The sequence below is a fragment of the Triticum urartu genome, chromosome 1A, assembly GCF_056163025.1.
Source record: "Triticum urartu cultivar PI428250 chromosome 1A, HENAU_Tu73, whole genome shotgun sequence".
Classification (NCBI taxonomy): domain Eukaryota; kingdom Viridiplantae; phylum Streptophyta; class Magnoliopsida; order Poales; family Poaceae; genus Triticum; species Triticum urartu.
Window position 1 is genome coordinate 461,654,706 of NC_141873.1, and position 72,089 is coordinate 461,726,794.

General features: G+C 44.2%; 3 protein-coding genes, 1 non-coding gene and 1 pseudogene across 5 annotated transcripts; 3 read left to right on the forward strand and 2 right to left on the reverse strand.

The window, feature by feature from the left end:
* Window positions 1-25,682: 25,682 nt before the first annotated feature.
* Window positions 25,683-28,801, forward strand: LOC147991697 (GDSL esterase/lipase At1g71691-like). Its single transcript, XM_087525473.1, has 3 exons — window positions 25,683-26,159; window positions 27,658-28,031; window positions 28,122-28,801. Exons 1-3 carry the CDS (start codon window positions 25,799-25,801, stop codon window positions 28,596-28,598), a joined length of 1,212 nt encoding a protein of 403 aa, XP_087381599.1. The 5' UTR covers window positions 25,683-25,798; the 3' UTR covers window positions 28,599-28,801.
* Window positions 28,802-29,308: 507 nt separating this feature from the next.
* TRNAI-UAU (transfer RNA isoleucine (anticodon UAU)) lies at window positions 29,309-29,382 on the forward strand. The gene has a single exon. It is a non-coding gene; the product is annotated as a tRNA-Ile (tRNA).
* Window positions 29,383-37,928: 8,546 nt separating this feature from the next.
* On the forward strand, window positions 37,929-39,136 carry LOC147991699 (uncharacterized). The gene is made up of 2 exons (XM_087538771.1): window positions 37,929-38,654; window positions 39,113-39,136. The coding sequence occupies exons 1-2, from the start codon at window positions 37,929-37,931 to the stop codon at window positions 39,134-39,136; spliced, it is 750 nt and encodes a 249-aa protein (XP_087394897.1).
* Window positions 39,137-39,547: 411 nt separating this feature from the next.
* On the reverse strand, window positions 39,548-50,124 carry LOC147991700 (SNF2 domain-containing protein ENL1-like; annotated as a pseudogene). Its single transcript, XR_015613944.1, has 19 exons — window positions 49,928-50,124; window positions 49,317-49,802; window positions 47,985-48,164; window positions 47,551-47,788; window positions 47,395-47,450; window positions 47,205-47,295; window positions 46,628-46,765; window positions 46,466-46,543; window positions 45,867-46,100; window positions 43,201-43,284; window positions 42,875-42,977; window positions 41,244-41,329; window positions 41,037-41,155; window positions 40,793-40,904; window positions 40,622-40,690; window positions 40,438-40,532; window positions 40,041-40,169; window positions 39,813-39,930; window positions 39,548-39,728 (listed from the first exon to the last, which is right to left on the reverse strand). The product of XR_015613944.1 is annotated as an SNF2 domain-containing protein ENL1-like (transcript).
* LOC147991701 (uncharacterized) lies at window positions 43,139-45,857 on the reverse strand. Its single transcript, XM_087539032.1, has one exon. It carries the CDS (start codon window positions 45,488-45,490, stop codon window positions 44,711-44,713), a length of 780 nt encoding a protein of 259 aa, XP_087395158.1. The 5' UTR covers window positions 45,491-45,857; the 3' UTR covers window positions 43,139-44,710.
* Window positions 50,125-72,089: the final 21,965 nt, after the last annotated feature.

Sequence of the window (72,089 nt, forward strand, 5' to 3'; positions counted from 1 at the left end):
CTCCCGGGTCTATCTTTATCATATCAATCTCCTACTACTTAGTTATTTCCTTTGCTTTTTTACTTTGCCTTTATTTTACTTTGCATCTTTATCACAAAAATACCAAAAATATTATCTTATCATATCTATCAGATCTCACTCTCGTAAGTGGCCGTGTAGGGATTGGCAACCCCTATTCGCGTTGGTTGCGAGGATTTATTTGTTTTGTGCAGGTATGAGGGACTCGCGCGTAGCCTCCTACTGGATTGATACCTTGGTTCTCAAAAACTGAGGGAAATACTTACGCTACTTTGCTGCATCATCCCTTCCTCTTTGGGGAAAACCAACGCAGTGGTCAAGAGGTAGCAGGTAGCAAGAAGGATTTCTGGCGCCGTTGCCGGGGAGGTCTATGCAAAAGTCAATATACCAAGTACCCATTACATACCCTTATCTCCCGCATTACACTATTTGCCATTTGCCTCTCGTTTTCCTCTCCCCCACTTCACCCTTGCCGTTTTATTCGCCCTCTCTCTCTATCCTCCCTCTCTTTCCCGTTTGCTTCTTTTTGCCCGCTTGCTTTTTGTTTGCTTGTTTGTTTGCTTGTCGTTATGGCTAGTCCCTTATCTTCTCCGTTGTCCCCTGAGTTCGAAATCTTTCACTTCAAACAAAGACTAGGAGAAAACTTAAAAGATGCCTGGTTGTAAGATGCCTGGTTGACAATAATGGAGTCTTATCGTAATTGTACCTCTGGAATAAACCTGAGAATTTTGCTTCACAATTTTTATGTTGGATTAAATATGTCTCATAGACAACTCTTGGATTGCGTTGCCAAAGGAAATTTTATTGAAATCGATCCCCATATTGCGCTTGAAATTATAGAAGGTATAGTGGGAACACTACCTCAACAAAAGGGACCTCATCCTACTCAGGAAGAGACGCAATTTTTTGAAATTTTTTTGTGAAGTTACTAAAATTTTACAGAAGTCTCTTAAACCTCTTAAGAACATTAGTGGAAATATTCACCGCATGAATATGTTGATTACCCTTTGCAATAAGCGGTTGGATTCGTTGGATCTAAAAATTTCAGAATATGAAGGGAAACATAAAGAACCTCCCGGATTCGAGCTTGATTCCGCTAAAAAGTTGAAAACTAAAGATGGCAATACCTAGATCTATCCTTGCTTGTTATGCCTAGCTAGGGGCGTTAAACGATAGCGCTTGTTGGGAGGCAACCCAATTTTAATTTTATTCCTTGCCTTTTGCTCCTGTTTAGTAATAAATAATTTATCTAGCCTCTGTTTTGGTTGTGTTTTTTGTGTTTAATTAGTGTTTGTGCCAAGTAGAACTGTTGGGAAGACTTGGGGAAAGTCTTGTTACACTTGCTGTAAAAAACAGAAACTTTAGCGCTCACGAGAACTGATGCCATTTTTATTTGGAAAGTGCTATTTAGTTAATTATTTTTGAAGATGATTAATAGATAAATTCCTCACGTCCATCAATTTATTTTAGAATTTTTGGGGTTCCAGATCTTGATCTAGCTACAGATTACTTCAGACTGTTCTGTTTTTGACAGATTCTGTTTTTCGTGTGTTGTTTGCTTATTTTGATGAATCTATGGCTAGTAAAATAGTTTATAAACCATAGAGAAGTTGGAATACAGTAGGTTTAACACCAATATAAATAAATCATGAGTTCATTACAGTACCTTGAAGTGGTCTTTTGTTTTCTTTCGCTAACGGACCTCACGAGATTTTCTACTTTGAGTTTTGTGTTGTGAAGTTTTCAAGTTTTGGGTAAAGATTTGATGGATTATGAAACAAGGAGTGGCAAGAGCCTAAGCTTGGGGATGCCCATGGCACCCCCAATATAATCTAAGGACACCTAAAAGACAAAGCTTGGGGATGCCCCGGAAGGCATCCCCTCTTTCGTCTACTTCTATCGGTAACTTTACTTGGAGCTATATTTTTATTCGCCACATGATATGTGTTTTGCTTGGAGCGTCTTGTATGATTTGATTCTTTAATTTTTTTAGTTTACCACAATCATCCTTTCTGTACACACCTTTTGAGAGAGCCATACATGATTTGGAATTTGTTAGAATACTCTATGTGGTTCGCTTATATCTTTTGAGTTATATAGTTTTGCTCTAGTACTTCACTTATATCTTTTAGAGCACGGTGGTGGATTTGTTTTATAGAAACTATTGATCTCTCATGCTTCACTTAGATTATTTTGAGAGTCTTAAATAGCATCATAATTTGCTTAAAATCCTAATATGCTAGGTATTCAAGATTAGTAAAATTTTCTTATCAGTGTTTTGAATACTAAGAGAAGTTTGATGCTTGATGATTGTTTTGAGATATGGAGGTAATAATATCAAAGTCGTGCTAGTTGAGTAGTTGTGAAATTGAGAAATTCTTGTGTTGAAGTTTGCAAGTCCCGTAGCATGCACGTATGGTAAATGTTATGTAACAAATTTGAAACATGAGGTGTTATTTGATTGTCCTCCTTATGAGTGGCGGTCGGGGACGAGCGATGGTCTTTTCCTACCAATCTATCCCCCTAGGAGCATGGGCATAGTGCCGAGGTTTTTGATGACTTGTATATTTTTTCAATAAGTATGTGAGTTCTTTATGACTAATGTTGAGTCCATGGATTATACGCACTCTCACCCTTCCGTCCTTGCTAGCCTCTTCGGTACCGTCCATTGCCCTTTCTCACATTGAGAGTTGGCGCAAACTTCGCCGGTACATCCAAACCCCGTGATATGATACACTCTTTCACACATAAACCTCCTTATATCTTCCTCAAAACAGCCACCATACCTACCTATTATGGCATTTCCATAGCCATTCCGAGATATATTGCCATGCAACTTTCCACCAGTCCGTTTATCATGGCACATTCATTATTGTCATATTGCTTAGCATGATCATGTAGTTGACATAGTATTTGTGGCAAAGCCACCATTCATAATTCTTTTATACATGTCACTCTTGGTCCATTGCATATCCCGGTACACCGCCGGAGGCATTCATATAGAGTCATCTTTTGTTTTAGTATCAAGTTGTAATCATTGAGTTGTAAATAAATAGAAGTGTGATGATCATCATTTTCTAGAGCATTGTCCCAAGTGAGGAATTCAAAAAAAAAGAAGGCCCCCAAAAAAGAGAAAGGCCATAAAAAAGAGAAGGCCCAAAAATGAGAGAAAAAGAGTGAAGGGACAATGTTACTATCCTTTGCCACACTTGTGCTTCAAAGTAGCACCGTAATCTTCATGATAGAGAGTCTCTTGTTTTGTCACTTTCATATACTAGTGGGAATTTTCATTATAGAACTTGGCTTGTATATTCCAACAATGGGCCTCCTCAAGTGCCCTATGTCTTCGTGAGCAAGCAAGTTGGATGCACACCCACTTAGTTTCTTTTGTTGAGCTTTCATACATTTATAGCTCTAGTGCATTCGTTGCATGGCAATCCCTACTCCTTGCATTTACATCAATCGGTGGGCATCTCCATAGCCCATTGATTAGCCTCATTGATGTGAGACTTTCTCCTTTTTGTCTTCTCCACATAACCCCCCTCATTATATTCTATTCCACCCATAGTGCTATGTCCATGGCTCGCGCTCATATATTGCGTGAAAGTTTATAGGTTTGAGATTACTAAAGTATGAAACAATTGCTTGGCTTGTCATCGGGGTTGTGCATGATGAGAGCATTCTTGTGTGACGAAAATGGAGCATGACTAAATATATGATTTTGTAGGGATGAACTTTCTTTGGCCATGTTATTTTGAGAAGACATAATTGCTTAGTTAGTATGCTTGAAGTATTGTTATTTTTATGTCAATATGAACTTTTTTCTTGAATCTTTCGGATCTGAATATTCATACCACAATTAAGAAGAATTACATTAAAATTATGCCAAGTAGCACTCCGCATCAAAAATTCTGTTTTTATCATTTACCTACTCAAGGACGAGAGGAATTAAGCTTGGGGATGCTTGATACGTCCCCAACGTATCTATAATTTTTGATTGCTCCATGCTATATTATCCAGATTGAGACTAATTTCTCCAACGTATCTAAAATTTTGCCAACATAGCTACTCTAGCTAATTTCTCCCACTTTCAATATGTATCCAGAGTGAGACTTAGAGTCATCTGGATCAGTGTCAAAATTTGCATCGACATAACCCTTTACGACGAACCTTTTTTTCACTTCCATAATCGAGAAACATATCCTTATTTCACTAAGGATAATTTTGACAGCTATCCAGTGATCTACTCCTAGATCACTATTGTACTCCCTTGCCAGAATCATTGTATGGTATACAATAGATCTTGTACACGGCATGGCATATTTTATAGAACCTAAGGCCAAGGCATAGGGAATGACTTTCATTCTCTTTCTATCTTCTGCCGTGGTCGGTGATACGTCTCCAACGTATCTATAATTTTTGATTGCTCCATGCTATATTATCTATTGTTTTAGACATTATTGGGCTTTATTATCCACTTTTATATTATTTTTGGGACTAACCTATTAACCGGAGGACCAGCCCAGAATTGCTGTTATTTGCCCGTTTTAGGGTTTCGAAGAAAAGGAATATCAAACGGACTCCAAACGGAATGAAACCTTTGGGAACGTTATTTTCTCAACAAACAAGACCCAGGAGACTTGGACCCTACGTCAAGACAAAAAAGAGGAGGCCATGAGGTAGGGGGCGCGCCTACCCCCCGCCCCCCCGGCGCGCCCTCCACCCTCGTGGGCCCCATGTTGCTCCACCAACATACTCCTTCCTCCTATATATACCTACGTACCCCCAAACGATTAGATACGGAGCCAAAACCCTAATTCCACTGCCGTAACTTTCTGTATCCACGAGATCCCATCTTGGGGCCTGTTCCGGAGCTCCACCGGAGGGGGCATCGATCACGGAGGGCTTCTACATCAACACCATAGCCCCTCCGATGAGGTGTGAGTAGTTCACCTCAGACCTACAGGTCCATAGTTAGTAGCTAGATGGCTTATTCTCTCTCTTTTTGGATCTCAATACAATGTTCTCCCCCTCTCTTGTGGAGAACTATTCGATGTAATCTTCTTTTTGCGGTGTGTTTGTTGAGAACGATGAATTGTGGGTTTATGATCAAGTCTATCTATGAACAATATTTGAATCTTCTCTGAATTCTTTTATGTATGATTGGTTATCTTTGCAAGTCTCTTCGAATAATCAGTTTGGTTTGGCCTACTAGATTGATCTTTCTTGCAATGGGAGAAGTGCTTAGCTTTGGGTTCAATCTTGCGGTGTCCTTTCCCAGTGACAGTAGGGGCAGCAAGGCATGTATTGTATTGTTGCCATCGAGGATAACAAGATGGGGTTTTCATCATATTGCATGAGTTTAGCCCTCTACATCAGGGGCAGCAAGGCATGTATTGTATTGTTGCCATCGAGGATAACAAGATGGGGTTTTCATCATATTGCATGAGTTTAGCCCTCTACATCATGTCATCTTGCTTAAGGCGTTACTCTGTTTTCATTAACTTAATACTCTAGATGCATGCTGGATAGCGGTCGATGAGTGGAGTAATAGTAGTAGATGCAGGCAGGAGTCGGTCTACTTGTGTTGGACGTGATGCCTATATAAATGATCATACCTAGATATTCTCATAACTATGCTCAGTTCTGTCAATTGCTCAACAGTAATTAGTTCACCCACCGTAGAATACTTATGCTCTCAAGAGAAGCCACTAGTGAAATCTATGGCCCCCGGGTCTATCTTCATCATATTAATCTCCCAATACTTAGGTATTTCCTTTGCTTTTACTTTGCTTTTATTTTACTTTGCATCTTTATCACAAAAATACCAAAAATATTATCTTATCATATCTATCAGATCTCACTCTCGTAAGTGGCCACGTAGGGATTGACAACCCCTTATCGTGTTGGTTGCGAGTATTTATTTGTTTTGTGCAGGTACGAGGGACTGGCGCGTAGCCTCCTACTGGATTAATACCTTGGTTCTCAAAAACCGAGGGAAATACTTACACTACTTTGCTGCATCATCCCTTCCTCTTCGGGGAAAACCAACGTAGTGCTCAAGAGGTAGCAGATGGTGATGGGTTGGATGAGATTTATCATGTAATCGAGTTAGTTTTGTTAGGGTTTGTTCCCTAGTATCCACTATGTTCTGAGATTGATGTTGCTATGACTTTGCTATACTTAATGCTTGTCAGTAGGGCCCGAGTGCCATGATTTCAGATCTGAACCTATTATGTTTTCATCAATATATGAGAGTTCTTGATCCTATCTTGCAAGTCTATACTCACCTATTACGTGTTATGATTCGGCAACCCCGAAGTGACAATAATCGGGACCACTCCCGGTGATGACCGTAGTTTGAGGAGTTCATGTATTCACTATGTGTTAATGCTTTGGTTCGGTACTCTATTAAAAGGAGGCCTTAATATCCCTTAGTTTCCATTAGGACCCCGCTGCCACGTGAGGGTAGGACAAAAGATGTCATGCAAGTTCTTTTCCATAAGCACGTATGACTATATTCGGAATACATGCCTACATTATATTGATGAACTAGAGCTAGTTCCGTGTCACCCTAGGTTATGACTGTTACATGATCGATCGCATCCGGCATAATTCTCTATCACCGATCCAATGCCTACGAGCTTTTCATATATTGTTCTTCGCTTATTTACTTTTCCGTTGCTATTGTTACAATCACTATAAAACCCAAAAATATTACTTTTGCTACCGTTACCTTTTGCCACCGTTACCACTACTATCATATTACTTTGCTCTAAACACTTTGCTGCAGATACTAAGTCTCCAGGTGTGGTTGAATTGAAAACTCAGCTGCTAATACTTGAGAATATTCTTTGGCTCCCCTTGTGTCGAATCAATAAATTTGGGTTGAATACTCTACCCTCGAAAACTGTTGCGATCTCCTATACTTGTGGGTTATCAGTCGTCGTCGCCCCTGCCCCGGGCCTGTGGCCCTGCAAAAGTTAGATTTTTAGATTATATGTCTTGTTTTTTTTCAGCTTTTTTGTTCATATATATGATGATTTGTTTTTATATATATATATATATATGTATGTATGTTCTCTGTGTATATATGTTCATATATGCAAAAGTTAGATTTTTAGAAAAGTTTTATCTATATATGTTCTCTGATTTAGTACATTAATTTTAGGTTAGTTTCATTTTTAGAAAAGTTTTATATATTTAGGAAGAAGGAAGAGAAGGAAGAAGAAGAAAATTTTTTATATATGCAAAAGTTACATTTTTAGAAAAGTTTTATATATCTAGCTTGGAAAGGAAGAAGAAGAAGAAAAAGAATGAGAGGAAAAAGAAAAATAAGAAGAGGAAGAAAGGAGAAGAAGAGGAGAAATAAATAAGAAGAGGAAAAAAGAAGAAAAAAAGAGGAGAAGAAGAAATGAATAGAGGAGAAGAAGAGAAAATAGACATATTTCTATTTTCTCTTCTTCTCCTCTATTCCTTTCTTCTTCTCCTCTTTTTTCTTCTTCTTTTTTTTCTTCGATCTTCTCCTCTATTCGTTTCTTCTTCTCCTCTTTTTATTTCTTCTTCGTCTTCTTATTTTTTATCGGGTATGTCGTTGTCGATATACCCCGCCCCGATAACTTCAACACGAGGAGGGGGGTCGATATACCCCCCTCCCCGATAACATTATTTTCCCATGTATGTATGTCGTCGTTGTCGATATAACCCCCTCCCAGATAACTTCGACATGAGGGGCGGTCGATATATATACCCCCTCTCGACTGTGATAACTTATACCCACCCCCAACCCTCTCGCTCGACCAAAACTCTCGAGGACACCCAAACCCTAGAAAAACGATGTCGGTCTCCTACCCCCTCCCGCCACACCCCTACCCGACAAACTCTCTCGAGGCCACCCAAATTTACCAAGTTAAAAGAGCGTTGTCGTCAAGGCCACCCCAAACCCTTGAAGCGTTGTCGAGGCCACCCCAAACCCTTGAAGCATTGTCGAGGCCACCCCAAACCCTAGAGAAGCAGCATCGAGGCCACTAATTATATGATTCCTTATTGTGATTAGCTAGCTAGTTCTATGTTTTCCACTAATATATCCATCTGTCATGTTTGAATAATAATTGCCATGTTGTAAATATTTGCAGAAACTATGGAGCACCCCCGAGACGAAGCAACAGAAGCAGTGTTGGGGGACGTAATGCACAAGGAAGTGGTGTCGTCATGTCGTTTCTCAACGAAACCGATGGTCTGGAAGGACAGGGTGAAGAAGCATGCTACGGTGATCGAACAATGGAGGAGGAAGGACATGATTATGATGGCTCCGGTGACCGAATGCCGGTGGAAGAAGGACACCTTGATGATGGCTCCGGTGACCGAATGCCGGTGGAAGAAGGACACCGTGATGACGGCTCCGGTGACCGAACGGAGTCCAGCCAGGTATATATATTAATTAAGCATGTGACGACTATAGCTAATTGATGCATTAATTGTTTTTGTATGTACACATATTAATTAATAACTCTCGTCTTTCTTCTTTTTCTAGCCCTCCGGATCGAGAACAACTTCGGTAAAGAGACGAGGCCCGAAGAAAAAGTTGCGCTCGGATGAAAGGTTTGAGATCATAGCAATCGCGCGCGATGGCATGCTGATTGAACCAATCCGGGCAAAGGAAGCATTTTCTGCTCAGTGCGGGGTTCTTGTTAGGGACAAGATCCCGATCAGCATCCACCAATGGTTTAAGCCTAAGAAGGAAGACCCTGAGGTGTCTTATGTCAACGATATGCAGAAAGATGATCTTTGGACGGCGCTGAAGGCAAATTTCACCCTACCGCCACAGGAGGATCCGGAGAAGCCAGTTAAAGAGCAATTGATCAAGTCTCATGCTTTTAAGAAGATGGCAGAACTATTCAGGAGGTGGAAGAATGAGCTGAAAACATCGTTTGTCAACGAAGAAAAGACACCAGAATTCACCGGCCGATATGAGAAGATCAGAGATCACTGGACTGCATTTGTGGCCCACAAGACATCGGACAAGAGTAAGATGTCAGCGACAAACAAGAAAAATGCTGCGAAGAAGAAGCTTCACCATCGCACGAGGTCAGGTGGCTACCTCAAAGCCCAGACATTGTGGGCCAAGGCTGAGAATGACCTAGTTGATAAAGGGGTCGAACCAGAGACATTGAACTAGCCAGACCGTTGCCGGACTTGGTTCTTCGGGGTTGGAGGAACCTTGGACTCTGTATCAGGGAAGTGTCGTTGGACGAACGAGCAACTGAGAATACCCGTCATGAAGCTTTGGCAGTATATCGATGCAGCGCAGCAAGGGACGTTCGTTCCAGACAGAGAGAACGACGAGCTCATAATGGCCCTCGGGAATCCTAAGCACCCTGGATGGACACGAGGCACACCAGGCTCCGTTCGGTGGAAGGCTGGGTGTCCGGACGCAGGTGGTTACAAATTCCAGGAGAGGAGGAAAAAAGTGGAGTATACCCAACTGCAGGCACTGCACGCAAGGGTAGAAGCGATGGAGGAACGAGAAGCAAATCGCAGCAAACGACCTGCCGAAGCTTCCCCCGAAGCTACCCCGCCATCTCAGCGGAGAAGTAGCGTGGCTTCCATCGAGCTGCTTCAGCAGGAGCCTATCTTCACGGCTCCTGCTAGCTACCCCGTGGATGCTATCACGGAGTCTCAACATTGCCACCTTATGACGCAATGGATGAAATTGAAAGTCAAGGCGGCTATTGGCTCTGTTGCACCTCCTGAACCTAGCGCAACCTATCACTGCCGACCGATTCTAGAAGGATATGCTAGGGTGATGGTGGATGAAATAACGGACGGATTTGAGGACCTCGAGCTTGACCACCCTACGGGTGAAGGGGAGACTCGGCTGGGTTCTTCTCTGAAGACTCCATGCCTATGGCGGAAGGAGCTCATCAACCTTATGAACTGGACGCTGATGACCCACAAGTATAGGGGATCTATCGTAGTCCTTTTGATAAGTAAGAGTGTCGAACCCAACGAGGAGCAGAAGGAAATGATAAGCGGTTTCCAGCAAGGTATTCTTTGCAAGTACCGAAATAAGTGGTAACAAATAGTTCTATGATAGGATAATTTGTAACGAGCAACAAGTAACAAAAGTAAATAAAGTGCAGCAAGGTGGCCCAATCCTTTTTGTAGAAAAGGACAAGCCTGGACAAACTCTTATATAGAGAAAAGCGCTCCCGAGGACACATGGGAATATCGTCAAGCTAGTTTTCATCACGTTCATATGATTCACGTTCGGTACTTTGATAATTTGGTATGTGCGTGGACCGGTGCTTGGGTACTGTCCTTACTTGGACAAGCATCCCACTTATGATTAACCTCTATTGCAAGCATCTGCAACTACAACAAAAGTATTAAGGTAAACCTAACCATAGCATGAAACATATGGATCCAAATCAGCCCCTTACGAAGCAACGCATAAACTAGGGTTTAAGCTTCTGTCACTCTAGCAACGCATCATCTACTTATTACTTCCCAATGCCTTCCTCTAGGCCCAAATAATGGTGAAGTGTTATGTAGTTGATGTTCACATAACACCACTGGAGGAGAGACAACATACATCTCATCAAAATATCGAACGAATACCAAATTTACATGACTACTAATAGCAAGACTTTCCCCATGTCCTCAGGAACAAACGTAACTACTCACAAAGCATATTCATGTTCATAATCAGAGGGGTATTAATATGCATATAGGATCTGAACATATGATCTTCCACCAAATAAACCAACTAGCATCAACTACAAGGAGTAATTAACACTACTAGCAACCCACAGGTACCAATCCTGGACTTGGAGACAAGAATTGGATACAAGAGATGAACTAGGGTTTTGAGAGGAGATGGTGCTGGTGAAGATGTTGATGGAGATTGCCCTCTCCCGATGAGAGGAGCGTTGGTGATGACGATGGCGATGATTTCCCCCTCCCGGAGGGAAGTTTCCCCGGCAGAACAGCTCCGCCAGAGCCCTAGATTGGTTCCGCCAAGGTTCCGCCTCATGGCGGCAGAGTTTTGTCTGAGAAGATGGCTTATGATTTTTTCCTCGTTGAAAGACCTCGTATAGAAGAAGATGGTCATCGGAGGGCCACCAGGGGGCCCACGAGGTAGGGGGCACGCCCAGGGGGTAGGAGACGCCCCCCACCCTCGTGGGCAGGGTGTGCCCCCCCTGGTGAACTTCTTGCGCTCGGTATTTTTTATATATTCTGAAAACGTCTTCCGTGAAGTTTCAGGACTTTTGGAGTTGTGCAGAATAGGTCTCTAATATTTGCTCCTTTTCCAGCCCAGAACCCCAGCTGCCGGCATTCTCCCTCTTTATGGAAACTTTGTAAAATAAGAGAGAATAGGCATAAGTATTGTGACATAATGTGTAATAACAGCCCATAATGCAATAAATATCGATATAAAAACATGATGCAAAATGGACGTATCAACTCCCCCAAGCTAAGACCTCGCTTGTCCTCAAGCGAAAGCCGAAATCGAAAAATATGTCCACATGTTTAGAGATAGAGGTGTCGATAAAAATAAAGTACGAACATGAGGGCATCATGATCATTCTTAGAACAACAACCTATATAATTCTTGTCATATAATTTCTTATGCTAGAGTAATAATTCAATCACAATTTCAAGTATGAATCATAAACTTCATTGGCAACTAACAAACTATAATCTCAGTCATTAGAGCAATTGCAATTTATCATAACATAGGAAAGAGTCAACATAAGAGCTTTTCAGCAAGTCCACATACTATCATATAGTCTTTCACTATTGCTAACACTCACGCAATACTTATGGGTATGGAGTTTTAATCGGACACAGAGAAAGATAGGGGCTTATAGTTTTGCCTCCCAACGTTTTACCTCAAGGGTAATGTCAACAATAATAGTTCATGAAAACTCACATCCAATTAGCCATATATACCAGGATCTTTCCAACATACTGTGCTTGCCAAAGGATAAAATGTAAAAAGGAAGGGTGAAGATCACCATGACTCTTATGCAAGGTAGGAGATAAAAGTAAAAGACAGGCCCTTCGCAGGGAAGCAGAGGTTGTCATGCGCTTTTATGGTTGGATGCACAAAATCTTAATGCGAAAGAACGTCGCTTTGCCACTTGTGATAGGGATCTTTATTATGCAGTCGGTCGCTTTTATTTCTTCCATATCACACGATCGTATAAAGCATATTTCCTCCACACTAATAAGTCATACATATTTAGAGAGCAATTTTTATTGCTTGCACCGATGATAACTTACTTGGAGGATCTTACTCAATCCATAGGTAGGTATGGTGGACTCTCATGGCAAAACTAGTTTAAGGGTATTTGGAAGCACAAGTAGTATCTCTACTTGGTGCGATGAATTTGGCTAGCATGAGAGGGAAAGGCAAGCTCAACAATGTTGGATGGTCCATGACAATATAATTTATCTCAGATGTAAGAAAACATAACCCATTACGTTGTCTTCCTTGTCCAACGTCGACTCTTTAGCATGTCATATTTTAATGAGTGCTCACAATCATAAAAGATGTCCAAGATAGTATATTTATATGTGAAGACCTCTCTTTCTTTATTACTTCCTATTAATTGCAACGATGACCAAAACTATGTTTGTCAACTCTCAACAACTTTTATTCATCATACTCTTTCTATATGAGCTCATTACTCTCCATAAGATCCTTATGATCTATTTGTTTCTTTTTATTTCTTTCTCTTTTCTTTTATTCACTTAGGATCATGGAAAAATAATCAAGCCCTTGACTCAACACTAATCTTTATTATATAGCTCATGGACTTGATTACATATAAGCATCATAAAGCAAAACTCATAACTAGATCATACTAAGAACTTTTATTCTACTAGATCAAGATATTACCAAAAGGATCAAACTAAGAAAAACGGTAAAGATAAAAGTGATGGTGATACGATACCGGGGCACTCCCCCAAGCTTGGAAGTTGCCAAGGGGAGTGCCCATACCCATGTGATTATGTCTCTCTTTTCGGGGATGGTGATGTGATATTTTTGGCGATGATGCCCCTCAGGAAACGATTCTCCTCCTCCAGCTTATTGACTTGCTGCTTGAGATCCATTATTTCCTTTCGGAGTTTTCCTGTAACAGCCAAAGCTCCCTGCACCCAAGGGTGCTGCATAGCTGCGGGAGAACCAGTGACACTCTTTTTCATATTCTCATAAGAAAGAAATTTAACATTGGAAGGGATAACCGAGTTTGGAATAGCCGAGCTCTGCAGTTCTCCCATTGTGAATCCAGCTCGGAAGCGGGAAGTGACTTCTTGATCCTCTTCCATGGCATCTATCCTCTTCAAATCAGCCTCCATCTCTTCCTCCGTTGCTGGCCCAAAGAGGTCAACATTGTTGTTTGTCATTGATCTCGGTGCCGGATGAGACACCCGGCTCTCCCCGACTGACTCTTGCGAAGACATCTTGCTCTAATCTACAGCAGCAACAGCTCGAAACACAAACAGAGGATAATTGCGTGATACGGGAGTCAAAAACCCCGGGAGGTTATATAACGAATTTTTACCGACCAAAATACGTGTCGTGTAAGAAAACGGAGTCCGGAAAGCGCACGAGGTGCCCACGAGGTAGGGGGCGTGCCTAGGGGGGTAGGGCGCTCCCTCCACCCTCATGGAGGCCTCGTGTCCTTCCCGGACTGCTACTTATTTTTCTATTTTTCTAAATATTCCAAAACGGAGAAATGTAGCCTTAAAACTGTTTTGGAGTCGGTTTACTTACCGTACCACATACCTATTCCTTTTCGGAGTCTGAAACGTTCCGAAAAGTGTCCCTTATGTATTCCTCCGGGGTTACGGTTTCAATAACATTGGTTTCAACATTTATGGGATTACCTGAGATATAATGTTTGATTCTTTGATTCTTTGACCGTTCACCACCTTCAGATTTGTTCCTTCGAAGTTGTTGATTTTTATGGCACCGGAACGATAGACCTCCTCCATAACGTAAGGACCTTCCCATTTAGAGAGAAGTTTTCCTGCAAAAAATCTTAAACGAGAGTTGTATAGCAATACATAATCACCTACATTAAACTCACGCTTTTGTATTATTTTGTCATGCCATCTTTTAACTTTTTCTTTAAACAACTTGGCATTTTCGTAGGCTTGGGTTCTCCATCATCGAGTGAGCTAATATCAAATAACCTCTTCTCACCGGCAAGTTTGAAATCATATTTGAGCTCTTTAATATCCCAATATGCCTTGTGTTCTAGTTCGAGAGGTAAGTGACATGTTTTTCCATAAACCATTTTATACGGGGACATACCCATAGGATTTTTGTATGCAGTTCTATAGGCCCATAATGCATCATCAAGTTTCTTTGACCAATTCTTTCTAGATCTATTAACAGTCTTTTGCAAAATTAATTTGAGCTCTCTGTTACTCAATTCTACTTGACCACTAGACTGTGGGTGATAAGGAGATGCAATTCTATGGTTAACATCATACTTAGCAAGCATTTTACGAAACGCACCATGAATAAAATGTGAACCACCATCAGTCATTAAGTATCTAGGGACTCCAAACCTTGGAAAAATAACTTCTTTAAGCATTTTAATAGAAGTGTTATGATCAGCACTACTAGTTGGAATAGATTCTACCCACTTAGTAACGTAATCAACAGCAACTAAAATATGTGTATATCCATTAGAGGCAGGAAAAGGTCCCATATAGTCAAAGCCCCAAACATCAAATGGTTCAATAATGAGTGAATAGTTCATAGGCATTTCTTGACGTCTACTAATATTACCAATTCTTTGACATTCATCACAAGATAAGACAAACTTACGGGCATCCTTGAAGAGAGTGGGCCAATAAAAACCAGATTGCAATACCTTATGTGCAGTTCTATCTCCAGCATGGTGTCCTCCATAAGCTTCGGAGTGACACTTGCGTAGGATCTGTTCCTGTTCATGCTCAGGTACACAACGTCTAATAACACCATCTACTCCTTCTTTATAAAGATGTGGGTCATCCCAAAAGTAATGCCTCAAATCATAGAAGAACTTTTTCTTTTGCTGGTATGTGAAACTAGGTGGTATGAATTTGGCAACAATGTAATTAGCATAATCAGCATACCATGGAGCAGTATGAGAAGCATTTATGACATTTAATTGCTCATCAGGAAAGCTATCATCAATAGGTAGTGGGTCATCAAGCACATTTTCTAACCTAGACAAGTTGTCTGCAACGGGGTTCTCAGCTCCCTTTCTATCAACAATATGTAAGTCAAATTCTTGTAGCAAGAGAACCCATCTAATAAGTCTAGGTTTAGCATCTTTCTTTTCCATAAGATATTTAATAGCAGCATGATTAGTGTGAATAGTTACTTTAGAATCAACAATATAAGGTCTGAACTTATCACAAGAAAATACAACTGCTAAGAATTCTTTTTCAGTAGTAGCATAATTTCTTTGAGCATTGTCTAGGGTTTTACTAGCATATTGAATAATATTTAATTTCTTATCAACTCTTTTCCCTAGAATAGCACCTACAGCATAATCACTAGCATCACACATAATTTCAAAAGGTAAATTCCAATCAGGTGGCTGAACAATAGGTGCAGAGATCAATGCTTTCTTAAGTATTTCAAATGCTTCTACACAATCATCATCAAAGACAAATGGTATATCTTTTTGTACAGAGGCCAAGAAATTTTTGAGAAGTCCTTAATGAACCTCGTATAAAATCCGGCGTGACCAAGGAAACTTCTTATACCTTTGATGTCCTTGGGACATGGCATCTTTTCAATAGCATCAACCTTGGCTTTATCAACTTCAATACCTCTTTCAGAAACTTTATGCCCCAAGACAATACCTTCATTAACCATAAAGTGGCACTTTTCCCAATTCAAGACAAGATTAGTTTCTTCACATCTCTGCAAAACGCGATCAAGGTTGCTCAAGCAATCATCAAAAGAAGATCCATAGACGGAGAAATCGTCCATGAAAACCTCACAAATCTTTTCACAAAAGTCAGAGAATATAGCCATCATGCATCTTTGGAAGGTAGCAGGTGCATTATATAAACCAAAAGGCATATGTTTATAAGCAAAAGTACCAAAAGGGCAAGTAAAAGTAGTCTTTGATTGATCCTTGGCTGACAGAGGTATTTGAGAGAAACCAGAATAACCATCTAGAAAGCAAAAATGTGTATGTTTGGATAATCTTTCTAGCATTTGATCGATAAAAGGTAAGGGGTAATGATCCTTTTTAGTGGCCTTATTTAATTTGCGGAAATCAATTACCATCCTATAACCTGTAATAATTCTTTGGGGAATCAATTCATCTTTATCATTAGGAACGACAGTAATACCTCCCTTCTTAGGGACAAAATGGACAGGACTTACCCATTAACTATCAGCAACGGGATAGATTATACCTGCCTCAAGGAGCTTTAGTATTTTATTTCTTACCACTTGTTTCATTTTAGGATTCAGCCGTCGTTGATGATCACGAACTGGTTTAGCATCTTCTTCCAAATTTATTTTATGTTGACATAGAGTGGGACTAATGCCCTTAAGATCATCAAGAGTATACCCAATAGCAGCGCGGTGCTTCCTCATAGTTTTCAATAATCTCTCTTCCTCATGCTCTGAAAGGTTAGCACTAATAATAACAAGATATATCTTTTTCTCATCAAGATAAGCATATTTAAGAGTATCAGGCAACAATTTAAGCTCAAACACGGGATCACCCTTGGGTGGAGGAGGATCCCCTAGGTTTTCAACAGGCAAATTGTGTTTCAGACTAGGTTCCTATTTAAAGAATACTTCATCTATTTCCCTTCTTTCATTCATAAACATATCATTTTCATGGTCTAGCAAATATTGTTCTAAAGGATCACTAGGAGGTATGGCAATAGAAGCAAGACCAATAATTTCATCCTTACTAGGTAATTCTTCTTCACGGTGTTGTCTACTAAATTTAGAGAAATAAAATTCATGAGACATATCATCTAAACCGATAGTAACAACATCCTTTTTGCAATCTATCTTAGCATCAGCAGTGTTTAAGAAGGGTCTACCAAATATAATGGGACAAAAGCTATTTTGTGGGGAACCAAGAACAAGAAAATCAGCAGGATATTTAGTTTTCCCACACAAGACTTCAACATCTCTAACAATTTCCATTGGTGAAATAGTATCTCTATTGGCAAGTTTAATTGTGACATCAATATCTTCTAACTCAACAGGTGCAATATCATGCATAATTTCTCTATATAGGCCAATAGGTATTGCACTAGCACTGGCACCCATATCACATAAGCCACGATAACAATGATCTCCTATTTTAACAGAAATGATAGGCATGCCTACCACATGTCTAGGTTTATCTTTAGCACAAGGTTTAGCAATTCTAGCAGTTTCATCATAGAAATAAATAACATGCCCATCAATATTATCAGCCAAGAGATCTTTAACAATAGCAATATTAGGTTCAACTTTAACTTTCTCAGGAGGTGTATAAGTTTTAATATTGCTTTTACGAACCACAGTTGAAGCTTTAGCATGATCCTTTATCCTAACAGGGAAATGTGGTTTCTCAACATAAGAAGTAGGAACAATAGAATCATTATAAGTGATAGTCTTTTCTTCAACTTTAATAGGTGCAGCTACTTTTACTTCTATGGGAGGATGATATTTAAACCACTTCTCCTTGGGGAGATCAACATAAGTAGCAAAAGATTCACAAAAAGAAGCTACTATCTCAGAGTCAAGTCCATATTTAGTGCTAAATTTACGGAAAACATCGGTTATCCATAAAAGATTTAACACAATCAAACTTAGGTGTCATACCTGACTTCTTACCTTCGTCGAGGTCCCAATCTTCAGAGTTGTGTTTAATTCTTTCCAATAAATCCCATTTGAATTAATAGTCTTTGTCATAAAAGAGCCAGCACAAGAAGTATCGAGCATGGTGCGATTGTTATCAGAAAGCCGAGCATATGAATTTTGAATAATCATTTCTCTTGAGAGCTCATGATTGGGCATGGATATAACATTGATTTAAGCCCCCCCAGGCTTGAGCGATGCTTTCTCCTTCGCGAGGCCAAAATATATATATATATATATATATAATTGCGATCACAATGAACAAGATGCATAGGATAAAACTTCTGATGAAATTCCAATTCCAATCGTTTGTAGTTCCATGACCCCGTATCATCACATAGCCTATACCATGTCAATGCCTCTTCCCTCAGAGATAAAGGGAAGACCTTCTTCTTAACAACATCTCCGGGTACACCTGAAAGCTTAAATAATCCACAAACTTCATCAACATATATTAGGTGCTCATCAGGATGCATTGTTTCGTCTCCTGCAAAAGGATTAGCTAGCAGCTTTTCTAACATACCCGAAGTAATTTCAAAGCAGACATTTTCATTTTCATTTTCATTTTCATTAGGTTCAGTAGGTTGAGGAGCAACTCTTTCCTCTACTGGTCGGGGTGAAGATACCCCAAACAAGCCCCTCAGAGGATTACTTTTCATAGTAACAAGTGACAGTAAATTTCAGCACACTATATAAATTTTTCCTTACCAAATTCCACCTACCAAAGGCACTTCACTCCCCGGAAACGGCGCCAGAAAAGAGTCTTGATGATCCACAAGTATGGGGGATCTATCGTAGTCCTTTCGATAAGTAAGAGTGTCGAACCCAACGAGGAGCAGAAGGAAATGATAAAGCAGTTTCCAGCAAGGTATTCTCTGCAAGTACTGAAATAAGTGGTAACAAATAGTTCTGTGATAGGATAATTTGTAACGAGCAACAAGTGACAAAAGTAAATAAAGTGCAGCAAGGTGGCCCAATCCTTTTTGTAGCAAAGGACAAGCCTGGACAAACTCTTATATAGAGAAAAGTGCTCCCGAGGACACATGGGAATATCGTCAAGCTAGTTTTCATCATGTTCATATGATTCGTGTTCGGTACTTTGATAATTTGGTATGTGGGTGGACCGGTGCTTGGGTACTGTCCTTACTTGGACAAGCATCCCACTTATGATTAACCTCTATTGCAAGCATCCGCAACTACAACAAAAGTATTAAGGTAAACCTAACCATAGCATGAAACATATGGATCCAAATCAGCCCCTTACGAAGCAACGCATAAACTAGGGTTTAAGCTTCTGTCACTCTAGCAACCCATCATCTACTTATTACTCCTCAATGCCTTCCTCTAGGCCCAAATAATGGTGAAGTGTTATGTACTCGACATTCACATAACACCACTAGAGGAGAGACAACATACATCTCATCAAAATATCGAACGAATACCAAGTTTACATGACTACTAATAGCAAGACTTCTCCCATGTCCCCAGGAACAAACGTAACTACTCACAAAGCATATTCATGTTCATAATCAGAGGGGTAGTAATATGCATATAGGATCTGAACATATGATCTTCCACCAAATAAACCAACTAGCATCAACTACAAGGAGTAATTAACACTACTAGCAACCCACAGGTACCAATCCTGGACTTGGAGACAAGAATTGGATACAAGAGATGAACTAGGGTTTTGAGAGGAGATGGTGCTGGTGAAGATGTTGATGGAGATTGCCCTCTCCCGATGAGAGGAGCGTTGGTGATGACGATGGCGATGATTTCCCCCTCCCGGAGGGAAGTTTCCCCGGCAGAACAGCTTCGCTAGAGCCCTAGATTGGTTCCGCCAAGGTTCCGCCTCGTGGCGACGGAGTTTCGTCCGAGAAGATGGCTTATGATTTTTTCCTCATCAAAAGACCTCATGTAGCAGAAGATGGTCATCGGAGGGCCACCAGGGGTCGCACGAGGTAGGGGGCATGCCCAGGGGGGTAGGGCGCGCCCCCACCCTCGTGGGCAGGGTGTGGCCCCCCTGGTGAACTTCTTGCGCTCGGTATTTTTTATATATTCTGAAAACGTCTTCCGTGAAGTTTTAGGACTTTTGGAGTTGTGCAGAATAGGTCTCTAATATTTGCTCCTTTTCCAGCCCAGAATCCCAGCTGCCGGCATTCTCCCTCTTTATGGAAACCTTGTAAAATAAGAGAGAATAGGCATAAGTATTGTGACATAATGTGTAATAACAGCCCATAATGCAATAAATATCGATATAAAAGCATGATGCAAAATGGACGTATCAGACGCCTCCTCCTCCTCCTCCGGCGAGTCAGGGCACTCCGCCTCCTCCTCCGGGGAGTGACCAGGGCACTCAGCCTCCTTCTCCGGCGCGTGGCGGCACTCCGCCTCCTTCTCCGCCTGCGCCGGCGCGCCCGAGCAGCCAGCCTCCTCCTTCTCCGCCTCGTCAGCAAGGGCGGAAGAGACCCGCCGCCGCTCCGGCTGCTCCGGCGCGCCGTAGTCCTTCTCCTCCGCCTCATAAGAAAGGAAAGAAGATAGCTGTAGCCGCTCCGTCTGCTCCGACGTCTAGCAGTACAGCCAGAGGCGGGAGGCAATACAGATTCGGTCCTTCTCTGAAGACTCTAGAGAAATTACCATATGAGAGGACCCTGGAGGAAAACGCGAAGATCATGCGAGCCGAAGTGACGAACTTCTTTGAAGGGGTGAAAGTAAAGAAACATCCACCTCCGGAGGAGAAGATAGATCCAGTGAAAGCGAAGCGCACTATGGATGCTCTGAAGAAACCACCAAAGTCTCCTCCGAAAGGCAACTATGAGCGCATTATTGAAAGGTCATTTATCGAAGCGGAGCGGTCGGGAAGTACTGTCAGTGATCAAAGGTTAGCGGAACGACGAGCTAGGAAAAAATTGCCCAGCTCGGTGAACAAGCGAACCAATCGTGCCCCCCGCTCAAGGTGTCTAGCGATATCGTCGCTAATGATCCAAGGATGGTGCCCGGTTATACCAATCTTGGAGATTACCTGCCCTACGATGTACATTATGATTTCTTGGAGGTGGACGAACACAAATACGAGTACGGGAAGCCTCTCGTCAAAGATGAAAGATCTCTAACAACGATGATGCGAAGATTCCATGATTGGTACATGAAAACCTGCAGAGAGTCTGGCGGGAGGAATATTTTGACGCTGAGAGTTAAAGAGGAGCATGACCTCGTTGGAATTGATCTGTTGAATGTTCCATTTGAGGAGTTCTTCTAGTTTTTCAATCAGAAGGCCCTGGATAAATTAACGGTCACTTGCTACTGTCTGTAAGTACTACTTCTATCATTAAGTCTCTCTATATAGGTCAGCTCTTTCATTGCATGTATTTATAATTATCCTCACTATATTATGCAGATTGAAGATCGTCGAATTGAAGAAAAAACAAATCGATGATATTGGGTTCATTAACACAAATCTCATAGATGCATATACGGTTGAATTTCATGAAAAAGATACCGAGGCCAACTTGCTACGATCGTTGGTATTAAATCAGAACAAAGCTATAATACTCTTTCCTTACAACTTCAAGTGAGTGTTACTTTCTTGTGCATATTCGGTTTCCCTTATTATTCGAGGTTATAGTAATGTAATTGATGAGTTATGTATGCGTGCGTAGGTTCCACTATATTCTCCTAGAGATTAAGCTTGAACAGGGACTAGTAACCGTCTTAGACTCGAGACGAAAAGATCCCCAGGAGTATGCAGACATGACTCAAATGCTCGAGAAGTAAGTTAAATCGATCATTATCGCATCATATTGGCAACTTTGTTCATTTCCTGATATCAAGTAATTGTTTTCTTTGTCTGGCAGGGTTTGGAAAAAATTCACCTCAAAAGCTCCGGGACTGCCGAAGAAGCTGTAATTTAAACACCCGAAAGTAAGTACTACTAGCATTTTCCGCGCATCTCCTAGTGATTCAAGCGCTAGTTTCATCAATACCATTTAGCATGCTTGCTTATCAGTTTGATTGACCAATATTTCTTGTAAAGTGGTTCTGGCAGGAAGCCGGGAATAATTATTGTGGATACTACGTTTGCGAGTCCATCGCCACACGACCTGTGAGCGGGCTACACTAAAAAACAATATGAAGTATGTAAGCAATAATATTCATAATTTTATTTTATTACCATCATTTGTGTTGAGTTTCATTCATTCATATATATGTATTGACCCCCTTCTTCAAATTAGATGTTTCGGATGCGGGATGAACTCCTACCACCAGATCGTATGCGAGCAATTCAAGAGGAATTGGCGGCATTCTTTCTTGACCACGTGATCAATAAAGATGGAGAATACCATGTGGACCCTGAGTTCATATATAATTAGGAGATTATATTGTAAGAGATCTTATATTGTATATATGTAGCCAGTAGCGTCGGTTAGATATACGAAAACTTGTTGTTCGACCAATCTCTCGGAGAAGGAGAGGTGGTCGATATCACTTCGATCTCTCTGTATGCATATGTTCATGACGATCTTCTGTTTCCTTCATTTACTTACTAGCTAGCGTGTCGAGTCCTCTCTATATGTATAGTACATAGCGTCGACCAAGCACGGAGATAAGAGAGGACACTTCTCTCTACTAATTAGCTAGCTAACATAATATATGAAACACCTAAATTAACCCCCCAAAACCCCTAAACCATCCTTAGAAAAACAAAAACCTCAGCTCCTGCCAGCTGCTGACGCGTGGGCGCCTATTGGTCCCAGTTGGTGCCACCAACCGGGACCAAAGGGCCTCCTGCCTGAGCTCGCCGCACCGGCCACATGGAGGCCCATCTGTCCCGGTTCGTGTAAGAACCGGGACTAAAGGCCTAGGGCTTTAGTAACGACCCTTTAGTCCCGGTTCAACAACCGGGACAAATGGCCCTTACGAACGGGGACAAATGGCCCTTTTTCTACTAGTGATGATATGCCGGTTCAATCACTCGAAGGTGCTCATAGGGTAGGGTGTGTGTGCATTCATAGGGGCGAGTGTATGCGCGTATGTACAAGCGCTTGCGTCTGTACTGTGTTAAAAAAACATATTAGTCAAGCGGCCACTACCAATTCAATTTTTTAGACCACGGGAGCATCGAGTAACTTAATACCATATGATGTACTTTGAGGTCTGTCAAACGTCACCATAACTGGGTGATCATAACGACAACTTTCAGACGCATTGAAAAAGTATGACAAGGGACTTGATAGCTCAAACCTGTGATTTTCTCTTCCAAGATGGAGAGATATTCTTAGGGTCCCCTCGATATCACAATATCCATCATTTTGGCCAAACATGGCATGACTTGGTCGCAAGGATGCTGGAACACGGGAATGAGAAAAGATAACAAAACTGATAACGAGGATGACTAGCATAGTGAGCAAGTGTTGCCTCACATGGATGTCGATAAGTCTCATCTCGAGTTTTGTGAAGTATCACGAAGCAAAGGGAATAACGAACGGGAACAACAGGTTCACTCGATATTTATTCATGTGGGTATATGTGCCGATACGAATGTGAAGGGTTCCGCTATTGTCATTGAACCAAAAGAGTTCCATGTGAAGAGACCTAGTCCAACAAGTTTATGCAATTGCATTATTAGGCATGACTAAAGTGACGGACCTTCATGCAAACTACTACCCCACCCCTCACACAAACACCCAAACAGATTCATGAAGATTACCCTTAAATACTGTCATGCGTAGCTAAGGCCATGAGCCGTGGGAAATGCCATAAATCTTTGACATGTTTATGGTTTGCTTGACGTGAGACAACGTACGCCCCGCCTCAAGCATCGCGAGAACGGAGTCAAATATCGTTCATTCCTTTGCTTAGCTTTGTTCGCTCTTCGCGTATCTAGTTAGTTCGTTCTCTTTCCTCTTAAATATATATATTTCAAATAGTATTCACTTAAATTATTAAAAATGTTCATCGTGCATTTAAAAATTGCTCATGCAGTGTGAAAGAAATGATTGTGCATTTCAAAAAATATGTTCATACTATTAAAAAATTCCACACATTTAAAACAATATGATAATTACACATTTTAAAAAAATGTTCATGAAAATGTAAAGATAATTCCATGTAATTTTAAAAAAATGTCCGTACAATTGAAACATTGTTCAAGATATAAAATGTTTGCACGTTTACAAACATGTTTCATTACATTTAAAAAAATTGATCATGAAATGTAAACAATGTTTTGCACAATTTAGAACAATGTTCATAATGTATAATTTTTTCCATTAAAAAATGTTGCAGCACATCACTAAATATTCACAACATTTAAAAAAATGTTCAAACAAGTGTTTAAACATGTTAAGCGTGTATTAAAAAAGTGCTCAATGTACAGTTTGCAAATATCCAGCAGGCATTTGCAAATCATATTCACCATGTATTTAGAAAATGTAACGTGTATCTGGAAAATCTTCAACCTATATGAAAAAATGTTCAAAATGTATTTAAATAAAAGTAGACAAGTATTTTTTAAATAAGAATGAAAAAAACCCTAGAAACAACACTGATGAAAACCAATAGAGAAATCACATAGGAAAAATAGATAAAGTAAAACTCAAAAAAAAATGGCATGGAAAGTTCTAAAACCGCTATATTGGCCCATCCCACTAGGGCAAGCGCGGAAGGGGAGACATGAGACATGAGACAAAACCCAAACCCTATTCGGCACTCCACACACCGGTTACAGTGCAAACTGCAAACTGGTGGACAACCCCTCCTCCACCTGGGCTCAACCCATTTTCCCTTCTTCGACCGCAAATGACGCTGTTTCAAGTTACCCAGCCAGTTTTGTGAAGTTTCTAGAAGCCTCCGACTCATTTTGGGAAGCTTCTAGAAGCTTATGACCGTTTTTTTCTTTCTTTTTTCAGGTTTTCTGGATGGTTTTATTCAGTTTTTTATTTTATTTTCCTTTTCCTTTTATTCTCTTATCTTTATTTATTTATATGAATGCCCAAACTTTTTCAAGTCCGTGATTTTGTTTAAATATGTGAAAGTTTTTCAAATTTCTAAAAAAATCTGAATCATCGAACTTTTTCAAATGCATGAATATATTCAAATCCACGTACTTTTTTCTTCCAAATTTACATTTTTTTCAAAATTGTAGAACTCTGTTTTCAAAGTAGATGGACTTTTTCAAACATGTGAACTTTTTGTAAAATTGATGAAATTGTTCAAATTCGCAAACTTTTTTCGAATTCGTGATTTTTTTAAAAAAATTATCTTTTTTTCATTTCTTAAACTTGATTTTTCTAAACCGCATTTTCTCAAAAAGTCACCGGTCAACCGTGACTAGCGAACCGGGGAAACCGGCTCGTCCCTGAGCGAGCGAACGCCTCCTTTTCGGGCTGGCCCATGATAGTGGGATGCGTGAGAGATGGAAGACCCAAACGGCCTTCCCCATCAGAGTCCTGATGTCCGGGCCTTTATCTACTGTACTCTGCCCAGCAAGCCGTTTATTAGCCGAGCACGTACTCCCCCGTTCCGTAGGTCCATACCCACAGAAGCGCAAAACCATACTCCTTTGACAAATCACAGGCACGGCACGCTGCACCCCGCCAGCTGCTGTCGGCCATGGCTAGCGTAGCCTCGAGCACGCGCCCCAACAGAGCCCCATTTACTCTCTCCATCTCCATGGCAGCAATGGCAGGAGCCGCATTTACTCCCTCCCTCATCCACCCACCAACCACCCCAAAACCCTCTCCCCTTCGCTCCCCCCTTTGCTATATACGACGCTCCTCTTCTCCCACACTGCGCACCCTGCTTTCTGCCTAGCTCCGTCTTGCATGCCACACACCTAGGCACCTACTAACCACCTAGCCAAGCTTGGAACTCCACGTCGGTCCAATGGCGGCCTCCTCCACGCCCACGGCGACGGTGCTCCTCCTGGTGCTCCTCGCGTGCGGCGGCGCCACGGCGCAGGTGTTCCCGCGGCCGCTGTTCCCGCGCGCGCCGTGGAACTTCACGTTCCCGAACGGGCCCGGCGACGCGGCAGGGGCCAGCGGCGCCGGCACCGGCGCGACGGGCGGCGGCGGCGGCGGGCCGTCGGTGCCGGCCATGTTCGTGTTCGGCGACTCGCTGACGGACAACGGCAACAACAACGACCTCACGTCGCTGGCCAAGGCCAACTACCTGCCCTACGGCATCGACTTCGCCGGCGGGCCCACCGGCCGCTTCTCCAACGGCTACACCATGGTCGACGCCATAGGTACGTCCGTGCGCTGCTCCACGCATGCATGCTCTCCTGGCCATTTTCCTCTCCTACTAGCTACTAGGAGTACTTCTTGAGTTCTTCAGCAAGTTTTAGTGTTCTCATCAGAAAAAAACTAGTCATAAAATTGCCGCCGGTAGCATACGATGCGTTATTTTCACGTATAAATCGAGCCATTTTGTTGCCTGCAGAAATAGCAAATCAGCTGGCGAAGTGGTATAGTGCCTCTTTTGAGTAGAAATTGCTAATTTTAGTACATCCTAGAATGAGCTACTCATATTGAGAATAATGCAATGAGGCTAGAGCGTCAGGAAACCCGTGATCCAGCGCATGGTGCACCACACCGCACGGCTGTTTTTCTGTCATTCTCATAGTCATTTCCATGTTGGACTTGTTTCCAGAAAGGGAATATACATGGCCCTTTGATGTGTTTTAGTCTTTTTATATGCACAAACACATGGAGTGGGCTTAGTCTATCTGTTCCTAGAAGAATGTTTCACAAATCACAAGGAAGTCGTTATCACTAGCTTAGAAGAATGTTTCACAAATCACAAGGAGTATCTATGCAAGCACTACTGGTTTCCTCAGTTAATTAAAGATTCTAGCTGGTTTGATGGAGTTGGATATGCATGCATATGCAGGTACATTCCTCAGGGTTTCTATATCTACATGTACTCAGTCCATAATTATTGACTGGCTAGAATTTCATTGTGTCAAATGTTAGGCTAGGTTGCTTCTCCTTTTCTTACCCCTTGAAGAAGCAATGCAATTATTGTTTTTCCGTTTTTCATATATGCAAGTGTGAGTTCCACACTGAAAGCCTACATGCATGTACTACTCCAATGGAAATCCACACTCGAGTACTACTGTTTAGGGAAATCCAAGCAAATCATGCAACGCATAGTGCATGCATGGTCCTTGCAAACAAAATCTAAAATGATTAGTTCAGCTGTAATCTCAGTACATAAGCACTGAGATCCCACTAGCATGGTAGCATAGCTTGAAGCCCAGTACCAGCACTGACTGTAATAACTACTGACCCGCCTCCTCCATGTGCTCATTCAAGGAAGAGAGAAGAGTGAAAAGAGAGTGAGACACTCCACACCAGTACTGCTAGTAATAGTGTAGCACAGCGGTACTCGATTTCCTCCGGGATCATAATGCCGTCCCATTGATTCAACACATACAGTGCACATGACGCGATGAATTCGGCCAGTCAAAACCTGTACCACTACCACTACGGTGGCGTCGTCAATGTTTCCATGTGACCCTGGCCAGGCTATGGACATGACGCCATGTATAGTACTACTACGGTGGTAATTAAATACTCCGCCAATAATTCACCACAAAACTAACCAGGGGCTGCCACTGTAACAAATCTTAGTTACTGTACAGTACAAACATGATTAGTTACCGCAAACAATGGACAACTTGGCGGAACGTACGTACCGTGTTGACTGGAATTAACTCTGGACGTGTTTGTGCATGCATGCAGCTGAGCTTCTGGGGCTGCCCCTGCTGCCGTCGAACAACGAGGCCTCCAACGCCGACAGTGACGCCGGCGCGCTGCATGGCGTGAACTACGCCTCCGCCGCCGCCGGGATCCTGGACAACACGGGCCAGAACTTCGTGGGGCGCATCCCGTTCAACCAGCAGATCAAGAACTTCCAGACGACGCTGAACCAGATCAAGGGGAAGATCGGCGCGAGCAAGCTGGCCTCCTCGCTGGGCCGCAGCATCTTCTACGTGGGCATGGGCAGCAACGACTACCTCAACAACTACCTCATGCCCAACTACAACACCCGCAACGAGTACAACGGCGACCAGTACTCCACCCTCCTCGTGCAGCACTACAACAAGCAGCTCACCGTAAGCCATGATTCTTCTAAGTAATTAGTATAAGTTGCATCGTCTCTGAAGACAACAGACTAATGGACATGCATGCATGGACGAACGCAGAGCCTGTACAACCTGGGGGCCCGGAGGTTCGTGATCGCGGGGGTGGGGTCGATGGCGTGCATCCCCAACATGCGGGCGCGGAACCCGACCAACATGTGCTCGCCGGACGTGGACGAGCTCATCGCGCCCTTCAACAGCAAGGTGAAGGGCATGGTGGACACCCTGAACGCCAACCTCCCGCGGGCGAAGCTCATCTACATCGACAACTTCGAGATGATCTCCGAGGTGCTGCGGAGCCCCTGGAACTACGGCTTCAGCGTGGTGGACCGCGGGTGCTGCGGGATCGGGCGCAACCGCGGGGTCATCACCTGCCTGCCCTTCCTCCGCCCCTGCCCCAACCGCAACACCTACATCTTCTGGGACGCCTTCCACCCCACCGAGAGGGTCAACGTGCTCCTCGGCAAGGCCGCCTACTCCGGCGGCACCGACCTCGCCTACCCCATGAACATCCAGCAGCTCGCCGCGTGGCAGCCGTAGTAGCTAGGAGTACTAGCTAGCTAGCTACGTGACAGTGTTCTTCTGTGAGTTAATTCCCAGATTAGGTCTGGAGTACCGTGTGCTCAGTTCAGTGTGTCTGTTTTTGATCGATCAGTCATATGAGTGTGTAGTGTAAGGATCGTTCAATGGTGCTGTGGCTGTCGTCGTTCTAATGATAAATTAAGTAATTATATTAGTAATTACGAGCACCTCTAGTGCCACGGTGTTTGATTGAGATATTTTTTATCTTCTTTGCAACTGTTCTTATGCGTAATGCACAGGCTAAAGCCAGTGATGGCCAGTACCGCGTACAGACGTACTGCAAGACAAACGCAATGCTGAATTGCTGATGCATTCATCTCCCGTAGCTAGCTCGTGGCCGCGCGGGGGATACGGAATTACGGAGCCGACGCGCGTGCATGGCTTGGTTTTATATCGCTACAGGAAACGGCGCAGAGCTTTTAATCACTGCCGCCGTGTCTACAGTACGTAGCTCCGCGGCATCGTCCGGTGAATTTGCAACGGTGCTTGGGTTTTTCTATTTGATCTCTGCGGAGGCCACGGGCGGTGCTGTGGTTCTCTTGGAACTTGGTGGAACGGGAGCCTGGCCAGCTGGACAACTAACGAGGAAATGCTCCCGTAGCTGGACAACTCATTTATTTGTAGTAAGAAAGAATTAATAGGGAAATGAGACATAAATATCAAAAGCAGCCCCCGTAGCTCAGTTGGTTAGAGCGTTGGTCTTATGAGCCGAAGGTCGCGGGTTCGAGCCCCGCCGGGAGCACCTTTTTATATTTGGCTGCACTTTTCACCACTTACATAAAACTTCCACATGCCTTCCTTTTGTATATATTAACACCTACAATACTTTTCATCGTGTATACTTTCACACTCTTCTATTTTGTGAGAAATGCTATCTGGGGATTAGAATCATCACCAATCACATGAGCTAGTTCTCTCGCGTCTTGCGGCAAATTTCTCGGCTAACATCGAATCGTGTTGTTGAGATTAACCCACAAGATCGAAGCCATGGTAGATTATTTTGATTGCGACAACTTTAAACTAATTGAACGAGCTAGCTCCTCGTGCTTTGTTGAGATCGACCCCCAGGCCTAGGGATTAGAGTCATCATCAATCACATGAGCTAGTTCTTGGCGGCAAATTTCTCGACTAACATCTCCAGGGTGAAAACCTATGAGCACCTTTTTATATTTGGCTGCACTTTTCACCACTTACATAAAACTTCCACATGCCTCCTTTTGTATATATCAACACCTACAGTACTTTTCATCGTGTATACTTTCACACTCTTCTTTTTTGTGAGAAATGCTATCTGGGGATTAGAATCATCACCAATCACATGAGCTAGTTCTCTCGCGTCTCGCGGCAAATTTCTCGGCTAACATCGAATCGTGTTGTTGAGATTAACCCACAAGATCGAAGCCATGGTAGATTATTTTGATTGCGACAACTTTAAACTAATTGAACGAGCTAGCTCCTCGTGCTTTGTTGAGATCGACCCCCAGGCCTAGGGATTAGAGTCATCATCAATCACATGAGCTAGTTCTTGGCGGCAAATTTCTCGACTAACATCTCCAGGGTGAAAACCTATGAGCACCTTTTTATATTTGGCTGCACTTTTCACCACTTACATAAAACTTCCACATGCCTCCTTTTGTATATATCAACACCTATAGTACTTTTCATCGTGTATACTTTCACACTCTTCTTTTTTGTGAGAAATGCTATCTGGGGATTAGAATCATCACCAATCACATGAGCTAGTTCTCTCGCGTCTTGCGGCAAATTTCTCGGCTAACATCGAATCGTGTTGTTGAGATTAACCCACAAGATCGAAGCCATGGTAGATTATTTTGATTGCGACAACTTTAAACTAATTGAACGAGCTAGTTCCTCGTGCTTTGTTGAGATCGACCCCCAGGCCTAGGGATTAGAGTCATCATCAATCACATGAGCTAGTTCTTGGCGGCAAATTTCTCGACTAACATCTCCAGGGTGAAAACCTATGAGCACCTTTTTATATTTGGCTGCACTTTTCACCACTTACATAAAACTTCCACATGCCTCCTTTTGTATATATCAACACCTACAGTACTTTTCATCGTGTATACTTTCACACTCTTCTTTTTTGTGAGAAATGCTATCTGGGGATTAGAATCATCACCAATCACATGAGCTAGTTCTCTCGCGTCTTGCGGCAAATTTCTCGGCTAACATCGAATCGTGTTGTTGAGATTAACCCACAAGATCGAAGCCATGGTAGATTATTTTGATTGCGACAACTTTAAACTAATTGAACGAGCTAGTTCCTCGTGCTTTGTTGAGATCGACCCCCAGGCCTAGGGATTAGAGTCATCATCAATCACATGAGCTAGTTCTTGGCGGCAAATTTCTCGACTAACATCTTCAGGGTGAAAACCTATGAGCACCTTTTTATATTTGGCTGCACTTTTCACCACTTACATAAAACTTCCACATGCCTCCTTTTGTATATATCAACACCTACAGTACTTTTCATCGTGTATACTTTCACACTCTTCTTTTTTGTGAGAAATGCTATCTGGGGATTAGAATCATCACCAATCACATGAGCTAGTTCTCTCGCGTCTTGCGGCAAATTTCTCGGCTAACATCGAATCGTGTTGTTGAGATTAACCCACAAGATCGAAGCCATGGTAGATTATTTTGATTGCGACAACTTTAAACTAATTGAACGAGCTAGTTCCTCGTGCTTTGTTGAGATCGACCCCCAGGCCTAGGGATTAGAGTCATCATCAATCACATGAGCTAGTTCTTGGCGGCAAATTTCTCGACTAACATCTTCAGGGTGAAAACCTATGAGCACCTTTTTATATTTGGCTGCACTTTTCACCACTTACATAAAACTTCCACATGCCTTCCTTTTGTATATATCAACACCTACAATACTTTTCATCGTGTATACTTTCACACTCTTCTATTTTGTGAGAAATGCTATCTGGGGATTAGAATCATCACCAATCACATGAGCTAGTTCTCTCGCGTCTTGCGGCAAATTTCTCGGCTAACATCGAATCGTGTTGTTGAGATTAACCCACAAGATCGAAGCCATGGTAGATTATTTTGATTGCGACAACTTTAAACTAATTGAACGAGCTAGTTCCTCGTGCTTTGTTGAGATCGACCCCCAGGCCTAGGGATTAGAGTCATCATCAATCACATGAGCTAGTTCTTGGCGGCAAATTTCTCGACTAACATCTCCAGGGTGAAAACCTATGAGCACCTTTTTATATTTGGCTGCACTTTTCACCACTTACATAAAACTTCCACATGCCTTCCTTTTGTATATATCAACACCTACAGTACTTTTCATCGTGTATACTTTCACACTCTTCTTTTTTGTGAGAAATGCTATCTGGGGATTAGAATCATCACCAATCACATGAGCTAGTTCTCTCGCGTCTTGCGGCAAATTTCTCGGCTAACATCGAATCGTGTTGTTGAGATTAACCCACAAGATCGAAGCCATGGTAGATTATTTTGATTGCGACAACTTTAAACTAATTGAACGAGCTAGTTCCTCGTGCTTTGTTGAGATCGACCCCCAGGCCTAGGGATTAGAGTCATCATCAATCACATGAGCTAGTTCTTGGCGGCAAATTTCTTGACTAACATCTCCAGGGTGAAAACCTATGAGCACCTTTTTATATTTGGCTGCACTTTTCACCACTTACATAAAACTTCCACATGCCTCCTTTTGTATATATCAACACCTACAGTACTTTTCATCGTGTATACTTTCACACTCTTCTTTTTTGTGAGAAATGCTATCTGGGGATTAGAATCATCACCAATCACATGAGCTAGTTCTCTCGCGTCTCGCGGCAAATTTCTCGGCTAACATCGAATCGTGTTGTTGAGATTAACCCACAAGATCGAAGCCATGGTAGATTATTTTGATTGCGACAACTTTAAACTAATTGAACGAGCTAGTTCCTCGTGCTTTGTTGAGATCGACCCCCAGGCCTAGGGATTAGAGTCATCATCAATCACATGAGCTAGTTCTTGGCGGCAAATTTCTCGACTAACATCTCCAGGGTGAAAACCTATGAGCACCTTTTTATATTTGGCTGCACTTTTCACCACTTACATAAAACTTCCACATGCCTTCCTTTTGTATATATCAACACCTACAATACTTTTCATCGTGTATACTTTCACACTCTTCTTTTTTGTGAGAAATGCTATCTGGGGATTAGAATCATCACCAATCACATGAGCTAGTTCTCTCGCGTCTTGCGGCAAATTTCTCGGCTAACATCGAATCGTGTTGTTGAGATTAACCCACAAGATCGAAGCCATGGTAGATTATTTTGATTGCGACAACTTTAAACTAATTGAACGAGCTAGTTCCTCGTGCTTTGTTGAGATCGACCCCCAGGCCTAGGGATTAGAGTCATCATCAATCACATGAGCTAGTTCTTGGCGGCAAATTTCTTGACTAACATCTCCAGGGTGAAAACCTATGAGCACCTTTTTATATTTGGCTGCACTTTTCACCACTTACATAAAACTTCCACATGCCTCCTTTTGTATATATCAACACCTACAGTACTTTTCATCGTGTATACTTTCACACTCTTCTTTTTTGTGAGAAATGCTATCTGGGGATTAGAATCATCACCAATCACATGAGCTAGTTCTCTCGCGTCTCGCGGCAAATTTCTCGGCTAACATCGAATCGTGTTGTTGAGATTAACCCACAAGATCGAAGCCATGGTAGATTATTTTGATTGCGACAACTTTAAACTAATTGAACGAGCTAGTTCCTCGTGCTTTGTTGAGATCGACCCCCAGGCCTAGGGATTAGAGTCATCATCAATCACATGAGCTAGTTCTTGGCGGCAAATTTCTCGACTAACATCTCCAGGGTGAAAACCTATGAGCACCTTTTTATATTTGGCTGCACTTTTCACCACTTACATAAAACTTCCACATGCCTCCTTTTGTATATATCAACACCTACAGTACTTTTCATCGTGTATACTTTCACACTCTTCTTTTTTGTGAGAAATGCTATCTGGGGATTAGAATCATCACCAATCACATGAGCTAGTTCTCTCGCGTCTCGCGGCAAATTTCTCGGCTAACATCGAATCGTGTTGTTGAGATTAACCCACAAGATCGAAGCCATGGTAGATTATTTTGATTGCGACAACTTTAAACTAATTGAACGAGCTAGCTCCTCGTGCTTTGTTGAGATCGACCCCCAGGCCTAGGGATTAGAGTCATCATCAATCACATGAGCTAGTTCTTGGCGGCAAATTTCTCGACTAACATCTCCAGGGTGAAAACCTATGAGCACCTTTTTATATTTGGCTGCACTTTTCACCACTTACATAAAACTTCCACATGCCTCCTTTTGTATATATCAACACCTACAGTACTTTTCATCGTGTATACTTTCACACTCTTCTTTTTTGTGAGAAATGCTATCTGGGGATTAGAATCATCACCAATCACATGAGCTAGTTCTCTCGCGTCTCGCGGCAAATTTCTCGGCTAACATCGAATCGTGTTGTTGAGATTAACCCACAAGATCGAAGCCATGGTAGATTATTTTGATTGCGACAACTTTAAACTAATTGAACGAGCTAGTTCCTCGTGCTTTGTTGAGATCGACCCCCAGGCCTAGGGATTAGAGTCATCATCAATCACATGAGCTAGTTCTTGGCGGCAAATTTCTCGACTAACATCTCCAGGGTGAAAACCTATGAGCACCTTTTTATATTTGGCTGCACTTTTCACCACTTACATAAAACTTCCACATGCCTCCTTTTGTATATATCAACACCTACAGTACTTTTCATCGTGTATACTTTCACACTCTTCTTTTTTGTGAGAAATGCTATCTGGGGATTAGAATCATCACCAATCACATGAGCTAGTTCTCTCGCGTCTCGCGGCAAATTTCTCGGCTAACATCGAATCGTGTTGTTGAGATTAACCCACAAGATCGAAGCCATGGTAGATTATTTTGATTGCGACAACTTTAAACTAATTGAACGAGCTAGTTCCTCGTGCTTTGTTGAGATCGACCCCCAGGCCTAGGGATTAGAGTCATCATCAATCACATGAGCTAGTTCTTGGCGGCAAATTTCTCGACTAACATCTCCAGGGTGAAAACCTATGAGCACCTTTTTATATTTGGCTGCACTTTTCACCACTTACATAAAACTTCCACATGCCTCCTTTTGTATATATCAACACCTACAGTACTTTTCATCGTGTATACTTTCACACTCTTCTTTTTTGTGAGAAATGCTATCTGGGGATTAGAATCATCACCAATCACATGAGCTAGTTCTCTCGCGTCTCGCGGCAAATTTCTCGGCTAACATCGAATCGTGTTGTTGAGATTAACCCACAAGATCGAAGCCATGGTAGATTATTTTGATTGCGACAACTTTAAACTAATTGAACGAGCTAGTTCCTCGTGCTTTGTTGAGATCGACCCCCAGGCCTAGGGATTAGAGTCATCATCAATCACATGAGCTAGTTCTTGGCGGCAAATTTCTCGACTAACATCTTCGGGGTGAAAACCTATGAGCACCTTTTTATATTTGGCTGCACTTTTCACCACTTACATAAAACTTCCACATGCCTCCTTTTGTATATATCAACACCTACAATACTTTTCATCGTGTATACTTTCACACTTCTTTTTTGTGAGAAATGCTATCTGGGGATTAGAATCATCACCAATCACATGAGCTAGTTCTCTCGTGTCTTGCGGCAAATTTCTCGGCTAACATCGAATCGTGTTGTTGAGATTAACCCACAAGATCGAAGCCATGGTAGATTATTTTGATTGTGACAACTTTAAACTAATTGAACGAGCTAGTTCCTCGTGCTTTGTTGAGATCGACCCCCAGGCCTAGGGATTAGAGTCATCATCAATCACATGAGCTAGTTCTTGGCGGCAAATTTCTCGACTAACATCTCCAGGGTGAAAACCTATGAGCACCTTTTTATATTTGTCTGCACTTTTCACCACTTACATAAAACTTCCACATGCCTTCCTTTTGTATATATCAACACCTACAGTACTTTTCATCGTGTATACTTTCACACTCTTCTTTTTTGTGAGAAATGCTATCTGGGGATTAGAATCATCACCAATCACATGAGCTAGTTCTCTCGCGTCTTGCGGCAAATTTCTCGGCTAACATCGAATCGTGTTGTTGAGATTAACCCACAAGATCGAAGCCATGGTAGATTATTTTGATTGCGACAACTTTAAACTAATTGAACGAGCTAGTTCCTCGTGCTTTGTTGAGATCGACCCCCCAGGCCTAGGGATTAGAGTCATCATCAATCACATGAGCTAGTTCTTGGCGGCAAATTTCTCGACTAACATCTCCAGGGTGAAAACCTATGAGCACCTTTTTATATTTGGCTGCACTTTTCACCACTTACATAAAACTTCCACATGCCTCCTTTTGTATATATCAACACCTACAGTACTTTTCATCGTGTATACTTTCACACTCTTCTTTTTTGTGAGAAATGCTATCTGGGGATTAGAATCATCACCAATCACATGAGCTAGTTCTCTCGCGTCTCGCGGCAAATTTCTCGGCTAATATCGAATCGTGTTGTTGAGATTAACCCACAAGATCGAAGCCATGGTAGATTATTTTGATTGCGACAACTTTAAACTAATTGAACGAGCTAGTTCCTCGTGCTTTGTTGAGATCGACCCCCAGGCCTAGGGATTAGAGTCATCATCAATCACATGAGCTAGTTCTTGGCGGCAAATTTCTCGACTAACATCTCCAGGGTGAAAACCTATGATCTTTGATTGGCGGGCAACGGCAACGCTTGTGCATTGTTTCCTTTCTGTAGGCGTTGCTTTTGGAGAACCTTCTTTGTAGTCCGGGTGTTGTCTTTGGTGGCGGTTAGAGTGCTGCTACTGCGGGTGATTGATCACTGGGGCAGGGTCTTTTTTCTTTTCTTTATTTTTCTTTTTATTTTATTTTCTGGCTGTATCTTTGATCGGGCAACGACCACGCTTGTGCATTGTTTCCTTCCTGTGGGCGTTGCTTTTGGAGAACCTTCTTTATAGTCCGGGTGTTGTCTTTGGTGGTGGTTAGAGTGCTGCTGCCGCGGGTGATTGATCACCGGGGAAGGGTCTTTTTTATTTTTTTTCTTTTTCTTTTTATTTATTTTTCTGGCTGTGTGCATTCTGCATGTTGGTGCAGAGACTGGGTGTAATTGATATCTATTTGATATTAATATATTCCTTTTTTAAAAAAACAACGAATGCATTGTTGAGATTAACCCACAAGATCGAAACCATGGTATCTTATTTTTATTGCTACGACTTTAACTAATCTCACGAGCTAGATCCTCGTGCTTTGTTGAGATCGACCCCAAGATCAAGGCCATGGCTAGTTTTATTTTAAGCGCGGCGACTTTAACCAGTGAAATATAACTTTCCCCAGTCACACTCGAGGGCAACGGGAAGCTCGATCAAATGAAGTGCAACATGAAGTCCTTACTTGCGTGCATCTAATTTCGCCTCAAGTGGAGGAGACTAGTATAGAATCTTCCCTCTAGGAGAGATCATAGGATCAACCCAAAAATTTCAAATTTAAACAATCCAAAAAATCCTGAAAATAATTTACAACATACCTGCGGGTTATGGCTATAATTCCAAAAAAATCAGCTTAAAACTCGATTACAATTAGAGATTCGAAAAAGACAAATTCAACTATGAATAGTGTCAGCTTTGAGTTAATAGCTTTTGACATTATTCACGTCTGACTTTTTTTTTTCTTTTTTGGTCCTTTAAATGTAGTTTGAATTAGGAGCTGAAACCTTTTGAGCTTGTACATCAAAGATGGATGGGTGTCTCTTATTTTTTTAATAATTTTTAACATGTTCTGTATCTTTAAAAGATTGATCTCACCTAAGGACAAATCTTATACTAATCTTGCCTAAATTAAGTCTGGAAAATGTTTACCATGCATTGATGACCAAGATTAGTATATGGGGCTGTTCGGTTTGAGACTAAATTTGCATAAGGTTGCCACGTCTAAGGTTAGGCAAATTTAATCAAGGTGTGTGTTTGATTCAAGCCATATCTTAGTCAATCCACATTAGGGTCCCACATTATATACACTCAAAAAGTGTGGCAATATTTTCTTAGCCTCGCCAACTTGTGGCTCTCAATTGAGGGGCAGTTTCGTAACTTGAGAGAGAGAGAGAGAGAAGTGTGAGCTCTGAAGAAGAGCTGCAGAGCAGACAGACCATCAGCGAGAGTCAATGGGCACTTGTGTGAGCACATGCTACCCCTGCTCGTCCTCCCCTCCCACCGCCGGTGACGACCACCCATTGTCCACGTCCGGCGGCTCTCCGACTCTGGGCGCCACCACTGTGCACCCACTCCCGCTCGCTTCCGGTTCTCCCGCGCCCGCCGCTTCCTCCACATCAACCTCCTCCTCCTTCTCCTCGATATCGGCCGCAAGCTCATCCATCTCCATGGCCAACACCACCACCACCACCTCCTCCTCCTCCTCGGCTACCACTAGTTATTCCTCGCCGTCGTTGTCGTCGGAGCCCCGCTTCTCGGCCGAGTTCCTCAAGGCGCGCGCATGCAGGGACACGGACGTGGAGATGGAGGTCGTGGTGCTCGACCCCAACATCAACAGCAACGAAAAGAAGAGGAAGAAGCTCTCCCCTGCCTCCGCCGCTCCGCGTCCGTCCTCGCCAAGAATGCCTCCAGCTCTGTCCGTGGTCAAGTCACCAAGGAAGAACAAGCCTGGCATTGGCAACATCAACGGCCGCCGCGCAAGCACAACTCCGACGACGGCGGCGAGGCGCGTGCGGCCGCTTCCCCCTCGGGTGCCGCCTGCGGGGGCAGGAGGCTCGGCGTCGGCGTCCTGCGGGAGGAAGAGGCCTTCTTCGCCTTCGTGCCGATCGGCGGATTCAGCTGGGAGGAGGAAGTGCGCCAGGCCAACGGCGGCCGGTGGCGGCGGTGGCGGAGAATTGGTAGATGACCTCAACACCCCCGTCATATCCATGGATTGCTTCATCTTCCTCTGATCCCATCTCATCTCGCACCATGCATCTACTGTGATTGTGCTAAATGTGTGTCCATTCATTTTGTTTTCCTTTCCTTTGGTGTGCTTTTTACATGTACACTAGTAGTAACATGTCTTATTGTGGTTTGCTGTCACCTAGAGTATATGCGTGTAATTAATTAGTAGAATTGTTCTTCCTATATCTCTAAACATGATTGATTGATTGATAATGTTGTCTCCTCGTCTTTTTTCCAGTTCCATTCTGCTCTCCCTGTCGGGAAATGTTCTCTTCAAGCCAGACTTTACTAGTAGTTGCTCATAGTCCATCTAGATTATTTGATTTGATGCAGAAAAAGAACCCAAAAATCGAGCTGGCTAATGTAGAACAAGCAGGCAACTAACACCTGAGAGATTTTCTTTATGCAGAGAAACAAAAAGCATAGCACATGACAACTTGATGCCAGATAGAACTAAAAAAACAAACTGATTATTTGGACAAACAATGAAATCAAATGTACTGTCATCTCTTACTCACATCAATTTTGGAGAAACAATGAAAGCAAATGACTCCAGTTCAAATTCATGGACTTGTGTGAAAAAGGATGTCATAAACCGATGACAACAACACAAGATTAGCAAAAATGATGCTAGAACCACAATGGTCATCTTCGATCACTTCGATAATTTTGTTGGAAACAACATTCAACCAGCATCCATAGTGTTCCATACATTCATCCATAACAGAAAATAGAAGCCTAACCAACAGACGTTGGATGCAGCCACTTACTGCCGCAATAGAGTTCGACAGAAAAAAAAATTGCAATCAAATTCAACAAATATATTAGCTATTTTGGCTGGTCATGAGCTAGCGGCCGCCAAGAGTTCATCCCGGCCTTTGCATACTAGGATGCACATAGCCAAAACGAGCAATGATTCAGCATGTCGCTTCCGTGGACGACGACTCGGCGATCACTGTCAGCTTTTCATCATCCAAATCATGTGTCTTGTCTCCACAGTTAGGCACCAGCCTCGACTCGAGTGTCTGCCAGCCACAAAATACACTCTTCTCAGCTCATTGTAGATAGGCAAAAGTACATTGTTCTTTGAGAAACTGAAGGAGACGTACCGTGCTCGCAAGGGTTTTCGACAGCCGGTTGATCTCTTCAGGGATCTCTGAATCGGTGTTGCTTGCCAAGTGTGTTCTAGCAGCGAATCGTTCGTCCTTCGGCTTAGCATGGGCACCCCTACATGATATAAAGTCAAGTTAAGTTTACCCCTGGCAGTGGCTTTTACTACACGGCGATATCCGGTTGTTTAGCTATAGAACATGACACAATGCGCAACACACACTGACCTGTCCAGTGCATCATTCTCACTCAACATCGGCAAGACTTCTGTTTTCGAGAATAGGAGGCTGTGATGGCTCACACCTGTTATTCCTTGTTTCTCCAGAAACTGGATGTGCTCCCTCAGCGACTCATCCCTGGAACATGCAGTACAGGCAGGCAGATTAACTTCTCAGCAAAGAACAGGCCGGTACATTTTTTCTTTGGGTGACCCATACCATCATTGTTATGAAGAACTATATGTATGACTAATACCTCAACATTTTTGTGTCTATTTTGTGACTGATATGTACTAGGCAATAATTAGAGCCATTTTCATTTCATATGTATGTTTAAGTATATGGAACCTCAAATAGTCGAGTGTTGATATCATCAGAATTAATTGAACAAAAGCAAATGTCTTACATGTCCAGCTGCTGTCCATGCTCTTCTTGCAATTGTTTCTGCGTGATGGAAACAGCAAACCCTTGTTCTGGCAGACTAAAAAGCTCTCGAATGTCCTGAAGATATGCAAAAGAATTAGCCATAGTATCCAATACGATATACAGGAAGAGTAAGCAATGACAAGTAACGGTATCACGATAAGTACACTCTTGCTGAAGTAACGCGTCTGTTCTTTCTTCTCCGTGGCTGCCCTAAACAAAGCGCCCTTGAGGACCTGCAAATAACTATTACGTGATTCAAGGAAGTGGGAGTATGGAGGTCTAGAGGTGTCATATGAAAAAGATGGGAGTAAAAAATTTCTATAAGATATTTGAACCTGCAGTTTATATATCTTTTCTTCGACGGTTGCAGATCTCATCAAGCGGTATACAATCACATCTTTGGTCTGTCCAATTCGATAAACACGATCAACGCTCTGATTGTCCGTACTGCAAAAAGGAAGATTGTGTTATGGAATAGAAAACTTGCAGTGACACGCATTCTGTAAAAGCAAAAGTAATGCACTTCATGGAATAGAAAACTTGCAGTGACACGCTCTGATTGTCCGTACTGCAGGGTACCTTGGATTCCAAGCAGGATCAACTACTATGACACGAGCTGCCTTGGTGAGTGTAAGTCCAAGACCACCGACTTTTGTGGTCAGTAAAAATATTTGAGCTCTCAGGCCGTCTTGGAAGTTCTGGATACGCAAACGCATAATATGTAACCAACAATATGATGAATCCATGGTACGAAACAAAATAAAAAAGGGAAGCGCAAGCAGGAACCTTCACAATCCTTTCCCTCTCGGAAGTCTCTGTGGTGCCATCCATGCGCAAAAAGTTGTAGCCCTCTAGCAATATAGCTTCCTGTTGCAACAATCAAATGCATTACGACAGAGAAAGTGTGTTTCGCCCATAGCTAGGTCCAAACAACACAGAAAATAAGTGAGCATCCACGCTTCAAAGTTGTTTTCTAAAGCTCATGTTGTCAGACAATTCCTCTCTCGAGTAATTCTACTTCGTTATTGAACAGGACATGAATGTGATATGTCTCTTCTGTTGCATAAAAATCTCTAAAGCCGATCAACTAACAGAGTTATATTGAACAGGACATGAATGTGATGTCTCAACGTAACAGTAAGACGTGCACAAATTTTAACAACATTATATTATGTAAGACCATAAATACAACAATGCATACAAAATAATAACTCTAATTTGAATTCTGTATCACAAAATAATATTGTTTGTGCTGGAGTGCATGCCGTGTTTTTGTGATATAGTATTCAAATTAGAGTTATTATTTTGTATGCATTGTTGTATTTATGGTCTTACATAATATAATGTTGTTAAAATTTGTGCACGTCTTACTATTATGTTGAGACATCACATTCATGTCCTGTTCAATATAACTCTGTTAGTTGATCGGCTTTAGAGATTTTTATGCAACAGAAGAGACATATCACATTCATGTCTTGTTCAATAACGAAGTAGAATTACTCAAGAGAGGAATTGTCTGACAACATGAGCTTTAGAAAATAGCTTTGAAGCGTGGATGTTCACTTATTTTCTGTGTTGTTTGGACCTAGCTATGGGCAAAACACACTTTCTCTGTCGTAATGCATTTGATTGTTGCAACAGGAAGCTATATTGCTAGAGTGCTACAACTTTTTGCGCATGGATGGCACCACAGAGACTTCTGAGAGGGAAAGGATTATGAAGGTTCCTGCTCGCGCTTCCCTTTTTTATTTTGTTTCGTACCATGGATTCATCATATTGTTGGTTAAATATTATGCGTTTGCGTATCCAGGACTTCCAAGACGGCCTCAGAGCTCAAATATTTTTACTGACCACAAAAGTCGGTGGTCTTGGACTTACACTCACCAAGGCAGCTCGTGTCATAGTAGTTGATCCTGCTTGGAATCCAAGGTACCCTGCAGTACGGACAATCAGAGCGTGTCACTGCAAGTTTTCTATTCCATGAAGTGCATTACTTTTGCTTTTACAGAATGCGTGTCACTGCAAGTTTTCTATTCCATAACACAATCTTCCTTTTTGCAGTACGGACAATCAGAGAGTTGATCGTGTTTATCGAATTGGACAGACCAAAGATGTGATTGTATACCGCTTGATGACATCTGCAACCGTCGAAGAAAAGATATATAAACTGCAGGTTCAAATATCTTATAGAAATTTTTTACTCCCATCTTTTTCATATGACACCTCTAGACCTCCATACTCCCACTTCCTTGAATCACGTAATAGTTATTTGCAGGTCCTCAAGGGCGCTTTGTTTAGGGCAGCCACGGAGAAGAAAGAACAGACGCGTTACTTCAGCAAGAGTGTACTTATCGTGATACCGTTACTTGTCATTGCTTACTCTTCCTGTATATCGTATTGGATACTATGGCTAATTCTTTTGCATATCTTCAGGACATTCGAGAGCTTTTTAGTCTGCCAGAACAAGGGTTTGTTGTTTCCATCACGCAGAAACAATTGCAAGAAGAGCATGGACAGCAGCTGGACATGTAAGACATTTGCTTTTGTTCAATTAATTCTGATGATATCAACACTCGACTATTTGAGGTTCCATATACTTAAACATACATATGAAATGAAAATGGCTCTAATTATTGCCTAGTACATATCAGTCACAAAATAGACACAAAAATGTTGAGGTATTAGTCATACATATAGTTCTTCATAACAATGATGAGATGGGTCACCCAAAGAAAAAATGTACCAGCCTGTTCTTTGCTGAGAAGTTAATCTGCCTGCCTGTACTGCATGTTCCAGGGATGAGTCGCTGAGGGAGCACATCCAGTTTCTGGAGAAACAAGGAATAACAGGTGTGAGCCATCACAGCCTCCTATTCTCGAAAACAGAAGTCTTGCCGATGTTGAGTGAGAATGATGCACTGGACAGGTCAGTGTGTGTTGCGCATTGTGTCATGTTCTATAGCTAAACAACCGGATATCGCCGTGTAGTAAAAGCCACTGCCAGGGGTAAACTTAACTTGACTTTATATCATGTAGGGGTGCCCATGCTAAGCCGAAGGACGAACAATTCGCTACTAGAACACACTTGGCAAGCAACACCGATTCAGAGATCCCTGAAGAGATCAACCGGCTGTCGAAAACCCTTGCGAGCACGGTACGTCTCCTTCAGTTTCTCAAAGAACAATGTACTTTTGCCTATCTACAATGAGCTAAGAAGAGTGTATTTTGTGGCTGGCAGACACTCGAGTCGAGGCTGGTGCCTAACTGTGGAGACAAGACACATGATTTGGATGATGAAAAGCTGACGGTGATCGCCGAGTCGTCGTCCACGGAAGCGACATGCTGAATCGTTGCTCGTTTTGGCTATGTGCATCCTAGTATGCAAAGGCCGGGATGAACTCTTGGCGGCCGCTAGCTCATGACCAGCCAAAATAGCTAATATATTTGCTGAATTTGATTGTGATTTTTTTTCTGTCGAACTCTATGGCGGCAGTAAGTGGATGCATCCAATGTCTGTTGGTTGGGCTTCTATTTTCTGTTATGGATGAATGTATGGAACACTATGGATGCTAGTTGAATGTTGTTTCGAACAAAATTATCGGAGTGATCGAAGATGACCATTGTGGTTCTAGCATCATTTTTGCTAATCTCGTGTTGTTGTCATCGGTTTATGGCATCCTTTTTCACACAAGTCCATGAATTTGAACTGGAGTCATTTGCTTTCATTGTTTCTCCAAAATTGATGTGAGTAAGAGATGACAGTACATTTGATTTCATTGTTTGTCCAAATAATCAGTTTGTTTTTTTAGTTCTATCTGGCATCAAGTTGTCATGTGCTGTGCTTTTTGTTTCTCTGCATAAAGAAAATCTCTGAGGTGTTAGTTGCCTGCTTGTTCTACAATAGCCAGCTCGATTTTTGGGTTCTTTTTCTGCATCAAATCAAATAATCTAGATGGACTATGAGCAACTACTAGTAAAGTCTGGCTTGAAGAGAACATTTCCCGACAGGGAGAGCAGAATGGAACTGGAAAAAAGACGAGACAACATTATCAATCAATCAATCATGTTTAAAGATATAGGAAGAACAATTCTACTAATTAATTACACACATATACTCTAGGTGACAGCAAACCACAATAAGACATGTTACTACTAGTGTACATGTAAAAAGCACACCAAAGAAAAGGAAAACAAAATGAATGGACACACATTTAGCACAATCACAGTAGATGCATGGTGCGAGATGAGATGGGATCAGAGGAAGATGAAGCAATCCATGGATATGACGGGGTTGTTGAGGTCATCTACCAATTCTCCGCCACCGCCGCCGCCGGCCGCCGTTGGCCTGGCGCTCTTCCTCCTCCCAGCTGAATCCGCCGATCGGCACGAAGGCGAAGAAGGCCTATTCCTCCCGCAGGACGCCGACGCCGAGCCTCCTGCCCCCGCAGGCGACACCCGAGGGGTTAGCGGCCACACGCGCCTCGCCGCCGTCGTCGGAGTTGTGCTTGTGCGGCGGCCGTTGATTTTGCCAATCCCAGGCTTGTCCTTCCTTGGTGACTTGCCCACGGATAGAGCTGGAGGCGTTCTTGGCGAGGACGGACGCGGAGCGGCGGAGGCAGGGGAGAGCTTCTTCCTCTTCTTTTCGTTGCTGTTGATGTTGGGGTCGAGCACCACGACCTCCATCTCCACGTCTATGTCCCTGCAAGCGCGCGCCTTGAGGAACTCGGCCGAGAAGCGGGGCTCCGACGACAACGACGGCGAGGAATAACTAGTGGTAGTCGAGGAGGAGGAGGTGGTGGTGGTGGTGTTGGCCATGGAGATGGATGAGCTTGCGGCCGACATCGAGGAGAAGGAGGAGGAGGAGGTTGATGTGGAGGAAGCAGCGGGCGTGGGAGAACCGGAAGCGAGCGGGAGCGGGTGCACGGTGGTGGCGCCCGGAGTCGGAGAGCCGCCGGACGAGGACAATGGGTGGTCGTCGCCTGTAGTGGGAGGGGAGGACAAGCAGGGGTAGCATGTGCTCACACAAGTGCCCATTGACTCTCGTTGATGGTCTGTCTGCTCTGCAGCTCTTCTTCAGAGCACACACTTCTCTCTCTCTCTCTCTCTCTCATTTCATCACACAAGTGTCTCTTAGCCCGCGCTTCCCGAGGTCCAACTTTGACCATAAATTTAACCAACGAGACCAACTGCGGCAGGAGAAAAAAAATATATAATTGAAAACTTCTTTCGAATACGAATTCACTGATATAATTTTGCTCCCGCCATAATCGGTCTTGGTAGTTAAACTTATGGTCAAAGTTTAAGCACGAGGATAGAGGAAGCACTACATTGTGGAATGGAGGGAGTACTAAGTTATACTAAAGTTTAGACAGTTATTTTTGGACGGAGGGAGTAATATACATCAGAGATAACTTGACATATATTTTGGAATGCTTACCAACACGGACATAAAAGATAACTTGCATGAGACTTCTTGATCTGCTTGCAGTGCATCATCAGCATGAGCCATATCTGCAAGGTTCATGACCATATTTTCAGCCATAAACATATCCTGATTATTTGACATTCCGTCCATGCCTTCTAGGATGTCCTCAGCAGCTCTCTTGGTCAATATGAGTGGGTTATTACATATTTTCTTCAATACCTATTTAAGAGAAGGAAAAACATGAAACAAGCATAAATGCACCAAAGAACGTGCACAAAAAGAAGATAAATTAAGGCGATAAAATTACAATTGCTGCCTCCCATACAAAATATAATCCCTCCATTTCATTTTATATGGTGTATTTTTGTTTAGTTCGGAGCCAATGAAAATGATTAATACTAAGAGAAAACTATTGTCTTGGGAATAACAAAGAATAGTTAGTCAGTATGCAAGTTTAATAATAAATGATGAAGAGAGTATACGATGAGCACACCTGACGAGAACTAAAGGGCTACATGTGAACAACAAGATAACAAAAGGTAGAAAAAAAGGTGTACAGAAAAGGCTTTGAAGCTTATGCTTACCATGAGAGCAGCCAAGGGATTTCCTTGAGATGCTAAATGAACTAGCTCAGAGATCAGAAATGCTTTATATAGTTGCCTCTGCGCCAAAAGATAGACAAATTGCAAAATCATCATTTGCCAATTACTCGACCAGTTTTGCGTCAATGACATAAAAAATTATACCTGGCAATCTGTTAATTTCAGCCAAATAATTAGCTCATTCTTCTTCGGAAGCTGTTTATCATCTGTCAAACCAGTCTCAAGAGATACTTCATTTTTCATACGTCGCAAGAAATATGGCTTTATACGTTCCCTTAATTCCTATGAACAAAGTCAAGTATGAACAAACAATATAATTTGTTTAGTTCATTTGGCTCCAAGTTATCATCCGAAAGGATGAGTAAACATTTCCACAATGTAATGCGACAAATTTAGATGGCTTAATCTATCTTGCTTGCCCTCTCATGGGTCAACTAGAAGTGGACATGCGCTTATATGAAATTTGAATGCAGTTCAGTTATGCAACTGCTTTCACATGTCAAATCAGATGAAATTACTACTTAGCTAATGTATGGATGAAAATGTAATTTCTCAACAGAATCATAATGACAAGAAGTAATGCCATTGCACATATTGCAATATATCAAACATGATGACTGTTTATAGCACAGAGACACTAACTTGCTCACCACAATAACAACAACAAATAGGTTGGGTATTACATATCTCTTGGACACAAACGCAGAAATAAGAAAGGTACCTTTGCTACATTTGAGCCTACATGCTTGGCTCGGTTGCTAGCAGTCTTGTCATTTCCTCGATTGATAGGCAATTCATACAATGTTCTGAACCTGCCAAAATGTAGACAGATAAATAAGTTAAATAACACTAGATGGTGCAAAGCAAGGCAGTATCACTAATGCAGGAAAATAGGAGAGTGGGCAAATTACTCTTGCTTATCACCCAAGACTTCCGGGCAACAAAAAGAGAACAGAGCCCACATTTCCTGCAAGAGTACGCATGCTTATTTGCATTGGTAATAGGAGGACAACATATATAGGAGCATGTAAAGTACAAGTTCTTTAGGAATTTCAGCTAGGTGGTACCTTCAAGTTATTTTGTATAGGCGTTCCACTGATGGCAATCCGATGGACACAAGGTATTTCAAATAGGCTTTGGGCTCTTTGTGTCTTGGGGTTCTTGATAAAATGTGCCTCGTCAAGAACAACATAATTCCCAAATCTTCCCCTCTTCCTCGTCATCAGCATCATTATAGAAGTCTCCTATTATCAGCCTATAGTTGATCCGGGCAATATCATACGTTGTCAACAGGATACCCCCTTCCTGTAAGAAGACAGTAAATAGCTGATGTAACTCACAAAATATCTTGAAAGAACAAGCTATTAGCTATGTATTCCTTTAAATGAAGCTTCTTATGCGAAAATGTTTCTCTGTTTGAAATTGACGGTTCGGATAATAAGGCGACCATATGATTGACCAGCAGGGGACAATTATGCTGGAAAACTAAATCAAACCAAACCTTGAAGGCATGTTCAAGCTCAAAGTCACGAGCATCTAGGTTGGAACCAGAGTAGCTGTAAAAAAAGAAGAAGGAACTAATAATATACTGTCCAATCTTTGGGAAATATGTGATAGCTCCCGGGACTCCCGACACCCTCTTATCAGGCCCGTCGAGTTCTGTTGAGATTCGTGCTTCAGTCTGACCATCAGCAGACGATTTGCAGAATAAGCAAGCTGTGGCAGCAGACTCATTTAGCAGCGGTGCGGGTGCGTGCTAGCCTGCTAGGATACAGGGAGCTGTAGGTACAGGTACTAGCTAGCTTTTTCTAGGGATACAGGCCCAGGTACCTACTTCTGACCAGCCTATTTTCTAATGAGAGAAAGCGGTGACGAGTCTATTTCGAATGACAGCTCGTTCAGATGAGGCTTATCCTGTACGCCTGGTTCTGTAAGATTTGAGAAAAGTCACACCGGCTTAGAATTTACAGTTAGAGAACAAGACCAATTTATCCCTCGTAAAAGAAAAGAGAATTGATTGGACGTGTGGGATAGGTGACCCAGAAAAATGAATCCATCAAATTCAGACTGATCCCAAACGGAGAGGACCGCTTCGAGCTTCATGCTCATGAGAGACTCTGACCTGTGAGGTCCTTTCGCTTATTTGAATCATGGGCTATGGCCAGGAAGTGACAGGTCCTGGTGGCTGGTTGAATCTGCCTATAAACAACAGTGCCCTAGCTAGGAGTCCCATCTCTAGCCGATGGAATCTGCCTGCAATCAATAATTCCAGGCTCCCCGCTTAACGATTTTCTAGGCCCGCTAATCAAACTGTGGTACATGCAATGGTGCAGATCCCAATGAGCTGGGCTTTGCATGATGGTCGCGATAGCAGGGTACCGGGGCACCCGGGTGCTGAACATCCATTCTCTCCAATCTTTCTATATATGCTTAAAAGTTAAGCAATCTAGATGAGAACATAGGAAGCTGTGGAGCGTTACAGTACCATTCCAAGTTAAAATTTATCCTTGTGTCAGATGACATATACTAATTGGTTTCAGTCCCTTAAATGCAGAAACTAAAGATGCAGCTCTTTTCAGAGTAATTTCTGCAGTCTAACTAGCAGCAGCAAATATCCACAAGAATCTTCTAATCTAACAGTAAGAGAGCCATAAGCGATTGAAACAAGTAGGGCAAAGGCTCCCCTGATCCTTCCTAACACTAAGCAGGAGTACAATTAAGGGTGAAACAGAGCCAATGATGGTGAGATTGATACAAGTTATAATCGACTAATTAACTGATAATTGCTTCAAGGAGGAAAATGTATCAATGTCAAAGGGTTAGAGGGAGGGACCTGCATCGTCTTGCCAAGTCCCATGTCGTCCCCCAGGATTCCACCGGTTTCCCTGCAATGCAGAGACCAGAGCCAGCTGAGCCCCTCACGCTGGTAGGCGTACAACATCTTGAACACCCTTGCAGGGAGCCTGTACGGCGGCTTGCCGCTCCCGGCGGGGGCCTCCATCTGGAAGTCATCCTCCTCCTACTCCTCCGTGTCAGTGTCGTGCTGGTCTTCCTCCTCCTCCTCCTCCCACTCCTCCGTGTCAGTGTCGTGGTGGTCTTCCTCCTCCTCCGCCTCCTCCCACTCCTCCGTGTCGGTGCCGCGGTGGTCTTCCTCCTCCTGGTCCGTCGCGTCCTTGTCGTCTCCGCAGTCCAGAAATACCCCGCTGGGCTCCTCCGTCTCCTAGCTGGCAGCGTCGGGCTGGTCGTCGTCCTCGGAGATGTCGCCGAGCTTGCACAGGCGCCGGCGGCCTCACCTTCCTCGCGCCCATCTGCTCAGGGCCTGCGTGCACGGAAGGCGGCCGAGTTATCAGGCACCGATGGATGGATGAATGGATGAAACGATCGACCCGTCGGGCCGCGCAACGATCGATTGACAGGTAGTAGTTCGACAGCGACGTATGGTACCTGCTGGGTCGTGGAGGTCGTCGTCCAAAGGATGGTCCGAGCACGGCGAGGGCGGCGCCGGCGCCATGGGCGGTGTTGATGGGGTCGGTTACGTTGCGTCTCTCCTTTCCGCGCTGCGCTGGAGGCGTTGAGGAAGGGGGAGGGGAGAAGGCGGTGCGAGGAGTGAGTTTCGTGAGACGGTGTGAGGCCTGCCGTGCCAATATGAAGAGGAGAGGGGAGGAGAGGAAGAGGAGCGCTGGGGACGGGAGGAAGTTAACGGAAGGAAGACGGAAGTTCGAATCTTGAATTTCAAAATTCCCTCCTCTCCTCTCCTTCTCACGCAAGACAAGCTGCGGCCGTGCCAGTGCCAGTGTGCCAGACTGCCAGCCTTGGGAACGAACGACGACGCCTCTCCTCCCGTTACGTCCCGTCCCGTCAGGAGTGGCTTCAACGGATTTGTTTGACTAGCTAGCTACTAGAAGGAGTAGTCTTGTGCAGTAACTACTCCTGCTGCGCAAAAGGAAAATATTGTTTAGATTTTTATTTTTGAGAGGAAAATATTTTTTTAGATTGGAAAGTGTAGAAAAAGTCAGCAAAGATATCATGCATGCAGACCTAGATGCTATTTATCACCTCAAAGGGTTTCAAAAAGTAATTTCGGGATCCGCGTGATGTACGAAAACTGCAAACAGAAGGGGTCCAAAAGGCAAATTCAAATTTGTAGAAACGTGGTCAAACATTATGAGTTTCAACAAACCTGTAGGTATTATAGGTGTGATTATACATGTCCAAGAGTGAAGGCCCGCCCCTTGTGGCAACTCGCCTCGGTGTCGTTCTTCCCCCTTGACCGAGCCCTTCTTCTCACGCTTCGGCTAATCCACCCTCCCTCCCCTCCCTATCTTCAGTGGACGATGATGAGCGGGAGGGCGGCCCGAATCATGTGCTATATGTACACTATCAGGGTTCCTTTTCTTTTGAATAAATGTTTATTATTCATGCTAGAATTGTATTAACCGGAAACATAATACATGTGTGAATACATAGACAAACAAAATATTTTCCTCTACTTGACTAGCTCGTTGATCAAAGATGATTATGTTTTCTAACCATGGACATGAGTTGTCATTTGATAAACGGGATCACATCATTAGGAGAATGATGTGATTGACTTGACCCATTCCGTTAGCTTAGCACTTGATCGTTTTAGTTTACTGCTATTGCTTTCTTCATGACTTATACATGTTCCTATGACTATGAGATTATGCAACTCCCGATTACCGGAGGAACACTTTGTGTGCTACCAAACATCACAACGTAACTAGGTGATTATAAATATGCTCTACAGGTGTCTCCGATGGTACTTGTTGAGTTGGCATAGATCGAGATTAGGATTTGTCACTCCGATTGTCGGAGAGGTATCTCTGGGCCCTCTCGGTAATGCACATCACTATAAGCCTTGCAAGTAATGCAACTAATGAGTTAGTTGCGGGATAGTGCATTACGGAACGAGCAAGAGACTTGCCGGTAACAAGATTGAACTAGGTATTGAGATACCACGATCGAATCTCGGGCAAGTAACATACCGATGACAAAGGGAACAACGTATGTTGTTATGCGGTTTGACCGATAAAGATCTTCGTAGAATATGTAGGAGCCAATATGAACATCCAGGTTCCGCTATTGGTTATTGACTGGAGACGTGTCTCGGTCATGTCTACATAGTTCTCGAACCGGTAGGGTCCGCACACTTAACGTTCGGTGACGATCGGTATTATGAGTTTATGTGATTTGATGTACCGAAGATAGTTCGGAGTCCCGGATGAGATCGGGGACATGACGAGGAGTCTCGAAATGGTCGAGACGTAAAGATCGATATATTGGACGACTATATTCGGACATCGGAAAGGTTCCGAATGATTCAAGTATTTTTCAGAGTACCGAGGAGTTACGGGAATACGGGGAAGAAGTATTGGGCCTCATGGGCCAAGTGGTGGAAGAGAGGAGGCAGGGCGCGCGGCCCCCCTAGCCCAAACCGAATTGGACTAGGGGGTGGCCCCCCTTTCTTCCTTTCCTCCCTCTCCTTCCTTCACCCCTTCCCCCTTCCTTTCCTCCTCCTAGTAGGAGTAGGAAAGGGGAGTCCTACTCCTACTAGGAGGAGGACTCCTCCTGGCGCGCCCTACAGGGGCCGGCCGGCCTCCCCCTTGCTCCTTTATATACGGGGGCAGGAGGGCACCCTAGGACACACAAGTTGATCATTGATCCCTTAGCCGTGTGCGGTGACCCCCTCCACCAGAATCCACCTCGATCATATCGTAGCAGTGCTTAGGTGAAGCCCTGCGTCGGTAGCAACATCATCACCGTCATCACGCCGTCGTGCTGACGGAACTCTCCCGTGAAGCTCTGCTGGATCGGAGTTCGTGGGACGTTATCGAGCTGAACATGTGCTGAACTCGGAGGTGTCGTGCGTTCGGTACTTGGATCGGTCGGGTCGTGAAGACGTTCGACTACATCAACCGCATTCTCATAACGCTTCCGCTTACGGTCTACGAGGGTACGTGGACGATACTCTTCCCTCTCATTGCTATGCATCACCATGATCTTGCATGTGCGTAGGATTTTTTTTTGAAATTACTACCTTCCCTAACAAGTCCGTCATGCAGAAGTCAGGGGCTAGGGTAATTTTATGTTTCTGCTGGAAAATATAACTGCTCTCTATTTTAATATAATAGTGTTGGTTCCTTGAAGGCCCTTCTAGTGTTCAAAAACATATTTGCGCTTTTTTGCGGAAATAATTCTTGTATTACTTAATCAAAGTACAATCACGCTTAACAGCGTCTAAAACGACCTCTGGTCCCGACCCAAGCCATACAGCAGTTCGGCCTTGAGTCCTCCCAAAGTTTGCCAAAACATGACTAGAGGAATTACAACCACGACGGATGTGAGTAATACAAGAACTACGTTCGGACATGTTTTCTTTTATCTCTCTAACAAGAAATGTGTATCTTCATCTATTTGTGTCTCCACTCTTCAACATATTCACAGCCTCCAAATTGTCACTTTCAATGTCAATTGGTAGATTGCTCCACTGTAGGGCTAGCATGAGTCCCTCCCGGATAGCTAAAATCTCAGCCTCCAACACATCATTACATGAAAAAAGGTGCCTACATGAGCTGAAAATAATACCACCGGAGTGGTCATGAAGTATCATACCTGTACCACCAACCCCATCCAATATGGAGCCATCTGTATTTAGTTTAACACGTCCAGCAGCAGGAGGTGACCAAGGGACAGGGGTAGTAGTATTATCGGATGTGCGTATTACCAGTGGGTAGCAGAATTGAACTGGGGATTTTCCCTTAATATGATCATCATTTGGGCATGTTGCAACAGACTGTAAGGAGGATAGATAGCTGGATAGAAACCTGACAGAGACATCCACAGGGGGCGGGCTTTGAGTGCACTATCTCATTTTGAACATACCAGATTCTCTAGAAGAGCATAAGAAGTCGAACCCTTGTTGATTCATCTAACTCACAAAGCAGCTGAATAAACCAATCTGGACCAGTGGGCTTGATCGATACAACATCAGGTAAAGTCCATTCTGAAGCCATTGCCCGCCATAGTGTTCTTGCATTTATACAACTACAGAATGTATGGAAAGAGTCTTCCTCACATGCGCTGCATATAGGACATAAGGCACTGGGTTCCAACTTTCGTTTGTTTTTGTTGCACCACGTAGCAAGGGAATTATTTGCTAGGCTCCAACCGAAGCTCAATACCTTTGGCGGTGCACTGCAAGACCATAGGGCCTTCCAACCGTCACGCCGGCCGTCCGGGTGGTGGCTTGAGGAGGTCACGGGCCCATTATGAAGATCATCCGAAGCCAAACGGTACGCACTTCTCACACTGAATACACCAGATTTTTCTTAGGCCAATGTTATGTGCTACCTCTTGAGCACTGCATTGGATTTCCTTGAAGAGGAAATGATGATGCAGCAAAGTAGCATAAGTATTTCCCTCAGTTATCGAGAACCAAGGTATCAATCTAGTAGGAGGTTGCGCGCGTGTCCCTAGTACCTGCACAAAACAAATAACTCCTCGCAACCAACGCGATAAGGGGTTGTCGATCCCTTCACGGTCACTTACGAGAGTGAGATCTGATAGATATGATAAGATAATATTTTTGGTATTTTTGTGATAAAGATGTAAAGTAAAATAAAAGCAAAGTAAAAAGGCAAAGGAAATAACTAAGTATTGGAAGATTAATATGATGAAGATAGACCCGGGGGCCATAGGTTTCACTAGTGGCTTCTCTCAAGAGCATAAGTATTTTACGGTGGGTGAACGAATTACTGTTGAGCAATTGATAGAATTGAGCATAGTTATGAGAATATCTAGGTATGATCATGTATATACGCATCATGTCCGAAACAAGTAGACCGACTCCTGCCTACATCTACTACTATTACTCCACTCATCGACCGCTATCCAGCATGCATCTAGAGTATTAAGTTCATGAAAACAGAGTAACGCCTTAAGCAAGATGACATGATGTAGAGGGATAGATTCATGCAATATGATAAAAACCCCATCTTGTTATCCTTGATGGCAACAATACAATACGTGCCTTGCTGCCCCTACTGTCACTGGGAAAGGACACCGCAAGATTGAACCCAAAGCTAAGCACTTCTCCCATTGCAAGAAAGATCAATCTAGTAGGCCAAACCAAACTGATAATTCGAAGAGACTTGCAAAGATAACCAATCACACATAAAATAATTCAGAGAAGATTCAAATATTGTTCATAGATAGTCTTGATCATAAACCCACAATTCATCGGTCTCAACAAACACACCGCAAAAAGAAGATTACATCGAATAGATCTCCACAAGAGAGGGGGAGAACATTGTATTGAGATCCAAAAAGAGAGAAGAAGCCATCTAGCTAATAACTATGGACCCGAAGGTCTGAGGTAAACTACTCACACTTCATCGGAGAGGCTATGGTGTTGATGTAGAAGCCCTCCGTGATGGATGCCCCCTCCGGCGGAGCTCCGGAACAGGCCCCAAGATGGGATCTCATGGATACAGAAAGTTACGACGATGGAATTAGGGTTTTGGTTCCATATCTGATCATTTGGGGGTACGTAGGTATATATAGGAGGAAGGAGTACGTCAGTGGAGCAACAGGGGGCCCACGAGGGTGGAGGGCGTGCCTGGGGGGTAGGCGCGCCCCCTACCTCGTAGCCTCCTCTGTTTCTTGACGTAGGGTCCAAGTCTCCTGGATCTTGTTCGGTGAGAAAATCACGTTCCCGAAGGTTTCATTCCGTTTGGACTCCGTTTGATATTCCTTTTCTTCGAAACCCTAAAATAGGCAAAAAAACAACAATTCTGGGCTGGGCCACCGGTTAATAGGTTAGTCCCAAAAATAATATAAAAGTGGATAATAAAGCTCAATAATGTCCAAAACAGTAGATAATATAGCATGGAGCAATCAAAAATTATAGATACATTGGAGACATATCACTATGAAGTCCTCGCCAAGACGGTGAGAGGGGCGAATTTTCTGGATCTCACAAATGTCGATTGGGAGAAAGAATTGCTGCAGTTTAGAGTTATCCCAATTTCCATTGTGGTCCATAAGCTCGGAAACCCATTTAAATCTACAACGTCCTTTGGGCGATATGAGTCCACCAGTAGGATCCCTTACAATCCATCTATCACGCCAAATTCTAACATTTTGGCCATTTGCGATCCTCCACACGATCCCTTTCTTTAGCAGTTCAAGGCCATGACATATTGCCTGCCAAGTAGGAGATGGGTTACCCGTAAAAACAGTATCTTCCAACCTCCCATTTGGATAATATTTTGCTTTCAGTAGCCTGGCACAGAGATTGTCGGGGCAAGTTAGGAGACGCCACGCTTGGCGTGCTAACAAAGCTTGATTAAATAATCTGAAATCTTTGAAGCCCAAACCTCCTTGGCACTTTGGCCTAGTCATTTTGTCCCATGCATACCAATGCGTCTTATGCTTTCCTTTCTCTGCACCCCAAAAATAGTTCCTGACCATGCGGTTAAGATCATCACAAACCTCGAAAGGTAGCTTTAAGACACTCATTAAATAATTGGTGATTAACTGTGCAACGGCTTTGATTAGCACCTCCTTGCCAGCCTGAGTTGGGTGGCCATCAAAAGAAAATAGACGCTTTGTAAGTTTAACTTGGAGGTTCTGGAATTTACCCTTGGACATTCTCCCATCCGGGGTCAGCAGTCCAAGGTACTTCTCCTCAAAACCAACAGTTTGGACATCAAGAGCAAGCTTAACCGAATCCACAGTGATCTCAGGGCAGGAGTTACCAAATAAAACAAAGCACTTTGCAGGGTTAATATGTTGACCTGTGGCATGTCCATAAACTTCCAGCATATTTTTAACCCGGTTGGCTTGTTGGTCACAAGCTTTGAAAAAGAGCAAAGTATCGTCTGCAAATAACAAGTGAGAGATGCCTGGGGCCCTTCTTGTGATTTTCAAAGGAGAGATGTCGCCCACTTCAATTCCTTTACTTATCAGAGCAGACAAACCATCAACAACAAGCAGAAACAAATATGAGGATAGTGGATCACCTTGCCGAAGACCACGTGTCGGTGCAAAAGAATCCAAGATGGCTCCATTGAATTTCATGGAGTATCTCACAGAGGTCACACAATTCATTATCCAGTCGACCCATTTGCGAGCGAAGCCAAGCTTTTGCATCATTTGCCTAAGGTATGTCCAATCAACCCGGTCATAAGCTTTTGAGAGATCAAGCTTGTAAGCACAGAAACTCCTAGTCGGGTTGTCAGTGTCAAAACTGGCGGATCTCGGGTAGGGGGTCCCGAACTGTGCGTCTAGGCCGGATGGTAACAGGAGGCAGGGGACACGATGTTTTACCCAGGTTCGGGCCCTCTTGATGGAGGTAAAACCCTACGTCCTGCTTGATTAATATTGATGATATGGGTAGTACAAGAGTAGATCTACCACGAGATCAGAGAGGCTAAACCCTAGAAGCTAGCCTATGGTATGATTGTATGTTATGGTTGTTGTCCTACGGACTAAAACCCTTCGGTTTATATAGACACCAGAGAGGGTTAGGGTTACACAAGGTCGGTTACAAAGGAGGAGATATCCATATCCGTACTGCCTAGCATGCCTTTCTCGCCAAGTAGAGTCCCATCCGGACACGAGACAAAGTTTTCAATCTTGTATCTTCATAGTCTAACAGTCCGGCCAATGAAGATAGTCCGGCTGTCCGGAGACCCCCTAATCCAGGACTCCCTCAGTAGCCCCTGAACCAGGCTTCAATGACGATGAGTCCGACGCGCAGTATTGTCTTCGGCATTGCAAGGCGGGTTCCTTCTCCGAATACACCGCAGAAGAATTTGAATACGAGGATAGTGTCCGACCCTGCAAAATAAGTTCCACATTCCACCGTAGAGAGAATAATATTTTCGCAGATCTAATTTGCTGGCTTGTTTTGGCAGCATGATCTCACGTCATGGCCCGGTGACTATTCGAACCGTTTCTTTTAACCAGCCCCGCACATAACGCGAGGCAGTTTTTCGACACGTCTTGTCAAAGCAGAGATCGTGTCCCCTTATTACGGGATTCTCATCAATACGGGATTCTCATCAATACGGGCGTGGGTAACCCAACCCTGCCATCAATTGCGGCGCTTGGGGGATAGGCGAGTTTTACCAGGCAAGTGGGGACGCTTAGTTTCGTCCGCCCATATAAAGGGATAAGGATTCACCTTTCTATCCACGCCTTCTTCCTCCTTTGCTCATCCGTTCTCGCACACTCGAGCTCTAGCGCCCAAGTCTGGACTTCCCACCTCGACCTTCTCCAGTCATGTCCGGAGCGGGAGGCAAGTGGATGGTCTCCTCCGTCACGGAGGGAGACATCAAGAAACCGAGGAGAGCCGGATACCTGCCCGACAACATCGCGCACCGGCTCCCAGATGAAGGGCAGCTCATCCCCACCCCCAGGCCCCATGAGAGGGTAGTATTCCTCACCCATTTCCTCCGCGGACTGGGGTTCCCTCTCCATCCCTTCGTCCGGGGGCTCATGTTTTATTATGGCCTGGATTTCCACGATCTGGCCCCGAACTTCATCCTCAACATCTCGGCGTTTATCGTCGTGTGCGAGGCCTTCCTCCGCATCAAGCCTCACTTCGGCTTATGGCTGAAGACCTTCAATGTCAAGCCGAAGGTGGTGGGCGGCCGCCAGGCGGAGTGCGGAGGCGCCATGGTGGGCAATATGCCCAACATAACATGGCTCGAGGGCTCCTTTGTGGAGACCATAAAGGGGTGGCAATCGGGGTGGTTCTATATCACCGAGCCGCGCGACCCCGCATGGGTAGCGGCCCCCGAGTTCCGATCTGGCATCCCCATGCGGCTCACCTCCTGGAAAGAGAAGGGCCTGTCCTGGGGTAATTCGAAAGAGCTGACCGGACTCCAAACATGTATTCAAAACATGGTGGACAAGAAGCTCAAGCTTGTCAACATAGTCCAAGTTATGCTCATCCGCCGGATACTCCCGTGCCAACAACGGGAGTTTAACTTGTGGGAGTTCAATCCGGCACAGCACCGAACTCTGAACATGCTCTTTGACACGACTCATGAAGACGCCTGGAGGGTGCTGTTCAAAAGTGCCGAGGTCCCTCCCCCTATTACTGAGGATCGCGGATTCAGCGCGAAGCGCCAAGCCAGTGCGATAAGCTGTTTTACCTTTCACAGGATAATTATTTTTTATATAGATTGGCTCTATGCGGGATCTAAACTCCCGTACCTTTGATAGGACTGGCAGAAGATGGCCGGACAGATCGACTGTTCAGCTCCCTTGCCCAAAGGCCCCGCAGACGCTCTTCTGGCGAAGATGCTGACTCCGGCCCCTTATAAGGTGCCGGAGAAGACCAAGAAGGCCAAGGGAACCCAAAAGAGTTCCCGACGCCAGGCATCGTCGGACTCACCGTCCGATGATTCTGCGGCGCACTCTTCCCCTAAAGACAAGGAAAAGGAAGAAGAAGATGCTCCCCCACTGACTGGGGGAGACAAGAAAAGGAAGGCCGCCCCAACTGGGGAGGCCGGAGGGTCCAAGAAGGGAAGGACTGTCCTTCCGGATAGTTCCACCGCCGCCGACGAAGGCGAAGGCGAGTGGTTGCCCAGGGTCAAGCCCCCGGGGAGATCATAAGTATTCGAATACCAGAGTAACTCCTAGGATTCCTTTGTCGCGCTGCTTTCTCTAACGCCGAACGCAATTATGCCGGCCGCCATGAGCCAGTATCGATGTATCATCAGACGGCTCCTTGGGCTTGTCGGACATGGATAGCGATCCAGTCCCGACCGCCACCTCCCCTCATCCTGTCGACGACGCCGAGGTGCTGTCTCAAGAGGCACCGGATCGAGGGGAGACAGTCCTGGAGGCGCCTCAAGGCGACCTTCCGGACTCAGGGAGCCGCGGGGACGGGGCCCCCGAGAGCTCCGAGTTCGGCCCTCAGCCGAACACCGTGCGGGACCCTCCAGTGATTCCAGGATCGGGCAGGCGGTCTCCTTCTAAGAGGGGCAAGACGCCTATGCCGGTGACCTCTGTCCATCCAGAGGCACCGGACAATCTGCTGGAAGCGCTTCGCAGCGCTTCCATCGACGAGGAGCATCGCACTATCATGAGTGCGGTGATCCAGAAGGTTCAGTTTGCCAAGAGCGGATTGACTGAAGCCTGTGCCAGCCTTCTAACAGGATTTGAGGTAAGGTTTTAAAATGTAGTAGAAATATTACCGCATAGATAGTAGCCCCTGATGCTTTGTTCGGTGTTCACAAAGAAAAGCCGAACAGAGGATCAAATAATATCGCAGGAGTCTAATATAAGTATGTCAATATGCATATGCAGGCTTCGCTGCTGGCGTCCGCCGCACTAACTGCAGAGGTCACCGTACTGAAGCAGGACCTCGAGGGGTCCAAGAAAGAGCTCGGCCTTGCCAAGAGGCAGCTCGAGGAGAACAAGGGAAGTAATACCCTGTCTATAGATATGTATATATAAAAAGGGACGCGATTGCAAAATGACAGGATCATTGTATGTGTGCTAGGGGCCACGACCGAGGTGGAGACCCTGAAGCAAGCGTTGGCCAAGGCCGAAGATACAGCGGCCAAGGAGCGCACCGAGCGAGAGAAGCACGAGGCTTGGGTGGGCGAGGTGCAGCAAGAGCTCCAGGCTCTTGTGGCGAAGCACGAGGCGTTGTAGCTTGACTCCAAGACGCGGGAGTCTGAGCTTGCCGCGGCCCTCGAGAGTGTAAAAAGTGCCAAGGCCGAAGCCCAAAAGGCCCTCCAAGAGATCGACGCAATGAAGAAGATAGCGACGGGTAAGGCTTACTATATGCAAAGCGAGCATGTAAAAGTAAATTACCGATTACTTACCCGGATCCGGAGCTCTTCAGGAGCATTCGCAGATTTGCCCCGCAGTGTGTCTGATGCCGCACAATTTTACCAGGCCGAGGACGGGAGCTCGACGGAGAAGCTGTTCTAGTCTCAGTATGCTGAGGCCAAACATCTGGTGCCAATGAGCGACCAGCTGAAGCAGATGGTCGAGCTACATAAGGTGGCCGATCAGGCCATGAAGAGCTTTATAGTCCGGTTGTGGCCTGGCGACGCCCTTCCGAATAGCTTCTTCGGCCTGGTGATGCGGCTCGTGGATGCCTGCCCGCGGCTGGAGGTCGTCAAGCGATCTGTCTGCATTGAAGGTGCACGTCGGGCTTTCACCCGTGTGAAATTGCAGTGGGTCAAGCTAGATGCCGTGAAGCTGATCAAGGAGGGGCCGCCAGAGAGCAAGGAGCATCGCCACCCCGAGATGTACTACGAGGGTGTTCTGTCGGGCGCCCGTCTCATCACTGACGAGTGTTCGAAAGATGTAATATTTGAATGAGACTCGCTCGATTTATCATGTATGTATGAAAACTTGTCTCATATGCGCTATGCAACGCTTGTTGGAATTTAAAATATTACCTTCTGTTTGGCTGTTTATCCAATCTGAGAGATGGCTAGTCCTCGGCTTCTGCCCCCATGCCACGGGTGCTGGGGTGTTCGGGATAAACCTGAGCACTCTTGTTCCCATGTTTGGGTCCTTCGAGGGAGGTGCTCAGCACAACGAACAAGGCAACCAGACTAATAATGCTTTATCACTCTCATTTAGCCATAGAATTCTATAATTTTAACTTTCGGCGAAGCCCCTGGTATTCGGAAGGCCGAATTCGGGGCGCGATACACGCCTGTAAGCCGGACAGGGCCGGCCCCTCGCCCTAAGCGGCACAAGTCTTTAGGGACTCGAAAAACCTCGCCGAACAACGACCAGTCTCTCGCCTTATCATGACAGTCAGTTTTAGCTTTCTCTAAAGAGGTGCACAGCCCGGCAGAACCGGGGCACAATCGCAGTAGTTCTCCTAGCGCTACCTTAGCCGATAGAGCGGAACGTAAGGTACCAAAACATAGGAGCCGGGCAAACCCAACATTTGACCAAAGACATGATTCGGAGCTGATGCATATAATGCTATAAGTTTGGGGTGCCGCACTTGTGAAAGTGTTTGGACTTTTCACACCGCATTGTGGGGTACGTAAGCCCTTGGTGTATTGGCCGTACCAGAATGTACGGTTGCAAGGCATCATTAATGAACACACACACACACACACATATATATCTATAACAAGAATGCAATAATAGTCGTAATGTCATGCATTCTTTATTGAAAAATTGTGTTAAAGCAGAGTGATACAGATAGTGCGATAAGCAAAGAGTAGGACTATGTCCATTCCAAGGGCGAACTGAGGAATGATATGAAATCTGTAATCAACCTGGGAATTCCGTTGTATAACGTAGCTGTCTGCCTCCTTGGTTGCTGCATCATGTGTTCGGCAATAGTGCTGCCGGACAGTGTTTCCAGAGATTAAGGTCCTGAAAGAAAAAGAAAAATAACCAAACGGGAAGCCCCTAGTGCGGTTTAGGCCGCGTTTTGGGGCGCGCCGCAGTTGTGCCCCCCTCCCCACCTGTGCCCATGGTATTTTTAATGCGTAATTATGTTCGCGCGGCACAAATATCGCCGTTGGGCTGGGATTGGGGTGGCCGCCGTATTGCTACGCGAGCTCAGATCGCGCCAGGCGGTCTATTTGCCGATTGCCCCAAGCGCGCTTGAAGGTGTCCGGGCTTTGAAATGCCGAACTGGTTGATTGCCTTGAGAGGCTGCTTTGCGCTTCTGCTGCGAGGGCCGCGGTGTGCTCCTCTGTTCGGAGAGAGTGCTCTGTGTTTCCATTGACTGTAATAACTCCGCGAGGTCCTGGCATCGTGAGCTTGATGTATGCATAATGCGGTACCGCATTGAATCTAGCAAATGCGGTTCACCCAAGCAGCGCGTGATAACCACTGTGGAACGGGACTATATCGAAGATTAACTCTTCGCTTCGGAAGTTATCCGGGGATCCGAAGACCACTTCCAGTGTAATTGAGCCTGTGCAATGGGCCTCTACGCCTGGAATGACGCCCTTAAAGTTCGTTTTTATGGGTTTGATCCTTGAGGGGTCTATACCCATTTTGCGCCTAGTGTCCTCATAAAGCAGGTTCAGGCTGCTGCCGCCGTCCATAAGGACTCGAGTGAGGTGAAATCCGTCGATGATTGGGTCTAGGACCAGTGCGGCGAATCCGCCATGACGGATACTAGTGGGGTGGTCCCTGCGATCGAAGGTGATCGGACAGGAGGACCAAGGGTTGAACTTTGGGGCGACTGGCTCCAACGCATATACGTCCCTGAGCGCACGCTTCCGCTCCCTCTTGGGGATGTGGGTTGCGTATATCATGTTCACCGTCCGCACTTGCGGGGGAAACCTCTTCTGTCCTCCAGTGTGCGGCTGCCGGGGCTCCTCCTCGTCATCGCTATGCGGCCCCTTGTCCTTGTTTTCGGTAATTAACTTGTCGGCCTGCTTGAACACCCAACAATCCCTGTTGGTGTGATTGGCTGGCTTGTCTGGGGTGCCGTGTATTTGACACAAGCGATCGAGTATACGGTCCAAGCTGGAAGGACCCGGCGTACTTTGTTTGAATGGCTTTTTCCGCTAACCGGGTTTAGAGCCTTTGAATCTGGCATTGACTACCGTATCCTCAGTATTTTCACTGTTAATGCGACGCTTATGCTTGTTGCGACGTGACCTGCTATTGCCGTCCTTGGTATCTGAGGTACCATGGTTCTTTGATATGTTATTACTGCGAGCCAGCCAGCTGTCTTCTCCCGCACAAAAGCGGGTCATGAGCATCGTGAGAGCTGCCATAGATTTCGGCTTTTCCTGACCAAGGTGTCGGGCTAGCCACTCGTCTCGGTTGTTGTGCTTGAAAGCCGCTAAGGCCTCCGCATCCGGACAGTCGACGATTTGATTTTTCTTTGTAAGGAACCGAGTCCAGAGTTACGTGGCCGACTCTTCTGGCTGCTGAATTATGTGGCTTAAATCATCGATGTCTGGTGGTCGCACATAAGTGCCCTGAAAGTTGTCGAGGAATGCGGCTTCCAGATCTTCCCAACAGCTAATGGAGTCTGCTGGCAAGCTGTTAAGCCAATGCCGCGCTGGTCCTTTGAGCTTTAGTGGGAGGTATTTGATGGCGTGTAAGTCATCGCCGCGGGCCATGTGGATGTGGAGGAGGAAATCCTCAATCCATACTGCGGGATCTGTTGTGCCGTCGTATGATTCGATATTTACAGGTTTGAAACCTTCTAGGAATTGATGTTTCATTACTTCGTCTGTGAAGCATAAGGGGTGTGCGGCGCCTCTGTATTGGGCTATATCACGACGCAGCTCGAATGGGTCTTGCCCGCTGTGTTCGGCCCGGTCGAATTTGCTTTTACTGTATCCGGCGTGACGTTTGTCGTCTCGCAGAGTGGTGCGCCCTCGTGATCCATAGATCGATCTTGAATGCTTTGCCTTGTCCTCCAATATGTCTCGCAGGTCTAGCGTATCTCCCCATGCCTTTTTATTTGAATGGCGTTGGGGGGAGGCTGAGCTTTTGGCTGGAATGCCTCTCTATCACGGCCACGAGGTGGCCGATCAGTCGTATCATACGCTTCTTCCGCCAGTCGGGGTAGTAACCTGCGCCTTGGGTAACTCTTGGAAGGATGCTCGAGTTTATATTCCTCGGCTGCGAGGACTTCAGTCCATTTGTTAGCTAGCAGATCTTGATTAGCTTGAAGCTGCTGCTGCTTTTTCTTCAAGCTATTTGCCGTGGCCATAAGCCGGTGCTTGAAGCGCTCTTGTTCGACGGGATCCTCTGGTACGGCGAATTCATCGTCGCCGAGGCTTTCCTCGTCTTCGAAGGGGGCATGTGATCATCCTCCTCCTCTCCGTCTGCCGCTCTCTCAGGAGAGCTGGCTCCTTCATCCTCCTACTCTAAATCTTGCTGGAGGGGATTGTTGTTGTCTTCAGCACTATCCGGAGTGTTATTATCTCCTGTGCCGGTATCACCACTTTTGCTTTGGCGGGACTTAGAGCGGCGCCGCTGACGTTGGCGCTTGGGTTGCTTTTTGGAGGGGTCATCCTCTGCTATCTCGTCGCCATTGCCTTCGTTGGGTGTATCCACCATGTATATGTCATATGACGAGGTGGCTTTCTAGTGCCCTATAGGTGCTGATTCATGTTCGTCTCGTACATCGTCGTCCATACCGTCGATGTCTTCGGAGTCGAAGTCGAGCATGTCAGTTAAATCATCGACAGTGGCTATGAAGTGGGTGGTGGATGGGCATCGAATTTCTTCGCCGTCCGCATCCCAATCCTGTTGGCCATAATCCGGCCAGGGCTCTCCTAACAAAGAGAGAGACCTTAGTGAATTCAGGATGTCGCCAAAGGGCGAGTGCTGAAAGATATCCACGGCGGTGAATTCCATGACCGGTGCCCAATCGGATTCGATTGGCAGGGGCGCGGATGGTTCGGAGTCAGAAAAAGAGTCCGGCACCTTGGAGTCACGGGCTGCGCAGAGGATTATGCTGGTGTTTGGCTCGATCGCCGTTAAGACTGCAGCCCCTGAGGCGGTGTCTAACCACCCGTCCTCGATTGGCGCAGTTGGCTCCGAGCTAAGGGTCGGAGCTGATGCTGGTGCAGCCTCTGGGGTACTGTTCGGCGGCAGAGCTAGGTCATACCCATCGCGATAGTGCGGTGCGCCCGGCTGTGGCTCGAATCCGTCGAAGATCAAGTCTCCGCGGATGTCGGTCGTGCAGTTCAAACTTCCAAATCTGACCTGATGGCCAGGGGCGTAGCTTTCAATCTGCTCCAGATGGCCAAGCGAATTAGCCCGTAGTGCAAAGCCGCCGAATACGAAGATCTGTCCGGGGAGAAAAGTCTCACCCTGGACCGCATCGCCATCGATGATAGTAGGAGCCATCAAGCCTAACGGCGACGACACAGAGGAACTCTCAATGAAAGCACCAATGTCGGTGTCAAAACTGGCGGATCTCGGGTAGGGGGTCCCGAACTGTGCGTCTAGGCCGGAAGGTAACAGGAGGCAGGGGACACGATGTTTTACCCAGGTTCGGGCCCTCTTGATGGAGGTAAAACCCTACGTCCTGCTTGACTAATAATGATGATATGGGTAGTACAAGAGTAGATCTACCACGAGATCAGAGAAGCTAAACCCTAGAAGCTAGCCTATGGTATGATTGTATGTTATGGTTGTTGTCCTACGGACTAAAACCCTTCGGTTTATATAGACACCGGAGAGGGTTAGGGTTACACAAGGTCGGTTACAAAGGAGGAGATATCCATATCCGTACTGCCTAGCTTGCCTTCCACGCCAAGTAGAGTCCCATCCGGACATGAGACGAAGTCTTCAATCTTGTATCTTCATAGTCTAACAGTTCGGCCAATGGAGATAGTCCGGCTGTCCGGAGACCCCCTAATCCAGGACTCCCTCACGGGTCTTTTTCCTGTTTGATATGATATATGCACTCAAAAGCAATCTGTGCATTATCAGTAATCATATGTCCTGGTATAAAAGCACTCTGAGCAGGGGAAATTATATCATCCAGGACAGGTCTAAGCCTATTGACCAGGCATTTAGACACAACTTTGTAAATAACATTACATAAGCTAATAGGACGAAAATCTGAAACCTTGACTGGGTTATGAATTTTGGGAATCAACACGATTACTGTATCATTTACCTCTGGGGGCATAACTCCTGTGTGAAAACAATCCTTGCCAGCGGCGAGAACACTGTCCTTGAGCGTAGACCAGTTCTGCTGAAAAAAGCGTGCCGAGAACCCGTCCGACCTAGGAGCCTTCAGGGGACCGATCTGGAAAAGTGCATCGGAGATTTCTTTTTCAGTGAATTCCTCACATAACCTTTTATTTGTTTCCTCTCCTACCAACAGTGCAATAAGATCAATAATAGGCGATGCATCCAGATTACTATCCACGGTGAAGATATCCTCAAAGTACCGAGTTGCAGCTACTCCCATCGCTTTCGTATCTGTGTGCATCACACCATTGGCATCTTCTAGGTTTTTATGCGGTTTTTCTTAGTTCGCCAAACAGACTTAGCATGGAAAAATTTCGTGTTGCGGTCGCCATCCTTGAGCCAAGTGACACGTGCCCGTTGCATCCACATCAGCTCCTCTCTGTACAATAATTCATTCATTTTATCAGCCACACTTCGTATCTCCATTCTATCCGCATTCATCAGCATAAGTTCTTCAAGTTGGGTGCGTGTTTTTTCTATTTTCTTTACAACGCTGCCAAATTTTGTTTTACTCCACTGGCATAATTTACGCATTGTATCCCTTAAAGCTCCATGCACATCGCCTAACGAACTTTTTGTTCCAGCAGCCAACCAAGCTTTTGCAATAACCTCCTGTAATGCCGGTTCACGCTCCCACATCACTTCATACCTTCTGATTCTTTGTTTGCAAGGCCGGTCCTCGAACTGCTCGCTAAAAACATGAAGTAGCTCATGGTCTGAACATGGAGAAGTGAGGTGCGTGACCAGTGTCTGATTGAAACGATTTCTCCATGATGGGTTAGCCACAGCTCTATCCAGACGAACTTTTACATTTGTACTGCCAGCTCTCTTATTATCATACGTATAAGGGACTCCAACAAAGCCTAAGTCAGTTAGTGCACAAAGCTCAAGGACATCTCTGAAAGCTTGCATTTGACTAGCTGCCCTTGGCGTGGCTGAAAAGTGCTCGAAATCCCACATACATTCGTTGAAATCACCACATACAAGCCAAGGAAGATCATATTGCGTGCTCATACTCTGCAAAAGGGACCACATATTATGACGGTCTTCTGCCCTTGGCTCTCCGTAGACACATGTTAGACGCCAAGGTGGGTCATCTGGTCCTTCCCTCACAAGCGCGTCCATGCAATGTTGACTTGAGAAAACCACCTCAACAGATAGGGATTCATGCCAAAATAACGCAAGGCCACCACTATTACCAATACTATCAATTGCATCAAAACCTTGTAGTCCCAGCCGAACTTGGTACCTTTTCATGCGAGTTTTAGACTGCCGAGTTTCACACAAAAACACCACTTTGGGGGAATGCGACTGAACCAAAGTCGCCAAGTCACAAACTGTCCGGGAGTTCCCCCCACCCCGGCAGTTCCAACTTAGAAGATTCATTTGTCCTAGTGGAATTCCCCTTGGGAACCCGCCATTGTGGACAAAGGTTTTGTTTTTGTTACATTTTGATCTGCTCTCAATCTCTTCTGTTCCTGCTTTGAAGAAGGGCTGGGAGGAACACTTTGTATAGGAGCAGTCAGGAGGAGCTGGCCCTTGGCAACAACCAAAGAAGAAATCTGCTCGCTGCTTGCTGAACCCTCTTCCTAATAGCATCCAGATCATCATCTTTCCCATCTTTCTTGCTTGCATCAACATCCATTGCCTTGCCATCACTTACCTCAGAATTATTTGCACGTGAGTCATCATCTGTATTACGATTTGCTTGTGCAGCTGATCCCCATGTAGCTCGTAAATCTTTGAAGATCAAAGCCGACACCGGGTGCACGCCGTCACCATGTTCGGTGTGAAGATGTCCGGTCATACCACAAAAAGCACACCAGTCCGGGAGGCGCTCATACTTAACTATGAAAAACTCCCTTTTCCTCTTTCTCACAATAGAGACATGGTTCTTCAGTTTGTTTCTGACATCAAGAGTAATTCTAACTCGATAAAAGTTTCCATCCACATCTCTCCCACTGTTATCTAGGGAGTAGAACTCGCCTGCTGTTACTGCAAGAGCTTCAACCAGGGGCTCAAAGCCATCAGGCAAATCCAGAATTTGCATCCAAATTCTAAAGCTATAGAGATCAATGGAGGAAGGTTTTGTAAATCCATCATAAGAAACCATTAGAACTGGGTTACCACGGAAGGTCCAGGCCCCCCCCTCCATTACCTTGTCCCAATCTCCAATACACGAGAATTGCATCGTATACATGCCATCCCCAAGCGATCTGAACCTAACATCGTGTGCAAGATCCCAGGCGCTATGCATGTTCTTATAGAACCAGAAGTCGCCAAATTCTTTTGTCGTATGCACTCGCCCAATCGCAAGCCAGCGGACAGCTTCAGTTACCGGCTTCAGGCATACCTCCTTGTAGACCACATCAACCAGATCATTGTCCTCAATGCCCAATTGTTTCATTAGTTCCTGGAGATCATCATCTCCAACCACCGATTCAGCCTCCACAGATGCCATGGTGAAAAAAGACCTAACCCTAGTTTACACGAGGGTCTGAGGGGGGTTCCAATACACCGATCCCGGGGGAGCAGCCAAGGCCGGGCGGCACCGCAAGGGTGCCCCTGAGTCAGCCCGAGCGCGAGCCCTGGTGGAGAACGGCACGACAGTGCAAACTTAGTGATATCTTAGATTTATGCATGCCTGACTTGGTTACCAACATTTTTTCCCATGACCATGTATACCATTCTGTTAGAATCAATGATACGTCTCCAATGTATCTATAATTTTTGATTGTTCCATGCTATATTATATTCTGGTTTGGACATTATTGGGCTTTATTATACACTTTTATATTATTTTTGGACTAACCTATTAACTGGAGGCCCAGCCCAGAATTGTTGTTTTTTTTGCCTATTTTAGGGTTTCACAGAAAAAGAATATCAAACGGAGTCCAAACGGAATGAAACCTTCGGGAACGTGATTTTTGGAACGAACATGATCCAAAGGACTTGGACCCTACGTCAAGACATCAACCAGGAGGCAGATACATCTCTGTCGTATCTACTTTTCCAAACACTTTTGCCCTTATTTTGGACTCTAACTCGCAAGATTTGAATGGAACTAACCCGGACTGACGTTGTTTTCAGCAGAATTTCCATGGTGTTATTTATGTGCATAAGTAAAAGTTCTCGGAATGACCTGAAACTTCACGGAACATCTATTCGGAAATAATAAAAAATCCTTGCAAAAGATGAAGACCAGGGGGGCCACCACCTGTCCACGAGGGTGGGGGCGCGCCCCTACCTCGTGGCCCCCCTGGAGCCCCTCTGACCTCAACTCCAACTCTATATATTTGCTTTCGGGGAGAAATAATCAGAGAGAAGGAATCATCACGTTTTACGATACGGAGTCGCCGCCAAGCCCTAAAACCTCTCGGGAGGGCTGATCTAGAGTCCGTTCGGGGCTCCGGAGAGGGGAATCCGTCGCCATCGTCATCATCAACCATCCTCCATCACCAATTTCATGATGCTCACCGCCGTGCGTGAGTAATTCCATCATAGGCTTGCTGGACGGTGATGGGTTGGATGGGATTTATCATGTAATCGAGTTAGTTTTGTTAGGGTTTGATCCCTAGTATCCACTATGTTCTGAGATTGATGTTGCTATGACTTTGCTATGCTTAATGCTTGTCACTACGGCCCGAGTGCCATGATTTCAGATCTAAACCTATTATGTTTTCATCAATATATGAGAGTTCTTGATCCTATCTTGCAAGTCTATAGTCACCTATTATGTGTTATGATCCGTTAACCCCGAAGTGACAATAATCGGTATACTTACCGGTGATGACCATAGTTTGAGGAGTTCATGTATTCACTATGTGCTAATGCTTTGTTCCGGTACTCTATTAAAAGGAGGCCTTAATATCCCTTAGTTTCCATTAGGACCTCGCTACGACGGGAGGGTAGGACAAAAGATGACATGCAAGTTCTTTTCCATAAGCACGTATGACTATATTCAGAATACATGCCTACTTACATTGATGAATTGGAGCTAGTTCTGTGTCACCCTAGGTTATGACTGTTACATGATGAACCGCATTCGGCATAATTCTCCATCACTGATCCATTGCCTACGAGCTTTCATATATTGTTCTTCGCTTATTTACTTTTCCGTTGCTATTGCTATCATCATTACAAAATACCAAAAACATTATTTTTGCTACCGTTACCACTACTATCATATTACTTTGCTACTAAATACTTTGCTGCAGATATTAAGTTTCCAGGTGTGGTTGAATTGACAACTCAGCTGCTAATACTTGAGAATATTCTTTGGCTCCCCTTGTGTCGAATCAATAAATTTGGGTTGAATACTCTACCCTCGAAAATTGTTGCGACCCCCTATACTTGTGGGTTATCAAGACTATTTTCTAGTGCCGTTGCCGGGGAGCATAGCTCTATTCTTTGAGTCACTTGGGATTTATATCTGCTTATCATTATGAAGAACTTGAGAGATCCAAAAACCAAAATTTATCCCTCAACTACGAGGGGAGGTAAGGAACTGCCATCTAGCTCTGCACTTGATTCACCTTCTGTTTTGAGTAAGCTTGCGACACCTAAACCTGCTTCTGTTATTCGTTCTAATATGTCGCATGTTATTGATGATGCCACTTCTGCTATGCATGATACTTATGATGAAACTACTTCTATGCTTGATACTACTGTGCCACTTGGTGAATTTCTTGATGAACAACTTGCTAGGGTTAGAGAGAATGAAAATATTGAATCTGATAATATTGCTGAAAGTGATGATGAAGACTCACCTGTTATTCCTGAGGGTTATGTCTTTGAAAAAGAAGCTGCGCTAGCTATTTTAGCTTGCAAATATAGATACGAACTTAAGAGGTTATTAGCTAAACGGAATAAGCAATCTCTAAATGCTAGGATGAAACCTGACCTTGCTTTTGCTACTTCACCTATCTATGTTACTGATAAGAATTATGAATTCTCTGTTGATCCTGATATAATTACTTTGGTGGAATATGATCCTTTTCATGGCTATGAATCTGAAACTGCTGTAGCACATCTTACTAAATTAAATGATATAGCCACCCTATTCACGAATGATGAGAGAACTCGTTACTTTTATATCCTTAAAATATTCCCGTTGTCATTAAAGGGTGATGCTAAGATATGGTTTAATTCTCTTGATCCTGGTTGTGTGCGTAGTCCCCAGGACATGATTTATTACTTCTCTGCTAAATATTTCCCTGCTCGTAAGAAACAAGCTGCTTTAAGGGATATATATAATTTTGTGCAAATTGAAGAAGAGAGTCTCCCACAAGCTTGGGGGAGGCTTCTCCAATTACTTAATGCTTTGCCTGATCATCCTCTTGAGGAAAATGAAATACTTGATATCTTTTATAGTGGACTAACCGATGCTTCCAGAGATTACCTGGATAGTTGTGCTGGTTCTGTTTTCAGGGAAAGAACACTGGATGAAGCTGAAATTCTATTGAATAATATGTTGACCAATGAAAATAATTGGACACTTCCTGAGCCTATTCCTAAACCAACTTCGAAGAAGAGAGGTGTTCTATTTCTCAGTCCTGAAGATATGCAAGAGGCAAAGAAAATCCATGAAAGAAAAGGGTATTAAAGCTGAAGATGTTCAGAATTTACCTCCTACTGAAGAAATACATGGTCTTAATTTACCGCCTGTTGAAGAAACATATGACCTTAATCCATTACCTATTAAAGAAACTCATGGTCTTGATAACCAGACACAGGTAGTAAAGTAAATTCTCTCTATGGATATGATAAAGCTGAAATCCCATTTACTAAGTTTGCTAGCCCATGCTTAGATGAGTTTGATAAATTTATGGCTAAGCAAGAAGACTTTAATGCTTATTTTGGTAGACAATTGAAATACAATTCAAATATGCTTGAA

What these genes read in the sequence shown, in the direction of transcription:
- LOC147991699 (XM_087538771.1), top strand. Translation starts at nt 37,929, where the DNA reads ATGGGCACTTGTGTGAGCACATGCTACCCCTGCTCGTCCTCCCCTCCC. An exon ending in GCGGCGGTGGCGGAGAATTG is followed by an intron (nt 38,655 to 39,112) that starts GTAGATGACCTC and finishes TTCTTTATGCAG; the next exon opens with AGAAACAAAAAGCATAGCAC.
- LOC147991701 (XM_087539032.1), bottom strand. Translation starts at nt 45,490, where the DNA reads ATGGGCACTTGTGTGAGCACATGCTACCCCTGCTTGTCCTCCCCTCCC.
- LOC147991697 (XM_087525473.1), top strand. Translation starts at nt 25,799, where the DNA reads ATGGCGGCCTCCTCCACGCCCACGGCGACGGTGCTCCTCCTGGTGCTC. An exon ending in CACCATGGTCGACGCCATAG is followed by an intron (nt 26,160 to 27,657) that starts GTACGTCCGTGC and finishes GCATGCATGCAG; the next exon opens with CTGAGCTTCTGGGGCTGCCC. An exon ending in ACTACAACAAGCAGCTCACC is followed by an intron (nt 28,032 to 28,121) that starts GTAAGCCATGAT and finishes GGACGAACGCAG; the next exon opens with AGCCTGTACAACCTGGGGGC.